The following is a 71647-nucleotide window of genomic DNA, read 5'->3' as shown; positions in this document are numbered from 1 at the left end:
GCAATTGCGTGTCATCACTGGACCCTGTACCTCAACCACGGGAGACCTCTCCCGTAGGGGCTCTATTTCTCTTCGCCGCAACTCGAACTATACAAAGATAAAGATTGTTATATATAATGCATACTTACTTCCAATCATTACCTACTGTATAAGTGTCTGGGGTACCACAACGAAACATAACAAACACAAGATCTTAGTTGCACAGAAGCGTGCTGTCAGATTGATTGCAAATGTACCATGGCATTCCCATGCGTTTCCTTACTTTAAGCAATATGGTATTTTGTCTGTTGATATATTGCACCCGTTCATATTGTTATGTGCACACAAAAATGCAGTTACAACAAACAATCAACTGTTCCTTGCAGCCTTTAATCTACATCAATACACACCAGTGCACAATACCCGATGTCTTTTACCTTGACTTCTACCCTTTTGCCGTACTTTATACCGTAAACAGTCCTTATCCTATAACCTAGGAAATTACCTCAACACATTGGCAGCAAATAATGTTTGTATAGAAGACATCTCAAAGAAACAGTTATTATCTGTCATGTGCATTTTCGAATCTATTGTGGCATCAATGTAAATAGGTTTGTTGTATTATATTGTCTATTGTTCCTATTATTTATGTGCATCTCTGTTGTGTACGCGGTCAGGGTTACACTATTGTCCTTTTTCTTTGCTTGTTTTGATGGGGATATTCAGCTCAACTTCAGCCTGATGTTCGCGAAACACACTGCTGTCGTATTCATGGGGCACTGGGTGCTACTTCAAGCTGCGTTATGCAGCTTTTTGCCCAGTGTCCCCTTTTTCCACTGTAATGTGTGTGGAAAATAAATTTTCAATTTCAATTTCAATTTAAATAACAGCCATGAAAAAGAAACGCATGTGAAGTTGTGGTGAGTGTTCCTAAGCTCACCTCACGCTCTTTCTAGCGCACAAAACTGATATTTCCGAATTAATATTCATTTCAATAATAGCCTATTTCTATGATAAAGTGATACTAAAAACAGCAAGAACTTTTCCAGTCGCATTTGAGATGCAAAGGGGACTAAATACAACAATCCAGCAAAGGCTTATTTATTTTTCCCCTTCTTCCTTTTTTTTTTGCTTCTTTCTTCTGTCTTCTCTCTTTTTGGTATGCTAAAGGTGTCTTTTATCATACTGTGTACCGTGTTACCGTTACCGAAGTACTGGGAGCCCGCCCACAGCCGGTGAGCACGCGCTGATTGGCCCTGATGCTGTAGGTGCGAGCGCAGCTGCTGGGCACCTGGCACGCGCCGTGACAGCGATTTGCGCATGCGTATTGGCTGCGCGCGGGCTCCCGGTATTCCGGTACCGGTACCGGTAACACGGTAAACGGTATGCTAAACGTGTCTATTGAGGGGCATACTGCTTGTGTAAAAAACACCAGTGCCTCTGCGTGTTTGTAATAGCCGCCAAGCGGCGGCCTCCGCTCAAGACCACGGTGTAAGCTGGGTTATTTCCAGCAGAGGTTCGCGGCCAGAGGTGTCTACCAGTTTCAAGTTAGTGTTTTTTTCTTTTCCATAGAACGCTGGAAAGCTCAAAACGAGGAGGAACTTCTACAAAATAGAAGGTAATTAAGTAAATCTTCAATTGCATTGTCATTACGAGAGCTTCAAAGAACGTCGAGGGAAACGTTTAAGGCTAACGATTGCAGAATAAAGAAGGACAAGCAGTCATTTTCTTTTCGGTCATTTTCGCTGATGCTGCGCCTAAATAAAAAAAAGAAATTCTCTTCCAACTGAATAAGCCTATTTTCGAAAACTTGAAAACTGTGTTGAGCACCTTGGGTGAAACGCCCAGTACAGAGGACAAAACACGTGCCTAGAACAACAAAACTCTGTGTTGCGGAGCTCGCAAATCCACTGTGATCAAGAAGGCAGAAAATGACGATGAAATTCTATGAGTTTAACAGAACACGTTTACATCCAAACCATTTTTAACCAAATCTTATCGCTAGTTATCGCGTGTTCAGCCCGAAACACGCTCAGAACGTGTTCTAGACATGCGTTTTGCCCTCTGTACAGTGCCAGCAACCTCTGCAGCGCTTCTCGGTCGACTTTAAGAAGAAATCGCAGTGTAACAAGAAGGAAATAAATGTGATAAAGTCGCACCTTTTGGCTAAGATCAAAGTGTAGGAAATAAATGTGATAAAGCCGCAAAAAAAAAACAACTCAAGAAGACATTGTCGGAGACAAAAAGGGGGGACAAAATGCGGCGCCATTCGACACGCGATTTCCTCGGTCAAGGACCCTGGTACATGTTTGTGCGCGCCTGTGTGTGCGTGTGTGAGTGTGTGCGCGCGAGCCGATCAGGCGGCAGGCGCCCGAAAAGGGCTCCCGTGGCCGTTCCCCCGCGACCGTCCCTGAACCGGGCGGCAGGCTTTCCGGGAACTCTTTGACTGTCCAAGGTCGGAGAGGCGGGAGCGGGGGCAGAAGAGGGAGAAAGGAGGACTCGGCCCGGCATCGAAGGACTGTGCTTTGTGAGACGCTGAACGAACAGGTCGTGCTTCCAATCTCTGTAAAGTTTTCTTCTTTTACCATTCGGCCAATTAAACCAGTTGTTAAGTTTTACCGGAGTTCCTTCTTTGGGAACGAAACTAACGAACGCGTACGTAGAGCTTGTATTCCCTCTAGTACAATACAAACAACACAGACATAGAATAGAATAGTAGTAATAAAAATGACCTTGAGTGCGTTCCATGAGCCCAGGCAAGATCTGGGTCACCAATGGGAAGCCCGAAGTAGCGCAACTCAGTCTTCAGCAATGAATTACTGCGACAAGACGGGCGAAAGGAACGAACTCAGTCGACAGCCAGAGAACACAGCAAAACATTGGAGCTAAGGCAAACGCAGAACGGTGTGCAGCAAAGATGACGATGGATCACCCTTCCTGTCGCCGCTGCTAACGGTAACAAACGCTTCGCAAAGGTGCTTCAGGGAGTCCTTTAGCTTCTAGCCTAGCAAGCTGCCAGATATCGCTCACCTGGCTTTTGTTTTCTTGGTGAGGGAAGAGGCAGGATCGTCGGATATGTTTGCTTAGTGTATCTTTTTTAATGCCACCGAGACCAGCCTATCTTTTTTGGTTTGTTCCTCAGAAGACGCCCTGGGTACTACCGTTGCATTTCCCACACCATTCTTTAGTTTCCAACAGCTCAGCAACAAGAAACAACAAAGCATAGGTTGAGGCATGAGAAATGAATAAGAACATAAGCCTCTCCCGCACCACAGCGGAAACAGGAAGTATGAGTGTAAAAGCAATACAAAAAAAAAATGCTCCCTCCTGTAGAGATGGGCGCAATGCCGGCCTTTTTGATTGCTAGCTCAGTTCAATGCAGAAACTCGAGTTCCAGTTCGTAATCTCCTGACCTTGAAATGCCCTTCGGACTTAGCGACCCATAGCAACAGCCTCAAGTCAGATGCCGAAGCATAGGTACTTCGTCATGGCCAATTCGATGGTGTCCTAAAATTTCGCCCTGCTCATTACCAATATTGGCTCACACCACCCCCGAATTTGACCTTCTCGGATTTGGACCAAAATCGATAAAGGCTAATTTTAATGTTCTTATTACAATGGTGACCTCTAAACTTGGCCAGGGCCACTCCAAAACAGCAAAATCATAGTAGAAGCAAGAATAGCTATCGCTCGACCATTCGGTGCAAGAGAGTTAAACAGCTGTCATTTTTCTTTAGAACGCACGCAAGGGAACGCCTCGATGACTCTACAGCGCTGCCTTGTTTCTTTTTGTTTAGGCATGTGCAAAAGGCACATGCCTAAACGCGAACAATCGAATTTATTGACGCCGAACAGCCTCGGGTTGCTCCTTAGGGGAAATGTATGATATCTAGTTCTTATATATAAACTAGGTTGAGGTTGAAGGTTGAAGGTTTATTTCCGCAACTAGGTGTTGCAAGCACAGCCGGGGAAAAAGCTGTATAGACAGCTTGAGAGGTCCTGGCTTCCTCTTACAGTGCAGCATTGGCGGCGGCGGAGTACGACATCAAACAAGATGTAAATAAAAAAAACATATATGTTCGGTACAGACAATGAGACATGTACGTTCAGTAATAATAATAATAATAATAATAATAATAATGATTTATTTCCATCACCATACAGTGTTGGAGGGGATGGGAATAAAAGCGGTTATCGCTTGACAAGGTTCCCACCCCCTGTACAGCAAGTAGGCAGTGGCATGCAACGGCACTTCTGAGAAAATAAAAGAGAGAGAGAGAAAAAAAAAGACAACAGACAGATACACAATCACCAGCGTGTGCAGAAAATTAATGCGGCTTTAAGAAATAACAACAAAAGCAACAACAATAACAAAAAAAATCCTGTTATAAAGATTATAACAGCAACCAATACATCAAATACAAGTTCAAAGTGTGAAAGCTAGTACGCAGTACATTCTGCTTCTAAAGCAAACACTGCATTAGATCAAAGAGCCTATAAAGGCAAAGACGGAGAGGAGAAAAAAAAATTCGCTGTGGCTTAGCTTGGTTAAGCCCGGTAATTGCGAAAGCAATATCCGTACCTACGCCATGGTTCAGCTGGTAGTGTAGCTGGTGGTGGTGCTTGTGGTCAGGCTTGTGGTGATGCATCGGTTATACAATCCAATCCAATACAATCCAATGTAATCTAATCTAATCTAATCTAATCTAATCTAATGTAATCTAATCCGATCCAATCGAATTCAATCCAATCTAATATAAGGCCGCCGGTGGTGGCACCGCCACTACTCGCAGACGGCGCGAGATGGTCGCCCAGCTCTTCGGCGTGACGTCACACAGAGGTCATGCGAAAGGTCAATGGTGGCACCGCCGCGTCACGGCAAAGGCTTGAAAGTGCAAGTAGTAAAGCTTTCGCTTTAATAAAGGACAGCAAAATTGACAGGCTTGCCAAAATGATAATAGCAAGGAAAAAAAAAAACTACACGAACATTTGGGGCAATTCTTTCAGAGAACTATTGCAGGCGTCACAAGGTTATACGATACCTTTCCACTAGTCAGCGAATTTAGTGACATCGGACGGCGGCTCTTGCACGTGAAGTGACCTCTAACCCTATCACATTAATAGGAGACATCATCTTTACCCGCGTTGTGACGCACCTGGAAGCCGAGTGGTCTCTACCGGATAAGCTCGCTATTGTAGTCTTGCCTCTTCGACGTTTGCCAGTATTGCGTGGCTAATTGAAGAAGCAGTCTGGTAAACCAACCCGGCTGAAATACGAAGTCAAGAGATGGGCTCTAAAATGGAAGGAAACAGAAAATGATGGGGGGGGGGGGGGGGGGGGGGGGGGGGGTGGGGCGCTCAAGCTCAGCCTTAAGGGTATGATGCGATAGCGTAATGGGTTATTAATTCCCATATATGCAGAAGGCCATTCTTTACTTTACATTGATAGATCCCTGGGATTCATACCCCTCCTTCGTCAGTGGTGCAGCGATCAAGCTACGAGCCACTGCCCTGTGTGTGATGGCAGGTGCTCCAAGCGGTGGGTCTTGTGCGACCTAGACTGCACTTCCAGAGCGGCCAATAGATATTTAACTGCCACCTGCCAAGGTGGGCAGTTTTCTCACTATCCGGAGCGTAGATTTACGATGACGCCGAAAGGTCACGTGACCTGGTTGTACCACCTGCCGCCTAGGTTGCTATCTGGGCACCACCTGCCAGAGTCATGCTCGTTATTTTTCGCTAACCACGCCGACAACGCTGACGCTTTATTTCTTGCGTAATGGGGCATTTAATGCTGTCGCACCAATCAGGACATTTGATGGAGCATTGTGGAGAATACAAAATTTGAAGGGAAAGAAACCAATTTCTACTGCTGTTTCGTTAGAAGGAAACTCATGCAAGAATAGGTAAAAATCCAAGAAATGCAAGAATACATGCAGGAATAAATTACTGAGAACGTTTGCCTGGCATCATATATCTATTTTTGTTATTCTACAATGTTTCCATACGCGAAATAAACTCTCGAGGCTATTTGGTAGGCCGAAGAGCAATGGTTCCGTATTAATTTCGGTGCGTGCGAGTGTGTGTTTCACAACTAGCTATGTGTCTCTCTAGTAGCTAACTGTACCGTAATGAGGGGTCCAAACTGTTTGGTTACTTCAGAACTGTTTAGGCGTCTTGGAGCTCATTTATGCAGAGACCCACTAATTCTCAAAGTAGTAAGAGAGAAATGCGTTCATTTATTTACGTCGCCTTAACGGGAGAAAGAGTAGGATTAGCACATATTTAAGAAAGCAACTCTGTGACACTGAACCACTCTGGCGGCTACAACGGCATACAATCGCAGCACTGAACTACAGCATACAATAGCAGTAGGTCGGCAGACACTGCAGACCTTGCCACCGGATTTTTTAGAAAATTGCAAAAGAAAAGAAGTCGTTAGTAGACTGAGAAAATTGGGACGGAACAAGCTATAACACAGAGGTAGACATGATTACGACACGACATTTATAAGCAACTACGCTGTTGAACTCTCACCCAAGGAGCATATGACGGAAGGTGTGTTATTCATGCGAGATTTGAGAGAAAGCTGTTTGCATCTAGGCCTGAAACAGTCTGAGATAAATTATTCATATCGACAAAATTTTTCTGAGACAACTGTAATCTTAGGTTCATTTGTAAACTCTAATCGAAAGTTCGACCTTGCGTTTCAACATTCTCTCCTGTAAACAAACGCTGAGGCTAAGTGTTTACATTCAGCCTCCATGTTTAATCTCAACGTACACGCAGACGGTTATCTGCAGATGGCGAGACGTACGGCCCGATTTGAACCACAGCCATTTTTTTATTAACTCCTTGGGGTGCCGTACATTTGGCCCTGCGTACAACTAACGCTTGGTTAGCGCGACCACAGCCGCATGCTTTTGGTGGCACGCAGTGCTGGTATATTTGATGTGTGCCGATGAAACCCGGAAAGAGACTTGTGAGAAATCGACACGTACGATCACAGATCACCGTCATTTAGTCTCCAGGGCAGGTGCGATTATTGCTGAATATAAAGCAGTTTATACCAGCAATCGATGAGTAAAAAAAAAGGGTTGATTTCCCTCAGCGTTAGCCCCTATTTACCATCCTAATTGCTCGCTAAACAGTGACAGTGACTATCGGGGCAGTACGCTCACACACTTCTAAGCTACCGGTACGTGTGTGGCTGGCGTTCCCGTCCACCTAACCACTGGTAAATTGCAGCGAGACCACTTTACCAGATAATATCCAGGTTATGTAGTGAAGTGCATTTCTGCAGGCATGGTTTAAAGTGGAGCTTGTACGTCCCCAGAATTTTTTTTTTGTAAAGCACGCTTTGCTGCAGTACGCATATATGTGTGGCAGAGCCTTTTCTCTTAATGGTAGGAACTTTGTGAATATGGATACCAAGTATCTCAATATGCATGATTCTCGTCAAAGGCCAAAAGTAGTGGAAATGGGCATGAAGGTCAACATGACTGTTCGGCAGATCAGCTTTTCCAAAAATTATTAGTATTCCGCTAGCGAAAACCCGATCCCGGTGTGATGAGACTGCGCGCAGACTTGGTATCAAATGAAGAAGTATGAAGCCAGCGTACAGCCTCTGTTAAAAGTAACCAGGCTGCATGGTTTGCTTCTAGCTCGTACAGTGGAGCCCTGAAGCTGAAATGGTGTTAAAGGTAAGGACTGTGGGTCTTCTTACCTTCGAACAACTTTTGATCTTTAGGAAAGTCACAAGGGCTCCACTACACAAGCTAGAAGCAAACCGTTTACTTCTGGTTATTTTTGACAAAGACTGTACGTCTGGCACATCGAGCACGTGTTCGGTTCTTGTATAAGCATCACTCATTCTGCTATTACCGAGTACCCAGTCGATAAGGTAGAGACCTGTGGAAAATGACACTATTCGTAGGATATGAAAGAAGCAGTTACCGAGCGTAGCTGTTGCCCCCGTCGGAACAGCTGTACGTATGCCTTAAAATGATCAACTAGCCAGAAGTTACAGCAGAAAACATTTATCCCTGATGCGCGTAAACCATAGGAAGACCTTGACGACAAAAGCAAGAAAAGCGGTAATGTTAAAGATCTTTTTCTTTTTCCTACATTGTCTCGTCCCAATATATCTCTCCAGCTTTCTCCTGCTGTAGACAAAACAAGGATAATTATTGTGATGATCACGAAGCGCCAGTATGATTCACGTAATGGCTACCTTCGTTAGTAAGAATATAAGATGCCTAATCAGAGCTATATTGACACCGTTTGTGACTCATCGGCTCCGTGGGTGTTGTCAAAACCGAACAGTGGTTGTTGAACTTCCATATGAAAAAGAATATTGTAACGTGCTTCCATAGAACCTCGACGGAAGAAGCAGAAGATGAAGGACCAGCAGAGAGAAAGGAAGAGAAAGAGCTGAAGGACGCTGGTAGGCTTCCTGCTTCCATCCTGCTCCGACCGATCCCCTCTGTGAATAACCCCCCGTGCGTGCTAAGCACGTAAGAGTTTGGTGGAGGTGCGGGGTATCGACCACGGAGCATTCCATCTACCGAAGGAGCCGTAGACTCGCAGGCTTCCCACCACTGCCATCGGACATGCCTGGAGACGACAATGCCGAGCAACCCGGGACATCCACAGCGAACAACTGGCCACATTACCGAGAGCCCCGCACATTTTTTGGAAAACCTGAAGAGGACGTTGACGAGTGGCTGAAACACTACGAGCGGGTGAGCAAATACAATCGCTGGAACGCTGCTACCAAACTGGCTAACGTGGTGTTTTTCCTTGCCGCCACTGCCCTTGACTGGTTCGACAATCATGAGGATACACTGAGTTCATGGGCAACCTTTACGACCGAAATCAAGAAATATTTTGGGGATGAATCGGCAACAAAGAAGCGTGCGGAACAGACATTGCTTCACCGCGCGCAAGTACCCGGAGAAACTTGCACGGCATACATCGAAGCCATCTTAAAGTTATGCAAGCTAGTTAACTCCAGTATGCTTGAAGAAGACAAAGTCGGCCACCTTCTAAAAGGAATTGCGGAAGATGTTTACAATTTCCTGATTAGTAAAGAGAGCCTGAGCACCACCGCTGACGTTATAAAACATTGCAGAACATTTGAAGCTCTTAAGCTGCGTCGAATTACCCCTAAATTCGGAAGATTGGCCAATGTCACCTCTATAGCCAGTGTTGAAGCCTGTCCTCCAAATTCTATGGCTGATATGATTCGAGAGATTGTGCGCGAGGAATTGTCCAGATCCCGGGACACCTTCTGCCGCACAGAATATCTGCGGCACAGTTCTGCACCGGAGGAAGATGTTGCCACCCTGTCGACTCCGTGGGCTCAACCTAACGGCACTTTGCCCATGGACGATCGGAACATTGCCCAACGTTATGGCCACCAGCCGGCGGAAAGGAGGCCCACCTACCCAGAAGACGTTGTTCGTCAGCAGCGAGATCCTGGCTCCAGCCAACGTCGCGACTTTGTTCGCCAGGACTTTTATGGCGGTCGCTGGCGCTCTCAACCCTTGTGCTACCGGTGTGGCATTGCAGGGCATATCGCTAGATATTGCCGCCGTCGTTTCCCGACTTATCAAGACTGCCAACCCCCAGTGCCTACTTACGGACAAGTGCACACCGCGCCGCAGCGACCCTCAACGTCCGCTTGGGACCCATACCGTACGAGCACTTTGCGGAGTTCATCACCTGCATCTGACCGCAGTGTGACGCCGCCACCTCAGCGCCAACGGCGGTCACCTTCTCCTCGACGTCGTGCATCCCCTCCGCCTCCGGGAAACTAGGAGGCGCGGCCAATGGAGGTGAGGCCGCCGGCGAGTCGATGACGTCCAATATACCTCTGCCCGTGTTTATGTTGAAGAACAAACTGGAAGTGTTTATTGATGGTGTGAAAACAATGGCTCTTGTGGACACTGGTGCTGCCGTATCCGTTATGAGTTTGAGGTTTAAGAACCGTTTAGGTAGGAAAGTTATGTTTAGTGGTGACCGTGCAGCGTTATTTCGTGGTGTCGGTGGTGAACCTTTGGTTCCACTTGGTGTGTGTGCTTCGGATGTTGTTATTGGTGGTCTAACGTTTAGAACAGAATTCGCAGTGCTACCACGGTCAACGCATGATGAGATTCTTGGAATTGATTTTCTGCAAGAGTGTGGTGCAACTTTAGACTGTCGTACGGGAGAAATTGCTTTGAATTCTTCACTACTTTCAGCTCTTGTGGATAACTCGACACCGGATTTTGGAGCATTTGCGGTGGAAGAAGACACTATTGTACCAGCTTTCTCCGCAGCATTCGTGCGGGTTTCCTCTATTCACAGTCAGTGCGAATCTTTTGAAGCTGTGGTAGAGCCTACGACACTCGCCTGCTCTAAGAAGAGTATCGTCGTGCCTCGTTGCGTCGTTCCCGTGGTGAGAGGCCGTACTGAGCTGTGGACAGTGAACCACTCTGAAGAGCCAGCTGTGTTGCCCCGGGGCCTCAAACTCGCCCGTTTCGAGGAAGGTGTGTCAGGTTCCGTCGCGACGTTAACCAACTCTGTCAGTGAGCAGCACGTGAAAAGAGATATGGAGACCCAAGTTAAGGCTATGATTAATCAGGCTCTTCCCACAACCGAGCGTCGCACTCTAGTGGAACTCCTTCTGAAGCACGTGTTCGTGTTCGACTTTGCCAAAGACGATTCTACACCACCGCCTACCAGTCGTATTCATCACACGATTAACACCGGCTCCGCACCTCCTATACGCCAGAAGCCCTATCGAGTCTCAGCCACTGAACGTAAGTTAATAGATGACCAAGTTCAAGAGATTCTAAAGCGAGGCATAATTCGAGAGTCTTCAAGTCCTTGGGCAGCTCCAGTTATCCTTGTTAAGAAAAAAGATGGCACATGGAGGTTCTGTGTTGACTACCGTCGCTTAAATACGGCCACGAAGAAGGACGTCTACCCGCTTCCACGTATAGATGACGCAATTGATTGTCTGCACTCCGCTTCATACTTTTCTTCTATTGATTTGAGATCCGGCTACTGGCAAATCCCCATGCACGCTGCAGATAGGGAAAAAACGGCATTCATAACACCAGACGGACTTTACGAGTTTAACGTTATGCCTTTCGGATTATGTAACGCACCTGCAACATTCGAGCGGTTCATGGATACAATCCTGCGTGGCCTTAAGTGGCAAATTTGTTTATGTTATTTGGACGACGTTGTAATTTTTGGCAAAACGTTTAGTGAGCACAACAGCCGCCTGGATATTGTGCTTGATTGCATGGAACGAGCTGGCCTTATCCTCAATTCCAAGAAATGTCATTTTGGGAACCGTGAAACAATTGTTCTTGGTCATTTAGTTGATAAAGAAGGTGTTCGACCAGATCCAAAGAAAATTGAAGCTGTCAAAAGTTTTACGGTGCCTCAATCAGTGAAAGAGCTGCAGAGTTTTTTAGGGCTCTGCTCGTACTTTCGACGCTTTATAGCTAGGTTTGCGGACATCGCTTACCCACTGACGTGTTTGCTGCATAAAGATGCACCGTTCAATTGGACCAGCGAATGTGACGCAGCTTTCCGACATCTGAAATTTCTTTTGACCTCGGGCCCCATCCTACGCCACTTCTGCCCATCTGCACCAGATGAAGTGCACACTGATGCAAGTGGTATCGGTATCGGCGCTGTACTTATACAACGCCATGGTCACGATCAGCACGTGGTAGCATATGCCAGCCGGTCATTGAGTAAGAGCGAAAGAAATTACACGGTTACTGAGCAAGAATGTCTCGCCGTTGTTTTCGCTGTACAGCGCTTCCGCTCCTATCTGTACGGGAATGCTTTCACCGTCGTGACCGACCACCACTCGTTTTGCTGGCTAGTGAGTCTTCGTGACCCCTGTGGCCGGCTTGCTCGATGGGCTTTGCGCCTACAAGAATTTAATTTCACTGTGGTGCATAAAAGCGGCCGTAAACACTCAGATGCCGATTGTCTTTCCCGTTTGCCGCTTCAAACGACTGATGACGACGCAGACAACTTTGATGAATACTTGGCGTCACTTTCACAAGCCTTCCCCGATCTTCAAGTTTTCCGAACTGAGCAACGCAAAGACCAAACATTAACCTCTTTGTTTGATGCCGCTCAAGATTCTGTAAAGAATACTTTTTGCATTCGCGGCGGTTTGCTTTATAAGAAGAATTTCGCTTCTGGAGGAGCACGCATGCTTCTTGTCGTACCCGAAAACCTACGCATCACAGTTCTTGAAATGATGCACGACGACGCCACGTCTGGGCACTTGGGAGTGACACGCACACTCCACCGCACACAGCAACGATTTTACTGGCCTAACATGCGTTCAACCATCCAGCACTATGTAGCCAGCTGTGTGCAATGCCAGCGCTTTAAGCTGCCGACTTCAAGTCCACCTGGCAAACTGCGGCCAATCACACCTCCAACAGCCCCGTTTGAGCAAGTTGGCATTGACCTCCTTGGACCTTTCCCACGGTCCTCGAAAGGAAATCGATGGATTCTTGTGTGCGTAGACCACTTAACCCGTTATTGTGAGACAGCCGCGATACCAGCTGCTACTGCGTCTGAAGTATCTAACTTCTTACTTCGTTTCGTCATTCTTCGGCACGGCCCTCCTGCAGTTCTCATTAGCGACCGTGGACGCCAATTTACAGCGGACGTTGTTGAAGAACTTCTCCGCCTCAGCAGCTGCAGTTTTCGCCACTCCACGCCATATCATCCCCAAACGAACGGTGTGGTAGAACGCACTAATCGGACGCTCACCACCATGCTTGCTATGTACGTCGCTGCAGATCATAAAGACTGGGATGGCGTCCTCCCATTCGTTACTCATGCATACAACACAGCGCAACATGAGAAAACTGGCTACAGCCCCTTTTACCTGCTCTATGCTCGCTCGCCTCGCTGTGGCCTTGACACCATTCTACCATTTTTCATCCACGACGAACCTTCTCTTGCGACCACACTCTGCAAAGCTGAAGAAGCTCGCCAGCTTGCCCGCGTTCGAATTTTATCTTCGCAAGAGCGTTCCAAGAACCGCTACGACGTCCAACACCAAGAAGTTTCTTATGTTCCTGGTGACATTGTGTGGTTGTGGACCCCTCTACGCAAGCGTGGTCTGTGTCAGAAACTGCTATCCCACTACACTGGACCGTTTGTTGTGTTGGAGTGCATTAGTGACGTTAATTACGTTATATCACGACTAACTGCTAGTGGTCGACGGTCACGCCAGTCTCAGGTGGTGCATGTAGCCCGCCTCAAGCGATTCCATCCCAGACGGTCTATTTAACTCGCCCGACGGGCTTCGTCTGCGAGGAGGGAAATGTAACGTGCTTCCATAGAACCTCGACGGAAGAAGCAGAAGATGAAGGACCAGCAGAGAGAAAGGAAGAGAAAGAGCTGAAGGACGCTGGAAGGCTTCCTGCTTCCATCCTGCTCCGACCGATCCCCTCTGTGAATAACCCCCCGTGCGTGCTAAGCACGTAACAATATTACTAATTGGCTCTTCTGCCGAACATTTCCTTGACCTTGAAAACGTTTGGCTGCGCACTCCCGATAGCACCAAATAAGCGAAGTGCAGTTACTAGCAAATCACAGCGTTCTCATAAGCACTTGCCGATTGTGCACTCAAGAAAACTACAAATCTAAATATTAAACCATTCTCGAAGCACAAAGACTGAAAAGCGAAAATGATTCTTCGGAAGATCGAATAAATCCGGAACTCTGGGCGACAGTCTCTACTGAGCAGCTTCTTTGTCAGTAAGACCTGCGTGTTAAACTTTACGCTGGTATTTAACCATAGCTTTCCAAAGATACTCAATATAACTACCACGTGACGCCCAGGCAGTCAGGCCAATATACGGTCATTTGCTTTCTAGGCTACAATTCTTTTTTTTTTTTGTTTCCTCAGCATTTTCGCACCCTCAAACACAATCACGTTCGGGGCGCACCCAATGAAAAGGTCACTCCAAGGAAAGCACTAAAAGCGAATCAGCACGTTTACAGTCTTAATAACAAGTTTTTCCGAATTTTAAAGTAGCTCTGCCTTTTTCAGCCATCACTCTTGACTGCATCGTCATTTCTAATGGGCGCAAGTGATTAGCAGCGAGAACGCTTTTAGGCGCTGTCTTTTCAAAGAGCTCACTCGTAACAAGTGTTACAAAACCGAGCCCTTACGTAACGCGCTCTCTAAACGGCAATTAGGCCGCGTTTCGCAGGGAAAGCAGCACTGAGTTGTGAGGTCGGCTTACCTTCGCTGTCTCTGAGGATAAACGAGATGCGAATTTGCAGGTGCCTCTGCAGGAAAAGATCACCGCACTGGAAACAAAACACATTGTACGAAGAGCGGCTGCACGAGCAAGGTGGAAACAGCATCCCCTAGTGCTGACTGTCGGCAGAGCAGCTTCCTTTCGCGATGGTGCAGATCACTGGTTGGTTTGTCCTGAGCACTGCGACTGCACTGACCGACGGTTTCAGCTGCGTGTAAAAGAAACAAAATAAACGCATAAAATACAAGCGTTTTTTAATGCGAAAGGATTAGAGAGTTTTAGTATTGCGGGCTTTGCGTAATTGCGTGCATAGCGGAATAGCGGGTCCATAGTGCGCATGCGCAGAACGCTAACGGGGAAATAGCGTTAGCGTACGCACGCAATTTTCAGAAGTTAGCGTTGCGGCTGCTGCGGCTTTTGCGCCCTTAGCGTGGAAACATGGCGGCGTCCTCACAAGCGATAGCCGCCCGCTTCAGCCGATTCAGCAGCTCTTGCGATTCCGGTCGGCATGTTTACCGGCAACTACTGGTGTTTTTTGCTTTTCGCTATGACTTACCTTGCTTCGACGATAAAGTTTAAGCTGCAATTCAGCCCAGTTTTTGAGATACGATCTCGATTCTGGAGCGCGCAAGCCTAATGGAACCTCAAGCTACACTGCTACCGTCTGCAACGGCCCGAAACGCAGCAGAAACCTATCAAAAACTTCTGGAACGAGACAAAAATAGATTTGGAGGCTTTTCGCGGTGTTTTATGGACTTAAATTATGCAAAGAGAGTTTATATTAAATTTACAAAAGTTTTTTTAACATTAGACGTCATGTGATGACAAATATTCTTGCTCCAACGGCTTGTAGTTAACATTGCCTTTACTAGATGGCGCCACTGTTTTAAGTTTCTATTTCATTTTTTTTTAAATTTCGGGGTCATTTTGCAGACGAAAATGAACGCTGCACTAATAATACGTTTAGAAAACTCGGAAATATTATACTTTGGCAAGTTAGCGGCAATGTGAACCATTTTAGAAGGACCGTTGGCATCCATGTCAAGCAGATGGCATTTAGCGTTTTCAAAACGCTATACACTAAAACTGTCTGTGGGGATAAGTTGCTTGCGGCACGCTAACGTAATTTCCCTTAGGTCCGCTACCACGCTAACGCTATACTAAAACTCCCTATTGTATGGTTCATCGGCAACGAAGCACGGTGTCGGCGTTGACCAGCCCCAGTGGTCCCAGAAATCCAAGATGACGTCTCTGCGATATCACAGATAGAATTTCTTCCGACCTAAGGTGCGGTGAACTGCGGGGGACTATTAGACTGCGAGGCGAGCACGGCCACAAAATCGCGTTGTTTCTTGGCGCACAAAGGTGAACATAGTAAACACGTTGCCTTACGACTGTATGCTAATGAGTAGGTCCGTCTATCGAAAGGGAACAAGTTAATAAAAATAAAAAGCAAGTAAACAAAATCTGAGTTCGCAGCCAAAGCACGTAAGTAATCTAAAGTGCCTTTCGTAATTTTGTGCTGCACGAAACAACCGATTAAGTTTTTTATAGCAAGATATATTCTACGTGGTCCATTTTTTCCAACATTTAAAGAAAGCCCGCGAAATATGAAAAAAAAGACACGTGATTGCGCTCTTGCGCTACGGTAATGTAGCGCTGCCAAGCATGTCCTAGGTAAACGAAGCATGCGCTCACCGTCTCGAAGCGAGCGGCCGACGCCGCTCCCAGCACAGTCTTGAAAGTGCATCAGCACATTCTTCCTCAACATGGAAAGCGCGCGCCGTGATCTGCGATTAGTGATAAGTAGGCCGTCGACAGCCAATTCAGACGGAGCTTCTATTGACCACATAGGAAAAACAAAGCAGTGAAGTGGACTATTTGAAGATAGCCTGCGTTTTTTTATTTTTATCATTTAGCAGCCCTTCGAGCTGAGCGGTGGCCGCTAACTTAAGCACGGTCAGTTCGCATGCTTCGTTCGTTCAAAACATGGTTGGGAGCGCCGGAATATGGTCGCGTATGAGCGCAATCAAGAGCGGCTTTTTTATTCATATTTCGCGGTCTTTTTTTAAATGTTGGAAAAAAAGGACCGCGTAGGAGATACGTTACTGAAAAAAACTGCATTCGTTCCTTCTTAACTCCGTCATATTAACGCACGTGACCCTGAAGTGAATTATAGAAAATTTGCGCAATTAATCTTAGCTAATTGGCTGATTAAGCAGAATTAAAAATATTCTGAGGAGCGCCACACGAAGAGAAACAATGTTTGGTTTGGTTTGGTTTTATGGGGTTTAACGTCTTAAAGCGACTCAGGCCATGAGAGACGCCGTAGTGGAGGGCTCCGGAAATTTCGACCACCTCGGGTTCTTTAACGTGCACTGACATCGCACAGTACACGGGCCTCGAATTTCTCCTCCAAAGAAGAGAAACAATGTGTCGTTGGTTTCGCCCAGAACTGGTGAGCCGCTTTTTTAGAATCATTGGTTCATGTTACGTGAAACACCCTGTATATTCATTAGTGGCACCATCTCCTTTTCGATCCGCTCAGCGCCTGCCTTCTTATTGGTGCGAAAGCACTGCTTAACACAGTCGTAACCACGATTCTTGTGTGAAGCTCGGAGTAACTTGGGTATAAGCTCGGATTTTGTTCGGAGAAGCGTCGCGCCAGCTGTACCCAATGGGAGGAATCTCGGGCATGTTCGGAGCAGCGTCGCGCCAGCTGTAGCCAGTGGGAGGAGTCTCGGGCATGTTCGGAGCAGCATCGCGCCAGCAATAGCCAATGGGACGAGTCTCGGGCATGTTCGGAGCAGCGTCGTGCCAGCTGTAGCCAATGGGAGGAAACTCGGCTATGTTCGGAGGAATGTCGCTCCAGCTGCAGCCAATAGGAGGAGGGCGTCGCGCCACCTGCCGCCCAGTGGACAGAGAGAGTGAGAAGATGAAGAGCGAGAAAGGCGGTTGCGTGTACATGCAGATATACCAGAAAGAAGGGGGCGAAGAATAAATACATGCTTTCGCAATTCTACTCGGTTTAACTGCGTTAAAACCTTAGCGCTTTTTGTGCCCATATAACAGTAGCGTAGGGGCAATGGTGCTGCGGTACATTTCCAGCAAAGAACACGTCAGCCTCGGCGAAAGTCAGGTACAATAAAAAGCTGAAAATAAAAAGTGCGGCGCTGTGTTTCATCGAAGCAAGCAGGCAAGACTTAGGCAGAAAATATGCTTTCTCCCTCGTTTGGTTCTCGTGGCAGTAGCTAAAAAACAGAGTGATCGACGTTGAATGAAACAGGTGCACGCAGTAGAAGCAAAATTAATGCAATATCCTTTCAAAATGGAATGTAAAAGTGGTGTCAGATAACGTGTTAGGCCGCACGAGTGCGAGCTATCATAAAGCACTCCCTTACACGGGTCGTACTGACATCAGTGCTGGCTGAAGAGATTTGTAGTTGGTGCAGTAAACATGTATCTAACCTCGAAATTTTTGATGAATGCTTCTTAGTCACAATATGTGGAGAGAGAGAGAGAAAAACTTTATCATGGCAAGTGTGTTTAGACCCCCCTTGGGTCCCTGGACCACCGCACGGTCCCACTCTACGTCGGAACGTTCATGCGATGTTTGTTCATGACGTCGGCACCCCGAAGCACCGCAGCAAGCTGCGATGGCGGGTCCGGAGACGAGAGCACGACCTCCCAGTCCTCCCAACTTGATAACGCGGGCTGTCCCTGCGGGGGAGGATCAGCAGGGCAGCCGAAAAGGATGTGGGAGAGTGTGGCGTGATGGTCGCCGCACAGGGTGCATGCAGGGGAGGTGCCACAGTAGAGAGATAGCAGCTGAGGGGATGAGAGAGAGCGGGTCTGGAGGCGTCTCCAGAGGATCTGTTGGGAATGGGTAAGGGAGGGGTGTGGAGGAGGGTAAGTCCGACGGTCCAAGCGGGGCATTTGCGTGAGCTCTGCAAAGGTGTGCACCCGCTCTCTCGCGAAACCTGGACCGAGGCCGTCCTGAGCCCGGCAAATCAAACCTCGGGCCAATTTATGGGCAGCCTCGTTTCCTGGATTCCCAGAGTGAGCCGGCACCCACTGGAGCTCTACCCTGCGTGGTAAGTTTTTGGAGGGGGTGTTCAACAACTCCCAAGCAGGGGCGTGAATCCTGCCTCTCGCGAAGTTGAACAGAGCCGTTTTGGAGTCGCTAAAGATGAAGTTTGCATTGGAATGTACAAGGGCTAGGGCGATGGCGGTTTCCTCTGCCTCCTCAGACGTACAGCCCGAGGGAAGGCGGTGTGTTAGGGGCTGTGCTAGGGCTGGATTGTAACCAACTGCTACAGCTTCATGAGTTGTGCACGCGGCGTCTACCCAAATGGCGTCCTTGGCTTGTCCGTAATACTTGTGTAGGGCTTTAGCGCGAGCCATGCGGCGAGGGATGTGGTACTGGGGATGAATGTTCAGGGGAAGGGGTTTCACAACGAGGGGGGTATGAATGTGTCGAGGAATGGCTATAAGGGATGTCTGATTAGCGGGAATGTTGATGCGAAGGGAAGCGAGGATATGCCTACCAGTTGCGCTCGCGGCAAGCCTTAGATACTGTGTCTGAAGGTGCGCGTCTACTAGTTCCTGAATGGTGTTATGCATGCCTAATTCAAGGAGCTTGGCTGTGCTAGTGCTGCGGGGTAGGTTTAAGGCTGCCTTGGTTGCTAGACGAATCATGGCGTTCACTCGCTCTGTTTCTATGCGGTTCAGCTTAAGATATGGGGTGGCGTATAAAATGCGGCTAAGTGTAAAAGCATGCACTACTTTCATGCTATCCGCTTCGTCTAAACCTTTGTGCAGGGAGGATACGCGGCGTAGAAGTTGCAACACGGATTGCGTGGAGGCCTTGAGTGTTTTAAGGGTATGATCGTTGCGTCCGGAATCCTGCAAGTAAAGGCCAAGGATACGGAGGGTGGGGGTGACGGGGAAAGGGGTTCCTTGTAAAGTGATTTGAATGGGCGAATTAGCTGCAGATTTCGGTCTTATGAGGAGAAGCGCGGATTTAGAGGGGGAGCATTCGAGCCCAATAGATGACGCATGAGCAGAGATGGTGTCAGCTGCTAATTGAAGAGTTTCCTCAATTTCTCCATCAGATCCGTGAGTGGTCCATGCCGTAATATCATCAGCGTACAAGGTATGCCTTAGGTGTGGGATGAGAGCGAGTTTATGAGCTAGGGGGATGAGAGCAATATTAAATAGAAGGGGGGATAGGACCGCGCCTTGGGGTGTTCCAAGCTCGCCGAGTGTATAAGGTGGTGTGATCAGCTCAGCTATGTGGAGCCATTTTGATACAAAAATATCCTCGCCCAGATCGTACACATGCGACAGTGGTTGTCCACCTGCGGACGCATCCACCACTTAACCCGGGTGAAAAAACTGTCTGTACAATGCTAGGCTTGGTAAATTATAGGAACATAGAATTCGAAGTAGGACAATTACTTCGGGTGACCTATACGGGGATGGGAACCTAGTACATCAACATATTTAAAGCGGCATTCGAAACAATTCCTGGACACTGAGGCTTTGAAGCCATTCCTCTACAACCACTTTCTGGACGATACCTTTCTGGACATTTAGAGCAAATTACGAGAATAAGGATGTTTTTGAGGTTGAAATACAGAAAAAAGGCAACGTGATTATCAAGACCACCCCGTACAGAAAGCCCACCGACAACCAGCACCACCTACATTTCAGGAGAAACCACCCACACCACTTCCAAGACTAGCTACTCAGAGCCTCATAGATACCGATGCGTTGGCTTTTAGCTTGACGACTGAGCCCGTGCTGAGAAAATAAAAACGAATCTGCTATTGAAGAAATACTCCGCGTCCATATTCGATGCTGCTGTGATGAAAGTACTTATTTATAGACCTCTCAACGTAATCATCAGTAGAGCGTACCTATCATCGGATGAATAAAACCCAAAATACATAGATTGTTCAGTAGCAAGTACACAGAAACGAAGGCGGAAAAGCGCTGCATCATGGATACACTCACATTCAAAACAGCGATTGAGACGTGTGAGTGAGTGAGTGAGTGTGAGAGTGTGAGAGTGAGAGAGTGAGTGAGTGAGTGAGTGAGTGAGTGTGAGAGTTTGAGAGTGAGAGAGTGAGTGAGTGAGTGAGTGAGTGTGAGAGTGAGTGTGAGAGTGAGAGAGTGAGTGAGTGAGTGAGTGAGTGAGTGTGAGAGTGTGAGAGTGAGAGAGTGAGTGAGTGAGTGAGCGAGCGAGTGAGTGAGTGAGTGAGTGAGTGTGAGAGTGAGAGAGTGAGAGAGTGAGTGAGTGAGTGAGAGAGTGAGTGAGGGAGTGAGTGAGTGAGTGAGTGAGTGAGCGAGCGAGTGAGCGAGTGAGTGAGTGAGTGAGTGTGAGAGTGAGAGAGTGAGAGAGTGAGAGAGTGAGTGAGTGAGTGAGTGAGCGAGCGAGCGAGCGAGTGAGTGAGTGAGTGAGTGAGTGTGAGAGTGAGAGAGAGAGTGAGAGAGTGAGTGAATGAGTGAGTGTGAGAGTGAGAGAGTGAGTGAGTGAGTGTGAGAGTGAGAGAGTGAGTGAGTGAGTGAGTGTGAGAGTGAGAGAGTGAGTGAGTGAGTGAGTGAGTGAGTGAGTGAGTGAGTGAGTGAGTGAGTGAGAGAGTGAGTGAGTGAGTGAGTGAGTGAGTGGAGTGAGTGAGAATGATTGAGAGTGAGTGAGTTAGTGAGTGTGAGAGTGAGAGAGTGAGTGAGTGAGTGAGTGAGTGAGTGAGTGAGTGGAGTGAGTGAGAATGATTGAGAGTGAGTGAGAGTGAGTCATTAGCATATTGTCTACGAGGCGAAAAGACACATGGAACACAGGATAAACGAAAACAGTGACGAATGCAAAGCCATAGTTATGTTTTTTTTTCTTTGTCCCGCCATTTGGCCCGTTCTTTCCTTTTTCTTCCCTCTCTACCTTTCTTTCACTCTTTTAGTGTTTTTATTTCATTTTTTACCGCCGAGCTACTGTAATCTCGGCACGCGCGCGGCTCTCTGCGCGGTTTCTCCAGCCAATTATGCAATCAGTACCACAACAAGCAAACTTTTTAACGATTTCAAAGGCTTACGCTCTGCTCAACTCCAAGAGAAAGCGGACGCGGCCAGCGCTGCAAATTCTGCGCATTACGCGCCTCAATGAACATCGACGCAGCCCATGGTTCAGTAATCAGCCACTTCGTAATCAACCCGTGGGGTTCGTTTGCAAAGTTGCTGCTAGCATTCGAGCAACGCCGAAAACATTAAAAAAGAAAACAGCAAAGAGTTACGAAAGAAAGGACACCAACAAGGAAGATCTGGTCGCAGTGAGTAAAAAGGATTGCTCGCTGCGTTCAAATAAGCCCTTGTGTTTTGAATTAAAACTGCGAACCGAATATGCTTGACGTAAAGGCGCAAACAGATGAAACACGTGGAGAAAGTTAGCTGGGAGTAGCATGCACTGATGCTCCTCCAACATAATTGTTCTTTTCCCCTTTCCCTCGGTGCGTCCTGAGCATCAGACACTCCAGGATGGTTACGCATATGTTTGAAACTTTTGTTTGAAGCATTTTTTTTTCTGCGCTCCAAGACTCAATAAGCGTATCTATTCCGTGTATCTATTCGATAGAAAAACTACTCTTCTCGAAAAATGAGCCAGAAAGTACTGTGCATCATCTTTCATCAAGGCATTTACGTCTTGTGAAGTGACGAATCATCTTTGAGCTCAATATCCAGGAGCACGCGCATGTTTTGTTTGTTTCTCTGTGCAGAACTCTCGCTTCGACATTGACATTTCTTGTCTTCGGGCCCTGCGAATAATTCGGCGTGATGCGGATGATCCGTCTCGCCATCAGCTAAAAACAGTGTAGAATTGAGCATAAACACCTGTTATGTTAACTGATCTCTACAGTTCATCTAGAGCTCCTGCATTCTTTTTCGGCTATACGTTGCGTTTTATTATGAATATAGCTGTGTAGGCTCTTTTCCGTTGTACGTTTTATCACGGTAGGCATTCGCTCAATTCAGCCATACTGATGCAATGTATTATGACGATAACATTAGATGTCTATGAGCTGTTTTTTAAATGGTGATAAAGTATTCTAGCGAAGACACAGATTCCACTAACTGCCATATGAGCCGCTACACTGAACTATTGGACGACGTCTCGTCACCAGCACTCGAGCGAGCCTTACCCTACTTCCCTCACGAGTACAACTGCTGGGTAAAAGTCTCAAGAATGTTCGTGTTTCTACGACACCGGTTCGAGTACTTGTCCTACTTCTCGTAAAACGAAGCGGGGACTAACCTTTCCTGTCAGCAGTCGGTACTTCCGCCGGTTTACTTCCTCTTGCCTAGCGAAACTAATGACAAAATGCGGCAGCGATTGCGTCGTCTGCTCGCCGATTCCAAGCACGTCCACAGCTGCTGGCGACCAGACGACAACGTGGCCACCATCGGCTGCGGTGTCAACGACGACAAAGCAAACAGCGTTCATTCAAAAATTGAAATAAACGCTTGTTGAGTCTCGCAGTAAAGAAAAAGTCTCTCGCAACCGCCAACTTCCCTAGGCTCCAACTTTGTTTCTTGCTGTCTATGATCTTCGCAGTGGGAAAAGCTGGTGGCAACATAAACACGATCCACGGCTTATAATGCGCTGAGCGTAGAGCCACCGACGCGGACGCAATCTCGTCCAGAGCTGCGGGTTTGAATGCAGCTCATATAAATTCTCTTCCCATTGTAACCACTTCTATTGTAGGCGCGGTCTTTCTGAGAATGCCGTTGCCGTTTTCTCATCCTAAATCACAAACACACGTCAAGTCAAGCCAAGCCAAGCAAAGCTGCTGTTAACAGGAAGCTCGTGGACTGAGACCGGGGTCAAATAGGACATTGTGACCCAATCCTGATGCGAGAATCTGGTGGCTGTTTATTTATATGCTCAATATTCAGCTTACTATACTTGGCTCCATTCGGCGCCACGTGCGACTGAAGGCCTACCTTCAGTGCTTGTAAAATAACTGGACAGTTATTGGGGGTGGCGTGACAAGGGTTCTAAACAGAAAGGAGTAGAAAGGAAGTAATCTCTCCTCTACTACACTCCAAAAGTGAGGAGGTATTACTCCCTTTTTACACCCATGCAAGTGTATTTGTGTTGAGGGCGTAGGTGGCACCATCGTTGCTCCTCTAGTGCGGATGATCAACCGGCGGCGCTCGCGGGAACGTACGCGGCGGTTGTTCGCTCTTAAGTACCGAACGTATTCTGCGTTTCGGAAACAGGGGACTGGCATGCACGCAACCACTGCTGTGTTATTCGCTCAAGTGATTTTGCAAACGTTTGGTTGCCACGCCTTTTACAGGTCTGTTTTTACAACGTATTACTTGCCTAATAAGAGCTTATTTTTGTTCACCTTTTCCCCAGCATGCGTGCCACTTCCAGTCTCTGTCTAGTAACCCAGTCACAAAGCCAAATTAAGCGTCATTTTCAACGACTGACACCCTCTTCTAGTGTCATTCGCGCGGATTTACCCGATTAACTTCATTGAGAACGCACTCGCCTCGTAGTGACCTCGGCCAACTCACTCCACAAAGTTGAAAAATTCTTCGCGCTGAACACGTAAAAAGTAAGCTATTCTGCTGCGGTGAAACTTCCTATACAATGCCGGCGTGACCTTACCTTAGGGAGTTCCTTGGAGCTGTGCCGTCGTCGTCTTGCTCAGGCAGATGTGCGCTGCTCACCGCCTGTAGCAACACTTGCCAGGCAATACGCTGTCAGCGTTACACTTAATCCGCTTATTCCCCAACACAAGGACGATACACCCAACGAGTCCGCATGTTCTTTCTGGAGGCAGGTGAACGCGCGTACCAAGTGCGCATTTAGATCTGCTCATACGACGCGGGCAAAGGTTCTGATAAATCGTACCGAAGTTCGCCGTGTCCTCGCGTAAGCTAACGTCTGCAATGGAGCGAACAGCCGCAGCGGCTTCGCTTTGCTAAATTAGTGGAGAGGAGGTAAGGTGCATGAGCGCAGTGAGTTGCTGAAATAAAGCACTATAGCGAAAAGAAGCGCCAAGGATACACGCCGCCTAACTTTCAGCCGCTGGCTCAAATACATCGTTGCGTTACCAGCGCCAACTAGCGGCCCGAGAATGGCGCGTCCATTTTCCGTGCCAGGGGGTGTTCGGCTGGAAGTTTCGTCTCTGCTTCCGCTGTGCTTGGTGCGAGAAGTAGCCAGGGCCATGAGTCTGCAATCTGGGGTGCTTCCCGGCGTATGCCGCCACTTTGATAAGGCGCCGGCAAGCTGCGTTTCTTTTTGGCTTTTGCGCCTTTACGAGCAGCTCGCTGTTCCAGCCTGCCGGAGCGGTGCTTCGTGTATCAAGCAGGAGGATTAGAGCACCATCGACCTTTTTCATTTTCCTGTGCTGCCACCTCGCGTACAACGCTGGAAGCTCACTGGAAGGGTACTGCGCGCCCAGCGCGCCCAACCCGGCCGGAGTGAGTGCCGCTGCGGAGCACGTTTCGTTGGAGTCTGTCGACGATGGCGTGTCCTGGGCAGCACCTGGTATCTGGAGAATTTCTACGGCTGACTGATGGCTGGGTGCGAAGTCCGAGGCAGTCTGTTCTGCCCACCGAAGAGCATCATCCGCATCCCGATCATCCGGGATGCGATACGATCGCCAGCTAAGCAAGGGCCGCCGCTACAAAGATGAAGGCTACATTCGGAACGTAATGTTCAATGAAATATCCCCGATCATTTCGCATTTATTGGTGGTAGTGCTGTTTAGCTTTATCAAAACGTGCCGCAGCTTAGTTGCATGGAGGCCGATCTGCATACTGTCGCGATATTGAATGTGCAAACTCGTATGTGCTTGCTGGTGTGCGATTTCAGTTTGCAGTGTTTTAAGGTAGGAACAGATGAAATGGCCACATTTTTGCCTCGAGTGTCCTCTGTTTTTTCTTCCATTCCACCATCCGCCCGTCCGTAGGGATCCGTACAGATGTGCGTGCTGCAAAACCTTTGGAGATAACTTAAATATACCAGATTCACTTTTTGCCCTACCGGTTTACAAACCTAAAGGCATTTTTGGTGACGAACTGGAAGCGTGTGAAGATACCGCCGCAGTGCACCTTTGCTTGTTTCTTGAAAAACAGTTGCCTGCGATGAGCGCACGCCATGGTATTATACGTGCATTTGAACGCCTGACACATGGGGTGTGTGGAACGCTTCAGTGGAGGGCTCCGTATTAATATATGCGACTTGGACTTATTTCACGTGCATTGACATACACAGCACACTGGTGCTTTTGTATTTCGCCTCCATTGAAATCCGGCTGTCGTGGTGTGCATCGAAACTGCGATCTTGAGATCAGCGACTGGAAGTCTGGGTGCCGCGGTGCCGAGGCCTTCTTGCCCACGAATAAAAGATTTCGTGATAGACTGCACACGCATTTAACAGCGGTAACTTGTCCGTACCTGTCACAAAGTGATTCCCGCTCAGTTTTGACGTTCTTGACTGTGCCCAGGGGCGGCCACGATCGTCGAGCCGGCGAACTGCTTTTATCCATGCTTCGCGTCGAAGGCGTCCCGGGAAGCGTTCGGAGAGCGAAAAAATTCGACTTAGCTTCCATTTACATATTGGGCATTGCAGCCGTATGCAACACATGTCGTAAGCATCGCCAAATGCGTCGTGCTGAGCGCCCGAAGGCTAGGGTGCCTCGCCGAAGGCTGCAGCAAAGCACCCCGCCGCGTAGGAAGGCGGTTTGTTTACACTTCCAGTATGTTTCGCGACACCGCCGCCAGGGGATGGGCGCATGCGCAGTCGCGTCGTGAAAAAGGCGGATTCTGGGGGCATTCTCGGACAGCCGCCACTCCTGCAGGAATGGACAGTGCGATAAAAAAAAATTGGGAGACGCTTAAGATCCATCTTTAACAGTATGACGTAACAACATAAATGGGTTCCGTCAGCGACTCCACTTGATCTCAAAAGAATACTACCCGATCACGTGGTCTACTAATGTTTCTAGAGCAAAACACAGCAATGTCACGTGACCCAACCATACTGTCGGTTCACGTACACTCACCCCTCACTGAGATTTGCTACTCGCTCAATCGATACTTTCTACCTCGGCCGATGGCCGTGTGGCGGTTCGTGAATGCACACCTCGGTAAGATCCCGATCAGTGGCGTTTCCTGAAGGCTGCCGACTCCGCCATCCTGGCATCGTGTGCCCGCGGAATTATTTCCATATCTGGACATGGCGGCGACACCGTGCTACCATGTCTGGTAGCCGCCGGCGACTCCATCGGGAAGGGGACAGGGTCGTCATCGATATCCTACGCCCAATTCCAACTGCGACGACAGGAAACAAGTGCGTACGTACTAGTGAGCCTCGGCTATCTAACGAAGTAGCTGAGATGCACTGCCAAACCAGAAGGCAGAATCCGTGGCACGAGCTTTTATAAGAACAGTCCTTCTGCAGCACTGCGTCCCGCGGCGGTTCTTAACGGACCAAAGGTCAAATCTTGTTTCGAGGTTGATGAAAGATATCTATGGGCTTATTGGCATTAACAAAGGCAGACCACCCCTTGCCACCTGGCTTATAATGGTGCTATGAAGCAGCTCATAAAAACACTACTTCTCGTGAGATGAACGGGACTGAGACTTATGAATACCGTTTGCTGTTTTTGCTTATTACAGCGTATTAGTTTTTTCTTATTATGTCCTTGTCCTTCCTTCTCTGTTCTTGTTCCTCGTCGCAGCGCTGGTGAAGTTTTGCTTATTACACTGCGGTGCATGAGATCTCTGGCGACTCGCCTTTCTACCTCCTCAGTGGTCGCGACCCAGCTATGGAGAATGCCGTGGTTGATAGACAGAGACGGGTGCCATACGGTTCTCTTGGGAATTATCGAGCCGGACTGATGTCTCGATTGCAAGTGGGCCATGATGATAATAATATACTGTGCAAGCATCATTCCAATCACGTTCTCCTCCTAACCACTGCTGCTTACTGCGCTTAGCTCCGTGCGCTTCGGAGCGGTGCCGCCTAATTAGCGCCCCAGGTTCTCGCCTGGTTACCTCCGGCTACATCTTGGCAAGTGAGCCACATGGTAAGCAGGTAAGCAGTAGCGCAGTGACACAAGGCAGGTGCTATGGCAGGTGTTGTCATCGACTTCGGTTGCTTGGGTTGGATTATGACCCAGGTTGCCCTTTTCCGAGCAGCCTCTCACGATTCAAAGGGATGCCACCTGACACGGTGGGCAGGTGAGCAGCCCGCTACAAAGTCATCTGCAGACAAACAAACACACAACGCCAAAATCCTGGGAATGGCCACTATAAGGGCTAGCTCACTAAAAACCGTTGGCGACCTACGACGGGCCTTACATCGTTATAACTCACCTCAATGACGTGCTCTACAAGATCGCACGTCTCAGTGAAATTGGTCGTGGTTGCACAAAAACCAAACTTCCTCACGTGGCATGGTTGAAGCCCCGGCACCGCTCGTGACACACCACAACTCGCCCCGTGGGCGTTGACTACGCACGGGGAAAGTGTGACGGCCGCGCTGACGTCAGAACGCTATGTGCATACGATGTGCTCTCTCGCGTTGGGCTCTCAAGGAACTCAAAGCTGGCACAGGCCGTCTGACTGGAGTCCGTCCTTCGTGAGGACTTGAACTGAAAGATTTCAAATCCTGGTACATTGTGTAAGGGGACCACGAGTCACGATGGCGTTATACATACACGTCGTTCGTACAGTAGCGCTAACCCCAAACGGTGACACGTCAAACAGCCTTTGTCGCGAAGGCCGTCGAGGCACCCAAAGTTTGATCAAGGATGCTGGGTGCTAGTAGTTTTTTGCGTGTGCATGGTCGTCGTGTAGTTTTTACCTGAAAGGCAGCACTATTCCCGCTTGGAGATGTTTCGTCATCCTCCCTCGAGGGTAAAGAAAGAGCGGCGTCTCTGTGACTCAATCTCGCTTATCTCTTAGGTCATCTCGGCTCCTAAAGCTTAAAGGTTTGTGGTTTGTGGGGTTTAACGTCCCAGAGCGGCTCAGGCTATGAGACGCCGTAGTGAAGGGCTCCGAAAATTTCGACCACCTGGGGCTCTTTAACGTGCACTGACATCGCACAGTACACGGGCCTCTAGAATTTCGCCTCCATCAAAATTCGACCATTGTGGCACGGCCGCTTGATGCAAAGCGCAAAACCTCGCTTTGCGCTTTGCATCAAGCGGCCGTGATTGTGGCATTGCCCTTTGTAGCGGGCGGGCACAGAATTTGTGTCCTAGCCGAAAAAAGAAAAATAATAAAAACAGGAGAACGAAGCACACACAACCAGAAGTCACAACATATGTGCACCGCGACTACGTCTGTGTCGGTTCAGTTCGCGGAATAGGACACCGCCGCGTCATCCACCACCATCGTTGTAGCCGGGCCTTCGTGATGGACACGGCTTTCGTTTGTGTGCGCCTGCTAGCACCGCGCTCTCCCTCGTGTTCTCCTTCGCCTGCCTCAAATCCCAGCGCCCGTGGGAAGGTGGCGCCATCTGCCTGTGGAGGGGACAACCTGTCGCAGTGAAGCCAACGTTTCTAGATAAAGACAGTTGGAAAACTCTGTCCGGGTATGCGGCCCCTTTCTGTCGCCGATTTCATCTCAAAGAGATGCGAGCGCCATCTCTTGGGTGGTGGGAGTACCGCGTTTGTTTTCTATGGCCTCCGTGACCACCTCAGGCATCGGTACTTTAACATGCGCTTGATCTCAGAGGCCACGATTTCTCTTCACCGCCGCGGCGCCCATTGGCTCATTGCATTGCGCCCATTGCGCTCTACGTCTGGGGTACGTGAGGTAAGGATGCTCGAGGTTGAGCTTTTGGCTGTAAATACCGGAAAAAATTGGAAGCCCTTCTTTCCGCGGTTTAGAGAAACATGACGTACCGATTGCCTCCTCGTAGTTTATGTTGATTATATTATCTAAAAACGTTGAACTGGGAGTAGCAGACGACGCGCTCATCCTAAAGCGACCGCAGCGCCACCGCCTAGACGGCGATCGCGTGGGGCCGCTCTGCTCCATGGCTCGCCGGCGAAGTTTCCCAACTGTCTTTATCTAGAAACGTTGAGTGAAGCACCAAGTGCTGATGACGGGAACGTAGCGCCGTCTGGCGGCCGCACCCGGTGATCCTCCTCAAGCTGCCGATGCGCACTGGGAAATGTGAAACGAATGTCTTTTTTTTTTCTGTGTGTCCTTCCTTGGGACCGAAACGAACGCTCGTAGAATGCAATGGCTCGATCAGGTCGATTCCGCCAAGCTGACCTCAGATACAGCACTGTTTCCAATTTCACAGATGTACACAGAGAAGGGAAAAGTGCTGCGATGCAGAACAATAGCCAGAGCCTCTGGTGGTGTTTTTTTGGTTTTGCTTGCTTTGAAGTACTTTTACGTAAGGCAAACGTGTTGGTTTTGTTTATCTAATACAAAACCCCGTAAGATGACAACACGTATATTCATTTATAACACAGTTTGCTATACACTTACTGTTTGTCCAATCATCAAGCTCGCGCCCGGTGATGTCACATTCACTGCTGAAGCCACTGTGTGGTGACACCATCAGCGCCATGAATTTGTTTTTGCAAGCTAATTAAAATATTAAAAACCAAAATATGCACGGTACGTCCAAGGTTAATAGCATCACTATAACACATTCTATGCAACCGACAGGGAAAACAATGCACTGAGAATGTGTTTCGCGGCCCCTTTAAGGCGAAGAGTGAAACCCTCCTGCCTCCTGTCCAATGTAATCTGCAATCCATCCATGTCTGATTGTCTTACGGGGCATAGTGTACACATTTATTAATGCGTGAGATTAAGATCTCCATGTCGGAAAAAGTGGCTGTGGCTTAACTGTGCTAACTCCGGGTGTTCAAGCAAAATCACACTGTAGCCTATTGCTCCTATGCCACGTGTTTGCCGCAACGTTTCCAGCGCTAACGCATGCAGCCCAGGGCCCGTATTACGGAACTGTCAAATCAAAAACTTGTCAAAAACGCCTCAAAAACTCGTCAAAAAGCCCCGCCGTAGCCGCGCTCCTATTGGTCGGCCGTGTCCGGCGGCCATGTTGCTTTCTTGCGTCATGGGTGGCTGGCGTTTACGTCACGGACATGGCAGAAGTGGTGACGTTGCACGCCTAATTATGCAGGCGCATTTTGACGATTTTTTTTTACGGCTTCGAGGCGGTCAAAATTGGACCGTTGAGTTTTTGACAGAAAATGGCGGCGGCGGCAGCGTATGTGGCTGTAAGACTGAGGCGGCTGCGGCGACGCGAGCAACGGCGAAGGAGGGCGTACGAAGACGCGTTTGACTTGCTGGACGGGCTGTTCCGACGCCCTTTTCGACTGGAGAAGCAGACTGCGGGTGTGGCTGTGCGACGAACTCGCCGATGAATTGGGAGGTGTGCGCGCGAGTGCGCTGTCGGTGCAGCGGTGGGTGCTGTGTGCACAGCGGTTATTTGCGACCGGCGGCTTTCATGCAAGCTTCGGTAGCCGACGACACCTCTGTGCCACAGCTACGTACAAATAAAACATGCTTATGCTTATGCTTTCCCCTGCAAATCGCAATTCGTGGTCGTCTTCTGTTTCCCGGTCGAGGAAAAAGGAACAGACGACCACACATCACATACGACGCTTCACGCTTTGACACTTTTGTCATCGATCGTAAAAGCCGAACAACACAGACCTTAACAAGCTGGCTTCATCGATTTTTCCGCACTTAGATCAACCGCACAGTACCTTGATTTTCGACGCCGCGTAAGAAAACAGTATCAAGGCGTGGAACAGCTGTTTCCGTGCAAAGCGGCTTGTTGACGTTTTACCGCCGTCTGCGCACTCCCGCGGCAGCAAAAGTTACCCACCAGGAAATTTAATAGCCTAACTTCTTGCGCTTCTTGTTTTTCTTAATATTTTTTAGCTTTAAACATCAATTTTTGGCAAAATAAAATAATTATTATTATCGCTGTGCATTTCTTTACTCTTTTAGCAAAAATCTGGCAGACGGTCTCTCGTCGTGCAGGCAAAGCTTCGGGGCGCAGCTCTGCTATAATTGGCTGATTCCTCGTTGCGTCAATTTTGAGTCAGGCGTCGACGTCACATCTATACGTCATTTTGACGTCACTGTCAATAACTTTTCCCAGATTTTTGACAAAGTTCCGTAATACGGGCCCGGATCTCTCTCTCACCATCGCCACGTGTCTCAAAGCGCGATTGAGGCGTCCAGTGACCCAGGGAGCCAGTAATGCGGCCTTCCTTTCGTCAAAATCATCGTAGTCTAGAACTTTGTCAACGCCAACACCGATGAACACAACGCCGACGGCTTATAGCTTCAGTGCCACGTTTCTGCTGCAACGTTGTCAATGCCAACGCATGAAGTGCACATCTGTCACTACCGCCACGTAGGTTAAAGCACGACTAAGGTGTCCACAGTCCCAGGGGGCCCGTTATGCGTCTTTCGTTTGCTTTCGAACCTCCCGCTCTTCAACAGTTTCGGCTGCCGTTTTAGCGCGTTTACGCTCCCTATCGGCCGCTAAATCCCACGTGCAGTTGGCAGTGTCGACCGAACGATCAGACTCGGTCCGAGGTCTGCGAGTACCCCCTCTCGGGGACCTCGGCTCCGGCTGACTTGCTTCGTCCATAGCGAGACATTGGATAGGCAGCGCGCAGCGGCCGCGGCGATGGCGGAGCGCGCGGCTGCAGCTGCTCCGAGTCACGGGGTACGTCACGTGGTTACTTACGCAGCTCCACTCCACTTGTTCAAGGTCATTCGTGCAGGCGAGCGAAATCGGCGCCGCTAGGGTAGTAAAGCTTTGGCTTTGGCTTTAAAAATTTTCCGTTGCCGGTGTTCTGTGATGTGTCGAGAACCACCTGCCACGATTGGCAGGTGACGAAGAGGAGGAGAGAAAAATTCTCACCACTTGAAGCAGAAAGTGACAGGCCGGAAGGAGGCTGTCACGAGAACCCGGAAAGGTGGGCACCGTGGAAGGTGGGGAGGAAAGCGAGCTGAGAAGAGGAGCGGAGAAATGAGAGCGGTGCGCGCGTGATGGTTGCCTCCCTTTCGTAGAAGTGATTGTGTGCGAGCTTCTTTTGAAGGCTTCATAGAAGTGATTGTGTGCGAGCTTCTTTTTGAAGGCTATACGCTGCTGTACGGTGCTTGCGAGTGGCTCTCATCAAAGCCGCACCTTCAGCGAGCAGCGTACAAATCCTAGAAGCGCGGTGACCTTAAGATAGAACGTCAGCAACATCTGAACAAGCCGCCAATCGTGCATTGTGAATTACCATTCCGGGTCAATAAACACTATGTGCTGCTCGCAGGAGACTTTATTCAGGAGACGACATAGTTGCGCAGCTTCATAGGCGCCCGATTAGACGTCGGCTGATTTCAAAGGTATGCATGGAATAGGTGACCGCGCGCAAGGGAATCAAGTACACACACGTGTAAAACCTTAACTAGTATAGAAACAGTGGGGTAAAGGTTTAGTTTGGTTTGTGGGGTTTAACATCCTTTTATTGTAGCTCTCAAGAAGTTAAATATGCGAGGAAGCCCGCGCCAAACCAGATTCCCGCAGACGAATAATTTGAAAAATAAAAGATAAAGGGCCAACGCCCAAGAGAAAATTTAAGAAAACTCAATTATAAGAAAAGAAGGAACAAATGATGGCCAGGCAAGAGTGCTATTTAGGGCAGACAGGCCCCAGAAGGATTAAGAATTAAGAAATACGAAATGAAGCATGGATGTGACCAGCGGGCCCAGAAGCTCCAGGCAGGTGGCCAGGAGAAGGGAAGGTGCGGACACGCCGTCGTAGGCGTCCCGCGAGCCTGGCGGGAAGACCTCGACAGTGTGCAAAATCCCTGCCGCGCCACTGGCAGCACGGCGTGTAGGTTGTGCCGAGCGCGCCGATGGCGGTGCCTCGGGGTACTAGTCCGAAAGACTGCAGGGGTAACCCAATACGCGGAGTGATCCACGCCTCGTACTCGTCGCGTAAAGCCACTGCCGTTACCATAGGAAGCAACGCCATCAATATTTTGGAGCCCAAAACAAACAGTTGCTTATGAAGACGTTAAACTTTCAACAATGTAGTAAATGTGTACGGAAACCTTCATTCCAGATAACTCTGGTCTCATCTGGCTTCACAAAGAAAGTAATAAAGACGCATGCCTCCAGTTTTGAGCATAAACAAAAAGCAAATAATATATTACAAACCTTCGCGTTGACACGGTGTAAGCTCGGCAGTCGGCCTTGCTAGCTAACGTCGATAAAAAATAAGCGCTGCATCTTGCCTTCCCGAGCTCCGACTTGCACTGGCCAAAGGGGAACCACTTTCTGGTTCGCACAAACCGGGAGAGGCCCCTGACACTGCGGCCGTTAATGGAGGGTTCTGTACTTAGTAGCATACTGACAGCAGTCCACAGGGTTCCAAGAGCAATTTCCCGCTGTCGTAAGCTGGGGACGTACATACATGCCACACACGAACGAGCAAAGGCCGGGGATGATGGTAGTCTCAAAGTCTCTGCCCCTCGTGAAGTGGCGGACCTAGACTGGGAATGTCGATAGAGGTATACGTACTACCACTACCTCTCCGCAACAGTCTTCGGCGCAGCGGCTCGGCCTGCCAATACTCGTGGCGTAGGATCCTTTGTGCTGGAGCCTAAGCCAGGGGACAGCGTCTGCGTGACAGCAGCAGCGGCGTGTTAGGCCACAAATACGAGTCAGGGTACTTGCCTAAACCTCTTTTTTTCGACTGTTCTCGTGCGCGCGAGTAGCCTACATGGTTAGGGAGTTGCCCTTTCCTCGGATCTCCTGCTGTGGCACAGAAAGTTGTCCCGGAGTACGGTGGTCCACAATACAGTGCATGCCAAAACCTGCACCGCATGGCCGCGTGCGTTCGTTCCACCGCCGACTTTCGGACGCACGTCTTAACGGCGTGTATATCATACAGTTACCGCCTCCCTCTCAGAAACGAAATGGCCAACCTGGGCTGCAACGCTTACGGTGGAGGGTGCAAGCCCCCTGCCTCCCATCCAACGACTTGCGCGAACACTTCGCCATTGTCTGGTGCTCTAACAAGGCGTAGTGGGGACATATATTTGTGCAACTACGGGCGTATGAAACGGATGTTCATCGCCGAGGGCGTTAATGGGTGTTTTCCCAGAGAGCTGCGCAGCCGCTCATGACAAAACACAGTTCGCTGCTCCTTTATACAGTAATTCTAGGTTAAGGACCGACCATTACTTCGAGAGCGACAGCTCGTCCCAGGCATTTCCGAGGTTTCACCGAGTCGTCGTCGGCGTCTCAAGCCAGGCACGGTGACCTTGGTAGCGCGCAAAGTTGGGGCCGCGGCAGCACCACCAAGGTATGGCTATTTTGTGAATACTGGTGGCTATGGCTTGCGATACAAGTCGGAAGGATGGCAGAAGTAACCGAATAGGTGGGGCAATTAGCAACGGCCTACACAGCACATGCATATCCGCTTTGTTGTGGTGTATCGCACCGTCGTCTGGCCACTTGGCGGCGACAACGTGAGCAACAGACGTATGGCTTTATGAGCAACAGATACATTTCTCTCCAGCTTGGAAATGTTTACAGTACACAGAAAAATGCACTAACATAACATAACATAACATAACATAACATCAAAGAAACGGGACTGCAAGTCTTAGCAGTTGACACAGGAGGCACAGATTTCAGACAGTCGCACTGAACACACGCTCCCCGCCTGGTAGGGGGTCTTCGTGCTCTTCGGCACTGGCGCTGGAAATGGTCTCATGTTCCTTGCCACGCAGGCACTACAAGTGGCCATGTGATCTGCCGAACCGCAGCTGTAGCAAGCAAGTCTCCAGATCAGAGGGACGTACATGGCCGCGTTGCAATTGTCGCTGTTGGTCTGCCCTGAAGACATGAGACGCTGATAGTTCTTCAGCATGGCAGAAGGCAAAGACTTTTTGCAACTGTCAAGGCTCGTTCAAGGGTGAGGTAGAATCTTTCATCAGAGGTTGTGTGTTTGTAGAACGTTGCACTTGATTTCGACGCGAGAGCGGTCGAAGTCACGCAATGAGACTTGTGTAAAAGTGTCCTTCAATCGGCTAACACTTCACAGAACACTTTTTGCACATATACAGTATATACAGACAGAGTATATAGATATGAACTGAAGAAAAAAACACAGGACAAAATACATGATTGGAAGGGTATAGAAACCTTCCCCAAGGAAACGAACAGTCGAAAATTCAACATTGGCTTCGTCATATAAAGTCCATGGCGCTTCAAAGTTGACAAGCTGCAACTCAAAGCGAGAGATTTTTTTGAAACCTCTCAATCAAGCATGCACTGAAAATACGATTAATTGTCTGCTCGTTGACGTTCTATAACTTCGTCGAGCTTCTTTTGCCAGAATATGCCGTTCTTTTCTATGTTGAGCATTAGTTCAGGAAGACTCAGGTAATCTGCGCATGGGGAGAAAAATGGAAATGGTTAGGCAACACATTTTTGGCTTTCTTCAGTCGTGAACGGTTACTAATATAGCGTTATGAATCGTGCACATGAAAACAGCAACTCACAATACTACCGACCAGTGCCGGCCTTGGGAGTGAACTACTTTTTGGGCATTGGCACAGGGCATCACGTGTAGGGAGTGAACGGTCTGCTGTCTCGGTACGCGTGCTTTAATTTTAAAGGGCAGCTGCAGCACTTTTTTGAAAATTTCGCGATATTCAAGGATTCAAATCTATGTAAGCTGTAGGTAAAGCATGCCAAGTGTTTGTTTTTGCACTAGCGCTTAAAATAGTGACGTAATCGACGATTGAAATGTGCGCTTCTCAATGCACTAGAGGAGTGCAGAAAAACTAAGCGTGACGTCACGGAAGGTATGATTGCAAATCACCGCTGTCGTCTGCCACATCCTGCCCTCACGCTTTAGACGCTGCCAAACAACTCTCGGCAGGGTTCGCCTTCGGTGGCGTTGGTTTTTATTTTTCAAAGCAGGCATTTGTGCGTTGGAAATGTGCCGATACCTTCGATGACATCATCATGCGCCCCCCACTTGGCGTTGTGCGCTGCGGAGAAGCTTGCAGGGCGTCCGGATTTTAATAGGCGATTACTTCACTATTTCAAATGCTAGCCCAAAAAGACTTCGCATGCTTTACCTCCAAGTTTCACACATTCGACCCTCTTAAGCTCGCTGATTTCTAAAACCTATGCAGTTTCCCTTTAAGTCCGCCGCTACTGCGCTCCTTCCGGTTCCGTCCTTCAAAATGCTTATACCCAATTCAACAAGGGAGGAAGACTTCAAAGCAGCAGCAACGCTCCTGCATGGTGCAGCTCGCAGCTCACAGCTCACGGGTAGAACAGTCGTTGTACTTTAGCGCGTCTAGCGTTGCATAAAAAGGCAGAAGTAAGACCTTCAGAACTGGAGTATTTTATTCATTTGTTGAGCTTACGATTTACTTCATCGTGCTGTGCTGCCATCATGAAACTACTACTCATAGCTGTCCTTGAGGGCAGGAGCAGGTTTCTTTTTTTGACACCTTGGCCACGACGGTCATCTTGGCCACGACGGGTGTTGCTGCTACAATACTACTGTGTTGAGATCATCATCATCATCATCATCATCATCATCAGCCTAACTATGCCCACTGCACGGCTAAGGCCTCTTCCATGCGTCTCCAATTAACCCTGTCTTTTGCCAGCTGCGGCCACCGTTTCCCCGCAAATTTCTTATTCTAATCCGCCAAACTAACTTCCGGCCGCCCCCTGCTACTATTGCCTTCTCTTGAAATCCACTGGGTTGCCTTTCACGGCCAGCGGTTATTTTGCCTTCGCATTACATGCCCCGGCCAAGCTCATTTCTTCCTCATGATTTCAACTAGTACGTTATTAGCCCGCGTTTGTTCCCTCGCTCACTCCGCACGCTTCCGGTCTCTTAACGTTACAGCAATCGATAGCTCCTGTGCTGTCCTCAACATAAGCTCAAACCGTTTCGTTAGACTCCACGTTTCTGCCCATTAGTAAGTATCGGTAAGGTACAGCTGTTGTATGCTACTCGCGTAAGGGATCTGAGGCTTGTCCTTGACCGATCTTCATGACAAACCTGAAATCAGTCTATAAGCACTGGAGACATAAAACTACAAAAATGTGTAACTCGACGTACAGTCGTCCAGGCACCTGCATAAAGTGTAGTAGATCAGGTAGTAAACTTGCATCATTTACGAATGACCTACAGCTCGGAACAAAGACATATTATGCATGCCCATTCCAATGGATTGTGTTCAACTCCCCTTGTTTTTGGAATCTATGTCTGGCCACCCAAGCAGAGGCGCTGGCCGTAAGTGCACAACAGATCACTGCGCTCGAGCGCTCTGGACAGCTGTGTACACGACTGTACACATTACGGTCCAGCTGGAAAAGCATGCAATGAGAGTAAGATGTCTCAAAGAGATACTAAGATCCCTTAGGCGAGAAACCCCCATGGCTTTGCAGTTTTTTCAGCAAGCTGGAGCATATTTTTCGCGGGCGGATTGCACGCATTTATCAACACGCCTCAATAAAAGGTATGTTTCTGTTTAAAGAAAAGTTTCGGCAATTACTGACAGTTCCAGGCAAGTATTATTCGCGCTACCTCAACAAAATTTGCGATGTTTGGTAAGTGCAGTTTTATTTTTTCATGTGCGGAGTCAAGGCGCTTGAAGGGTGCTTGCTTGTGGTAACAATCTCGGATATCACAAAAAATCGAGCAGAAATTGCGAGCTCAAGTAATCGCAGCTTACCGGTCCAAAGGCTGAAGGTGTCTTGAACGCAGTTTTCGATAAACGCAAGCTGAGACCGTGGCATAGCATCTGGCGTGCGGTCAATGAATGCTGGTTTCGTGACTCGCATTCGGAGCTGCTTTTCCTTGTTTCCCTGTGAGCAGAAAAAGGTCACGTCCTCCATACCATGGCAGGAGATCGAGAATGCGCAAGCCTTTCCCTGTCCACTTTTTCTCCCTCAATTTTGAGAGAGTACAGGAAAAATACAGCTGCTGTATACTTTTCTCTTGAAGGATAATAGTAAACTGCCATTCATGATCTGGGAGAACCTGCCATATGCGCTCCACCCCATTCTTATTCCTCTAGTTATTTCTAGCGTTAAAAGATACTTGGCTCTCAACATAAACGGCGCCGGCGTTGTGGCGATGTGCGGGGCGGTTTGCTGGGATGTGTCGTTGACTCATCCTGTGCCGACCTTAGCATACAGCGATACGCTATCCGCCTGGCAGCAGAAGCTGCGCGACTATATTGTTGCTAGTTTTCCAGCTGCGACGCTGCCCCTCCCCGGTGACTTGCGTGCGGACCCGAAGGGGCACGGGTCTTCTTCTGGCGGAAATAAGTTTCTTCATCATCATCATCCTTTTTTATTTTTAGCCACAATTTTGAGTTCTCCATAATGCAACACGCTTGTCAAGTCATATTTGTTGCATGAAGAGGACAGCCACGGGGTCAGAAGAGCAAGAACACGCACCTGATCCCATAACTCCCCACAGATTCTCTCCGCCCACTTGACGCTGAGTTCCTGCTTTCTGGCCGGGTTAGAGATGTCGGCGCATTTAATCAGCATTATTTGCACGGTCAGAATGTCCTGCGAAGAAATCGGCAAATTAAAACGTGCATTAAGGCCAGAAACCGAAATTCCGAGGTGCAGTATTTACCAGATGGCACGTGAGCGTGCTGAGGCTTTTTGCTTAAGAACAAAAACGACTATTGTCTTGGATCAGAGAGAAAGCAGGCTCCTAGCATGCGCGCAGTAGATGTTTGGGCGGACATGACGATATAAGTACATCTATGTCGTCCTCAATAAACCCAGTCGCGAGTCTGCGCCAGTCTGTCTTCTCGACGTTGTTTTTCTTACTTTTTTTGTCCAGTACCCGTTTAACCACGTTCGGAGCTAACCACGAGCTGCAGTACTAAGCAGTTCCTACAAGAGATGCAAGAGAAATGACTACACGGTCACATGGCAGTATGCAGTACACTATACTACTGCCAAACCACTTGGCTGCGCTGGATAGTTCCTAGCAGTTTCAAAGCGCGATGTAATTTCAGACACTCTTAAGGCGAATACTAAGCAAGCCAGGCTAGAGCGCTAGCCCAGTGTCAACAACTGACAGCAATGTGTCATTTTTTTCCTAGAAACTAAGCTATTATGAGCCGAAAAATTGGCTTAAAGCGAAATGCATGTGGCGCCGGGACGTTCCAATTCATGGAACTGCGGATGATTAACATGCTGTTTCGACGTCGCTGGGCAATTACCGTCAAAATACGAGGGTACATGCAGCGCGGCGAGCGTAGCCAAGAATGCGAAGATTCTCGTAATTTAAGTAGCGCGAAGCAAACGACGGAAAGAAAGGCTTGGCGTGAAACCGAGAGCTGAAATTTTCACATCTTTCCATGCGCTAAGGCTGCGGGCGGCACAAGCTGAGAGCTGCTCTCTCTCTAAATGTCAATCACTCCAGAGTTTCTCTTGCTGGGTGTCCACTGGCGTCATGTAATTGTCCTTTCCTCTACTTTGTAATCAAATTTTCTTTCAGGCATAAAATGATTACGCTACTAATCTGCTGTTGACCAGCAACCAAAATTTTTTATTGCGAAAGCAATACTACTTGCACTTTGCAGGGTGACCACCATCGTGCCGCGGCGGTGACCACCATTGACCTTCATTTGACTAGGGTGGCTAGACTGGGGCTAGCCACCCTAATTTTACCTTGATTGCATTAGTTGGATTAGATTAGATTACATTAGATTGGATTGACTGGATTTGATTGGACTGGACTGGATTACATTAGATTAGAGCAGATTACATTGGATTGGATTGGAGTGGATTAGATAACAGTGGATCGGATCGGAATGGATTGGATTCGATTGGATGGGATGGGATAGGACTGGATTCGATTGGATTGCATTGGATTGTATAACCGATGCATCACCACAAGTCTAACCACAAGCACCACCACCAGCTACACTACCAGCTGTACCGTGGCGTAGGTACGGATATTGCTTTCGCAATTACCGGGCTTAACCAAGCTAAGCCACAGCGAATTTTTTTAAAACAGTTTCCCAACGTTTTCCTTGGTTTCCTTGACTTTTGGCTTCCTTCTTACGAGATGCAGGCATATAGAGGTAAAACACGATTCAAGGCTGCCAGAACGAATGGCAAAGCAGGTTGCCATCTGAAAGGTGGAACAGTCGACTTGTGTTGCAATTGCGTACCTTTTCCTCCACGCTCTGCTTTTGGCGAAACACTCTGAAGTCTTCCACGTGCTCATTGTGTTGTGCCATATCTGTGGCAATTATTAAACCAGTAATCATTTGTCGTGCTTTGTCGAAGGTTTCCTTCTGCATGTTCTTAAAGATGTTGGTCTCATCATACAATATGGTCTCCTTGAAGGCCTCCGAGCAGTGCCAGTACTCCAGAACAGACCTGCGAGAAGGTCAGGTAGTACCTTTTAGTGTTCATAAATGCAGAGTACTATCAGTTCATACCGTTCATATGCTTTTCAGGGCAAACACACAAGTTCCGACGGGTGTCCCTCACCACTGCTCATACTTCGCTTTCCGGGCATGCAGCAGCAAAACCTTCAGGCAGTTAACTGGTGTTCGAGAAGTAATTATGTTTTGTACGTAATTAAAACGAGAAACGCTGAGCGGGAAAACGTACCAGTGACATCCCCCACATTTGGTGGATTTACATAGAGCTTGAGTGCCAACCAGTTACTGCTTGTGAGCGCAGAAATGCCTTTTCACCGCGTTTTCTAAGCACGTAAACCAGCGGCATACTCTAAGAGAGACAGGCTACAGAACAATGGGCGCGACAATGGGCCAGCCACGTGTCAAACTGAAAAAAAAAAAATCACTTCCCATTCCTTTCTGCGCGTACTCGGTAGGAAACGACAATGTGCGCACAACCTTTAACGTTTGCCTCAAAACAAACAGGACAAAGAAACCGAGCTGAAGCCTACAAAGATCGTAGAGTTCGCACGTGAGGAACAATTTCGCACTCACGTAATATAGCTGCTTCGGAATGAGAAGCGGCTGGCGGCAAATATTGTATGGAATAATCTGCACACGTACTTCTCGTGGTATCTGAGGGCCAGCGGATGGTCGCCCTGTGCAACCAGCGACGCGTTGGAGCGGCCAGGATGTTTCAGGTCGAGTATGACCGCCGCCACCATCAGCATGGACTCTTGAAATTTGTTCAGGATTTCCTGCGGAAAGACAAGCCAAGCCTCAGAAAGCACAACTGTTACGGGGGACGTTGGGCGGGCTATTTTTTTTTTCTCAGCCTCGACAAACCTTTATCTAAAGCCCCATTGAATAAGGTTATTTTAAGTAATATAACTCAACTGAAATGAGCCTCTACATGGCCCCGCATGAGGGGTGGGTTCGAAAGAAACTAACGTCACTGTGAATAGACAAAAAAAGATGCGGAAACAATACATACGGTAAATTAATGCTTAGAAAGATACAAAGCGCTCAAAGGCTTCCATGGAGATATTTTATTTTATTTATTTATTTATTCGGTTCTGTCAATCCCATCAGGGATCGTAACAGGGAGGGCATTCAAAGTACAGAGGCACACAAAAAATAGCAATGGTAATTAATCAAAGTACATAAAAAATATGACGAGATTATACATTAGAAGATACGAATAACAAATAAACCAGAATGAGGAGCATGTGACATGATTTTGGCGGACAATAATACCACAAGTGAAAACACAACGGAAGGAATAACTTGGTAATGACATATATGAACTCAATAAATACTAAGATATAAGTAGATTTTCCACACGAGTGCTAAAGGAATTCAATGATGGACTACTAACAATGGATGTGTTCAAGGTGTTCCATTCGCGTATAGCACGAGGGAAGTATGAATATTTGAAAGTGTCAGTACGGAATGAAAACTCGTTTAGAGTGTGTATGTGTTTATTACGTGTTTGTCGCGTTTGTGATTGTGATATGTATCTTGAAGTGGTGACTTTTAATTGATTGTGTACGAGTTGGTACATGGTTTTAAGGCGCGCTAGTTTTGCTCTGTTTTGAAGGGTTAGTAGTCCTGCGTGTTTGATTAGTTCTGTTGGTGAGTCTGTCAACCTGTGTCTATTAAATATACATCTGACCGCCTTCCTCTGCACTGCTTCTATTCGTTTAGCGAGATTGTTAGTGAAAGGAAACCAAACAACATTAGCATACTCTAGAATTGGTCTGACATATGTGTTATACGCAAGAAGCTTTGTTTCTGATGGTGCTAGTTTGAGGCGTCTGTTAAAGAAAAATAACTGTTTTAAGGCGGTTGATGTGACATTGTTAACATGAGAATCCCATCTGAGGTCAGAGGTTAGTGTTATGCCTAAATATTTATATTCGGACACCGAATCAAGAGGAATATTGTTTAATGTGTACTGAAAATTTGATTGGTGTATCTTTCTGGTTACGGATATGAAAGGTATCGCAGTACAAGACCCAGTTAAGGAATGACGAAGGGAGGGAAACTACGTGTTAACAGCAGAACAAAGTTTCTGTAGCAATCCATACATAAAATTTAACATATTCCAAATGAGTTAAGCATTATTTTTTTAATTTCTAAATTTTTTTATGATTACACTCACATTTGGAAGAGCGTTTCAGTCCTCCGGTGTTTGAGAAAGACCACAAAGTAGAAAACCAGAGCGCGCCATGCTCGTATATGGGGCACTCAAAGCGAAGGCACTCATTAATAATGCGAACGCATAATAATATCCCATTAGCAAAACATCCGCATTCCGACGGCGTCCATGGCGCGAAATTGTTCAGTGGCGTCACCAAGCTCTCGAATAACGTCAGCAGTGGACCGCTAGATGATGGTGTCATGTACAGCAAAAAAATAAAAAATTCTTCCGTAGGTGCGGGGAACTGAACCAAGGAACTCAAGATTGCGAAGCGCGCACACAACCCATAGGCAAAATAACTGCGTTACATCTCACCGAATAAAGCTGATTCTAGTGTGCGCATTTCTTGACTATATGATAATTAATAGGCGTGTCGTTATAACGAAAGAAATCATCAATCAGCCTCGCAACAGAGCTCACGATGAAACAATGCTTCCTGATTCAAAGCATGTAAGCAGTCAACTTCCCTTCGCACTTTTTTTTTTGTTTTGCAGAAGTGCCGCAGAGCTGCTAAAGGAAGGCGATAGAAAAGCATGAAACATCCTGCAGTCCCTATGTAGCACAGACACACGCCCACACCTTCTCCACTGCATGTATGCTCTCACTATGTCTTGGTTTTGGCTACTCCTAGGCATACCACAGCCCACTCACAGCACCGAGCTCAGTTAACTTTTGTGTTTGTCGGTTGCAGAATAGAGAGAACGAGTGGAACGAGTGATGGAGGAGTTAGGGGACAAAACCAAAACCAGTTTTTGCAGCCCTACTCGACTATTATAACGCAGTGAAAAAAAAATCTCGCAGGGCGGCTATAAGTGTGTAACGCGAATATTTACAGTGTTAACTGCGGTGTGCGATGCTCGAGGGCACGCACGCATCGCCTAGTGCATTATGCCCCTTCCACACCGTCTCACTACAAGGGTACACTGGCAAAGCTGGCCATAGAAGCGTCTTACCAAGCTGCCAAGTTCGTCTTTCCTCCAAACATAGACATGCTAACGTTCAGATATTAGCATTGCACACTCTTATCCGTCCTGCGAGTTTTCTAAAACAGCGTTTGGCAGTGGATCACTCCCACTTGCCTAAAAAAAAACATCATGAGCCTGCCTGCTCTCTAGCCCCTTCATCACAAGATTCGCGCTTGTGCTCGTGAAGAGCACTCAACAAGCTCTCCTGCTTTTATTAAAATGGAACTACCGGCCTTGGCGGCACTACATTCCGCAAATAAATGCCCGAGTAGTGGCAGCGGAAGAGTACCTATCTCTATAAGGGCATAAACGATGATAAGGTGGAAACTACTCTCTTTCAAGAAAACTTAGAAAAATAAGACGATCATTTGATAAACACTAGTTTCCAGGAGCGAGTGAATCGGGTTGGAAGAAGCCCAAAGATGTCTTGGTGTCGGTGTCAGTAGCTGAAGGTCTGATCTGGGGTGGTATTCTCCCGGTGTCGCCTTTTGCGACATATCGCATTCGCTCTTCGCTGATTGGCTCGAGCCGCGGGGACGGCGGCGTGACGACACGGACCCGCCTTCCTGCTACGTCATCGTGACGTCGCCCCAGTTTACTACGCTTAGTCGAAAAACGGAATGCGCTGAAGCTATTCGCGCGGGCGACGGGCTACCGTTAGCGTACGAACGCAATCAGCAGTTGCGGCTTTTGCGCCCTTGGCGTGAAAACATGGCGACGTCCTTTCAAGCGAGAGCCGCCCGCTTCAGCCAATTCAGCAGTCCTTGCGATTCCGGTCGGCATGTTTACCGGCAAGTACTGGTGTTGTTACTTTTCGCTATGACTTACCTTGCTTCGACGATAAAGTTTAAGCTGCAATTCAGCCTAGTTTTTTAGATACGCTCTCGATTCTGGAGCGCGCAAGCCTAATGGGACCTCCAGCTACACTGCTACCGTCTGCAACTGCCCGAAACGCAGCCGAAACCTAGCACAACCGTCCGGAACGAAAGAAAAATAGATTTGGAGCTTTTTCGCGGTGTTTTATAGACTTAAATGAAGTAAAGCGAGTTTATATTAACTTTGCAAATGTTTTTTTGAACATTAGACGTCATGTGATGGAATATATTCTTGCTATAAAAGATACAAAACTACTGCTGCTAGTGGACCAGCAGTGGTAAATTGTCGCTTCTCGGAGTGAATGAATGCACCGCAGACGAAAGTGCCGGCGGCTTTTTCCGTTTCTTCGAGCATCTGTAAGCACTTTTTTAGGCCCCGCCCATATGCGACATGTCGCAAAAGGCGATACCGGCAGAATACCACCCCTGTAAGCGCTATTCTCGAGGCCTGCCTGAGAAATATGAGAAAACTTCAGTGGTTCTGTATATGCTCAAAATTGCACATTATCTGACGGAAACAGGGCAAAAAGCATATGTTAGAGTACTTTTTTTCAACGCCATAGAAAGTTGCAAAATTTGAGAGTTGACAAATCCGTTTCCTCTAGACAAGAAGATCTGCAATCAGAAATACAAAAAGTAGTTGACTGTCAGGGAGCGGTTTTATATTTGTTGCCATTGCCATGCGGTAAAGTATGCATAGGCCTAACCGGAAGTTGCCTAAGTGAAAGGTTACGTGAACACCACAAAAACTAAAAAATGTTAGTGGTACTCAGCCAAGTTAAAATACCCTAAAATACCCTGCAGGGGAAGTTATCTCGTGTTAGGATAAAAGTGGGCCTCGAAAACAATTTAAGCACAGGTACCGTGCAGATTTACCTGCTTCGCTTCGAGTGGTAAACACTTCCCTCCTTTCTGCGATAAAAGTGCGCAAAAACAAACGTGAAATACGCACGGAAACCAACGCTATGTTCCATGGGTTGTCAACTGCGTCGAAACTGAACGGGTTTGGCAATGGCGTACCTTCGGTCTCAATCTTTCCACGAAGTAAACCACAGCTTGCAACACATCTGCACTGTGGGTGCTGTTATGGTAAGGAACGTCTCCGTATAGGTCTTCCATTCGGTTCAGCCACTTCCAGACGACTTCATTTTTGACTCCTAATATTTTAGCGACGCCCATCTTACCGAACAGGTGTTTACCCAGGAGCGTCAGGGGCCTGCAAAAAAAAAAGAGAGAGAGAGACTTAGTTTGTTTCCTGCCAAGTTTTATGCTCGCTCTAGCAGCAAGTTATGCTCAACTGACAATCAAGTTATACTCAAGTGACACTGTTGGACTGCCAGTTTCTATGCAAAAATTCTTCGATGGCTTCACTTCGCTATGGTACTGCTAGCGCGAATTTTTCATGAACCAGATATGCTGCTGCCGATCTCGGCTTTGGCATCACAGCCCCACGAAAGCTTTGCTTTTAGGTGGAGATTTTTCTATTAAGCATTAGCATAGCATTGCTTAGCCGAATGCAGGTGCTTCAAACGCCAACGCTAAGTATTTTTGCGGAAGGCTTATAATTTTTTTATGCAGTTTGTGTCAATTTTCAATTTTTTACAGCGGCTTTACAGGTCGTGTGATATTGGCGGGAAACATTGCTCGGTTTCTTTTTCGACATCCTTTGAGTATTGCAGTCGGCAGGTATCCTTATCATTTTGTTGGCTAAGCGAAAGGCAACCACAGCACTCCGCAATTGTAACCGTCATGAAGGGTCATCTCTATGATGTTCGGCTTTATGCTCATTCTTGAATCCACCTTATCTTGAGTGGTTTCGGCTCCACGGCTCTGACCTAGCCGGGCTTGGCTCTGACGTCATGCCAGCAGTGGGGAGGGAATGCTTACTAGAGGCTATCCCAAATGAGCTCCCACAAAGCTTTTCGTGTAAAAAGTCGGGGTGGGGGATTTAGCAAGAATACAACAGAACAGTCATTCAATATTCGTAAAGGGTATAAAGGGACACCTGCGGCAAATTCGTAGGTGCAAAACCACACCCCACTTGCTTCGTACGTACCGCTGTCTAGAAAGGTATTCGAGTTCAAAGATCTCGAAGTCCCAGCTGCTGTGATCGTCGAGAAGCTCCTGCAGTCTTGGAAAAAGGGGCTCCTAATAAATAGGGAAAGCAGCATTATCGTCATTTGTGCGCAGTCATCTCGTGTTTAGCGTCACAGCGTATTAATAAAACTGCACTGAAAAATGCACACAAACCTCAGCCAACTTTAGCAAAGCAGATTATTAGCAGTTTTGGGCGTCCCTGCTTCTTTTCTCAACCCAATCGCGCGCACTTGGATGGCGGCTAGCTATGTTTAATGTGCGGTTTCAAACTGGAATCTTTCCCCTTGCTTTCAATCCTTCCCTTCTAAGGCTAGTCCGGGGCGTTATTTACTAAATATTTTATTTAGTACAACTAGTAGCATGGTAACCGTGCTTGAAAAAAATTGGCAGTGGTTTAGCTCTGGTTAAATCTGGAGGATTGCGAAAGCAACTAGAGAGAGAGAGAGAGAAGCGATGGAGAGCGCGCGGTAGCGGTGGCCGGCGGCCCTGGCACGCTAGCTATGCTCCGCTACTGCGCATGCGCGAGCGTGGCGGCGGCACCTCTGAGTCACCCGCGCAGCGACGACGGTGGCGCGCCAGCTGTGCGCAGTGTGACATCACTGCTCCTCGCGCATGCGCAGTATGGCCTTTCCTCAGCTCCGCGAAATGGCTCGGCGACTCGCGTAGTGTTGCTTTCGCAACAAAATAGCGTCTGTAGTGTGCGCACATGTAACACCGCAGAACATGTGTCACTGGAAAGAAGGGCAATCCACACCGCCCTGTTTATTCGTTTTCAAGCCCGCAGAAGGTCTAGGACAGCCCGCATTATAAGTATGGAATGTGGAATGCTTTTAGCTCTCGTCGCTGCGCCATGGATGAGCGTGGCGCTAGAATGGAGCGAACCGAACAGAGAACACCGAAGCAAACCTAGACGAACATTAACAAACCATCAAGTCTTCCTAGTACTGGGGTGAGTGAAGAGAGCGCGCGGCGCGGAAGCGGCTACACACTGCCCTGCAGCTCGAGTGGAGCATGCGCTGTCTTCGCCACCATTTGAGCGCTGCGGGAGTTCCGTGATTGTTGCGCAATCTGCGCGTACGCGCCGCCACCTTCACTGTTTCCAACGGGTTCCGTGCCGCGCCGAAGGATGGCGCCACGGCCCAACAAGCGATAAAACACGAAGCGTTGCGCTCTCCCATCTGAGAGACATTGTGGCTGCATGGTTTAGTTCGCAGAGACGGGACATTGCCTTGCAAAGAAGTTTAGTCTCTGGTACCGCAAAGCATTTTATGCCTACGTCTACTTTCGACCACGAAAGAGCTTTACATCATCCCCTTCTCGCCGTACTGGCCCATCGCTCCAAGCCGCAAATCTCACCCCCTTCGCTATGTACGGCGAACATGCTCTTACAGTCAATTTTGGCTTTTAGGTTAGGGTAAGGGTTAGGTTAGGTTAGGTTAGGTTAGCGGAATGACATGCCTCTGAATAATACCGGTAGCCTCCTCGTCTGTGTGCCTAGTAAGCGTTGCTGGGAAGTGCCGCGCAATCGTCTAACTGAAGCGCCAAGAGTTATACACTGCTTTTGAACCCCACAGTACGGGTGCAGTCCAGAGAAGCACCTCATTGCGTGCTCACCTCCTCCTCCTCCTCCACAGTTGGAACCTCCTCCTCCTCCTCCTCCACAGTTGGAACCTCTTCCTCCTCAGTTGGCACAGTAGGTGACTCGGTGCGCCCCTTTTTGGCCGTTGGCTCCGTGTCGTCCATTGTGCCTGCAACCGCATAAAGGAAATCATACGACAGGCAATCAGCAGGGTGGGACAAGCGCTTAAATCTCTCGGTACCATAACAGCGGTAGTTACTACTGTGTAACTGCTGTGTAAAAACATACTGCGACGTAAAATTTTCCTGGCGTCAGCTGTATAGAATTACCTCTGATGGCACCATCCTACACTTTTCAGCGTTCTGCTCAGGGACACTTGTACAGAGGCCCTCCGTTTTGCAACTGTCTTTAAGGTAAGCGTCGATACATCAACAGCACTGCCTTCTGTGGCACGCTTCTCTTAGTGCTAGAGCCATACCGACATGCTATACACTGTGCTGGGAGCCTTATAGAGCTCCTGAACCAGGGTATGGATATTTAAGAAAAACAAGAGCAGCGAGTTGACTCCGCATCGACAAGAGGCTCGGCAAAGTACAAGAGCCATGCACGCCCTGAAAAGCGGTGACAATCTTTGAGCCCCTTTTCAGCTTCTGTCCTACAAAGACAACCTCCTCATTTCTACACGACCCATTACTGTCTGCGACGGGAGAGGTCGGGCATAGCCATCGCCAGTGACGTGTATTGTACGACATTACGTGGCCTTTCGCAGCTTTTTTTAGAGGCTTTCCTTTCCTCACACACATATACGTGCATAAAAATTGGCGGCGGATTTACTCATGAAACTGGTTAGAGGGCGAAAGCTATCGCGTATCGGGCAACTATACGCGACATGGCGTCTGTAACGTTGAGTGCGTTCCGGACACCCGATAGGCAGCGCAACCACCTGCCAACCTGGCAGGCGGCAAATGATTGGTTGACCGCGAGAGTTTGCTCACCCAATGAACGCTACGGCCTATTGCAGCAGTTCCGCCTGTCTGCGACAACTTTGTCAGCTCTAACGCATGCAGCCCACATCTCTTTCTCATCACCCCACCTACCTGAAAGCACGAATCAGGCGTCCACTGACCGAGGGAGCCAGTTATGCGCACTTTCCTTAAAATCATCGGAGCCTTGACCACTGACCCCGCCAACGCCACTGAACACAATGAACATCGACGGCCTATGGCTTCAGGGCCGCATTTTTCCCAAAATGTTTTCAATGCCAACGCATGCAGCGCACTTATGTCGCTACGTACCCCCTTTGTCAAAAGTAACCGAGCAGCAGGTTTTTGCTTCTCGACCGCATAACGGAACCTTTATGGCACCCCTCAGGACCAAAAGGTGTCAGAACCTGAGGACAAGGGCTCACCTCACCAACGTTTTTAGATCCCTTTCAGTTTGAAAGCTGCGGTGCGCGGATTGTCGCCTTTCCGTTTCCTTCCGTGCGGTGGCGCTCGCCACGCTGTTTGCCCGACCAGCGTGGCCCTTCGCGTCTACGCCATGGTCACCGCCGCCTGATTTGGAGCAGCCAGCAGATATCAGCATGGAAGATATCAGCTGTCCTGTGCCAGTTGTTGGCAGTGACGCTTATCTTACAGTATACAAAAGCTTCAAGCAAGGGTGCTTAGAGCATCCCACCAAAAAGATGCTAGAGTTTACCAACATTGTAAACAAAGCAATCCCGATTTCTTTGAAGGAAGGTCCCGTTTTTGAAAGGGACGTTTCTTGGGAGCTGCTAGACGAGCTTGAATTGCAAAACCTTGTTCGGCTTGGATGTGCAGAGCATATGGCCACTTTTACATGCCAAGTGCTGCGTTTTGTCATAGTGACACGCATTCACTTCTAGGCGAGAGACGTGAATCGTCGGCTAGAGAACAGACAAATATTGTCATTGCAAATAAAAAAGCTCGCCTTCAAGTAGCCATTCCCTCCGTGCTTCCGACTTAGTGTGTCTGCATTTAATGCTTGTCTGTGTTCAATGAAATTAACATTCTAAAAATGAAAGTGCAGTACGCTGCTCCTGTCTGTGCTATCATTGCAAATAAAAAGCTCTTCTATAGTTATTCCCTCCCTGCATCCAGCTAAGTGTGTCTGCATTTATAGTTGTGTTCTCTGAAATTGGAATTCTAAAGAACGTGCAAAATGCTGCTCGCATGTGCGGTGCTTCGTTGATAATATAGCGCGGAATTTCGTGACTGATCTAGAAGCGGAACATCGCTAGTTTTATCCTTTCATTAATGTTTCGTGCATTCTCCCGAAGAAATATTGATAGCTCTACTGCAACATACGCATATCATCAGCGCTAATCGTCGCAAACGTGATGCGATAAAGCGCAATGCAAAGGATAGTTTTTTTGCGAACTGGCATCATTCTGCTCTTTATCTCACCCTTACTAGCCAGGTGAAATATTTCTTTAACCATGAGGCTGAAGTTTCAACGTGACAGCTCCAAAAGTACAGCAAATTTGAGTTCGACGTGTTCGCTCCCAATGTTATCGCGGATGAGAACAGGCTGTCACAGCAACTGCCAAGCGCGAGCGCTCCGGCGCCTTCGGGCCGACAGCGACAGCAGCGCCGCGTGGTGAGTGGAAGCGGACGGGGGCCGCTTTCTCGGGCGCGGCGCGGGGGAGCTTGCAAACTGAAAGGGATCTAAAAACGTTGCACCTCACTCTATAGACCAGATTTTTTTACCCTCGCACGCAGGCTGCGGACGCGCGCCTACTCTCGACGCCAGTCGCCATCTGTCGGCGCGCGCGGCCCGAGGGACTGCGGGTCGCGCCGGCGCCGCGTATAGAACGCATGTTTACGTGTTCGCTTCTGCCGTTTTGTGCTCCATCAGCTAACGTATGAGGGTGTGTGCTGTGCGTCACTACTCACATTTGCCCTCTTCCAGACAGTGCTGCGGTTATCTTGTGCGCAGTTACTCGTTAACGTCACATCCGAGGGTAGTCGACCAGGTAGTGTACGGACTGGAAACCGGCACTTCGAAGCAGATTTCTGCGCTGTCGTGTCGTTTGTTGTCGCCTTTTACGTGCGATATCATCTATGATAATATTATGCATTAGAATGTAGATCTATTGACTTGACTCAGTGGAGTAGTAACTGGATAGGCGAGCTGCAGACTGAAGGTTGTCCCGACGGAGCGCGTGTTTTCGATCACCAGTACGTGTTCAGCATCCTTGCGCTGAGCTTGCTCTTGTTCCCATTCAGAACATTTCATGCACAGGATTGTAAGCACGACCGCTACCGATTTCAGCTGCTTTTTCCGCACACATGTCAGAGGTATCTGGGGGGTAAAGGTTTATCTATAGTCTCTTTCTGCTGTTGGTATCTACCTTAGCTTGGTTTGGTTTATTAAGGTTTTACGTTCCAAAGCGACTCAGGCTATGAGGGACGCCGTAGTGAAGGGCTCCGGAAATTTCGACCACCTGGGGTTCTTTAACGTGCACTGACATCGCACAGTACACGGGCCTCTAGAATTTCGCCTCCTTCGAAATTCGGCCGCCGCGGCCGGGATCGAACCCGCGTCTTTTGGGCCAGAGCAGAGAGCCGTAACCACTGAGCCACCGCAGCGGTGCGGTATCTACATTATTCATAGGAAAATATGCGCGATTTCATTACATTTTCCACACTTAGCCAAACGCCTACGCAACGCTCTCACACGCGGCGAGAGCTCCTGAATAACATAACGCGACTTCGGACCTCAGAATTAGTGAAAGCTGGATTAGCTGCTCATATCTATTCAAGCTTTTATAAATTAAGCGAAAGTACGTTTTTATGCACAAGGTTGCATAAACCATGACAAAATTTGTTTTCTGTTGGCGCTGCGACTCAGTTGACCTCACAGCGGTAATTTGTTGATAAACTGGCGCGGCGACAAGAAAGCCGTTTGTGGAAGGGGGGGGGGGGGGGGGGCTTTATGGCCGGCAGGAAGGAATAAGAGTGCATGGGAATTGGAACTGCATACTAGCCGCACACCTAATTCTTGATATTGAATAAAAAGTTTCTTTGCGGTGGAGCACCAAGACGGAATTCGATATAAGCACGAGCGCGTTCTAAGCACCGGCACAATTAACCTGAATGTCAAACTAATTGTCATTAAAACGCGTCAATGTTATCGCTTTGATAACGTAAATACTTCCTGCAACACAGCCACGCAGCGGAAGTATGCTCGACAATGTTTTTTTAGCGCCCGAAGCGCGGCTATATGCAGGCGCGGCCGCGGAACTGCCGCAGCCCCGCAGTCCCCAAAGAAACGCCCGCACCGCGGCGCGCCAGTCGGTGCAAAATGGCCGCGCCCAGGAGAGGCTCAAAAATCTGGTCTATACAGATTCATAGCTTAAGGGCTGCCATAAGTGCTTCGCTACGCGGCTGAGAAACAAACCACCTGTGCACGGTTACTTTTGACAAAGGGGGTACAGCTGCAACGAAAAAAGATTAGCACAACTGACTCATGACCGGAGCGGAAAAATTGCGAGACGCGGCGCTATTGTAGCCGTATGCGCAGATAGCGAGAGTGCCTGGCACATTCCACTTTCCAAAGTGGGGGGGTGGCCGACAGAAAGCAGCCCATCCGAAAGCAGGCACTGCCACACATTACTTTTGACAGTGCATCCCCAGCACATTTTTAAAGGAAAACGGTGATAAAGATAACGTTGCTCGCCACGCCAGACCAGAAAAAAAAAATAAAACGAGAATATGTGCTTAGCCACCTTAGCACATGGTTTGGCTGATAAGACATATACAGGCGTTCGTTTAAGATGTTGCATTTCTGATGGGCGAATATCTAGGTGGGCTGCTTTCTGCCGGCCACCAACGCTTTAGGAAATGGAATGTTCCTGGCACTCTCGCTATCGGTGTACTCGGCCACAATAGCGCCGCGTGTCGCAATTTTTTCGCTCCGGTCATGATTCACTTGTGTCATTCTTTTTCCGTTGCAGCTGTACGTAGCATAAAGCATGACTGAGGTGTCCACTGTCCCAGAGGGCCAGTTATGCGCCTTTCCTTTGCTTCCGAAGCTGCTGCTCTTCATCGGTTTCGTAGCTAAAAGCGGGACTAAGGTGTCCGCTGTCTCAGCGGTCCATTTATGTGTACATTTCCTTTGCTCGCGGATCTCCTGCTCTTTATCGGGCTCTTGATCGATTTCGTAGCTTAAAGCGCGACTAAAGTGTCCACTGCCCCAGGGGGCCAGTTATGCACTTTTCTTTTCCTTTGTCTGAAGGTCAAATGAAGGCGAAATGTCCAGACACGGTGACCTTGGCTTTACCTAGCATATTGAAGCCTTCGCGACAAAAAAAAATTACCGACGATTACGTTACTTCCTAATGCGAAATTTGAGCGCAGCAAATAAGCTGTTTCACCTTTTCGATAGATTGAGGCAAAGAAACAGAATTTTTTTTTTATTTTTCACACGTATTCGCAATTTCGGCTCGGGCGGTGCACATATACAGATCCGCCGCCACCGATCTGGCTCTCTGATTGCCACCGCACAGGGGTTGCATTGGAGGAGGAGCGAAGAAAGGAATTAAGTTCGAGCCGGCGCTTTGACAACCGGAGACTCGCAGGAAGAGGGGGGAGGGGGGCGGCGTGTACACCCAGCGGCAAACGATGGGGGCAGAAGCGCGCGCAGCAAGCGGACAACACGATAAAGGGAGGAGGGAAGAGATAGCAGCGACTGACTGATGCCGCTGACGCCGATAGTGAGTCAACCCCAGCTGCGGATGAAAGGGGGGCGGAGCTGGTTACGAGGCCGACGCCGACGACAACGCCGACGACGACGCGAAACCCAGGAACGGACGCCAAAGAGCTGCGCTCTAAAAAAAGATATTTAGTTGGTCCCAGTTTATGTATGCTTTAGCATGGTCTGTGTGCTGTGTTTTGTTCACAGAGCCTTCGCCGCGTTCACAATTTACAATTATGTTAGAGTGTACGCAGTAGAACCATTTTCATGGAGGGCTAATCTTGACTCCACTTCTAGGCCACTGCTGTGAATTTTCAGCCAGAAGCGTGACAAGCATTTTTGCTCTGCCCTCACATGCATGATTACCAAGGGTGTCTTTCCAAATGGGCACGCAGGGCAGAGTCCACTTCAATGCGAAGAAAATTGCCAACTTCCCAATCCCAAGGATACAGAGAGCGTCCGTAAACAACCATCTACAAAGCAAACGAAGCGTAAAGACGACGAAAACTCTGCCGAGAGCGCCACTGGAAACACTATGGTTAGGAAAAAGCGAGACAAAAATTTAGGGGACAAACCTCGCCTTAGGGCCGGACGCGACCGTCTTAATGGGCCAGTGAGCGGTTGCTCTAGCCAACGCACACAAAGACTGCTTCCATATTGCGTGAAAGGCCATACAACGTATACAGGGTGTTTCACCCAAGGCTTTGTACATTTTTTAAAAATGGCCTATTTGAGTTAGAAGACCGCTTTTTTAGGCATAGCATGGTACGCGGTGTAGTACATCATAATAGAGCCAAGCAGACTGGTTAGCTAACTTTCTACTTACATTTCGGTCTTTAATTACTGAGAAGCCGTCAGCATAGCTCAAGTAATATCTGTAGAAGTTTTCAGAAATTCAAAAACGCGTTTACCCTCCGCGCTGCGGCCGAGCAAATTTTTCCTTTTCCCGTGTACTGTGCGATGCCAGTGCGCATTAAAAACCCCCAGCCGGTCGAAATTTCCGGAGCCCTCAACTGCGGCGTTCCTCACAGCTTTTTGCGTCTCTCAGTCGCTTTCGGATATCATATCCAAAAGCCAACGTGTTTCGGGACTTAAGAATTAAAGGAATTCTCCCTTCTTCCACAAAAAAATCACCGGCCGCTTTAGCTTCCAAGACAACTTAGTTACCCTGGCATTGCTGTGTGATCAGTTCAGGAATTCGGGCTCACACGTTAATGCTTTCGCCGAGCTTTATCTCGGAATCCGGCGCAAAACCACGAAATTCAACGCAGTGCTCGCTTGCTGCCGCGTTGGCGGCATGTTCTGTCGAGTTGCGCTTCAGGCAGAACATCATCTATATACGCCGCAGTAGCGACCGACCTGGAGGCCGCAAGCTCACGAGCTACGCCCACTGGGCCAAGAGCCCCGAAAGCCAGGACCCTCGGATGTCAGTGAAATTCCCTGTACCGAACATCGTGAAACTCATCCACTATTTGTAAAGTAATCACTTCCTTGCCTCCCAGCCAAACAACAGGGGGAGCAAAGCGCGAAGCAAAGTGACCGTCGCAGAAGCCACGCTGGCCCAGACCCCGACAAGCAGAAGCAGCCCCAGTACAATAAAATTTTGAGGACTCACGGTAAGACGGAACCAGATGGCTGTAAGCAGCTAACCAGGCTTAGGGCTTCGTGAGGAGGAGACCAGCCGCAGACCGGGCAGAGCGCTTCGTCAAGAAAAGCGCGGACGCAAATCAGGCGAAAGCCTTCTTCTAGGGGAGCAGCAGCAGCAGCACTGCTGGTCTGTGGCCCCGCGAGCTCCGGATACTGGTTGTGCCTGAGCGTTCCGACCTACCCACGACGACGCAGGGTGCCGGCCTCTTCGCCAACGCGGGAGTCATGTTCGGCGTTCGAAAACGCGACCGGCAACGTCCAAGGACACTTCCTTAGAACGCGCATCTTGGTCGCACGAACACGGCGTTCTAAAACGTGGCAGTCAACGCACTAGTATTTTCAACCTTACAGTCAAAATTCGTACCAAGCTAAGTCGGCTGAATAGATACGGTATCAATTTTTTTTTTTGCTGACTTGTCTGAGCACCCTGCTCTGTGCGTTGCGTCATCGTCGAGCTTTTCTTTTGTCTGAAACAAGCTTTTCACGAGTTTTTTTTTTTTTTTACTTGCGCCCTCATGGCACAGATTTCTCTGCACGGTCTAAAAAAAATGATTGCCGTGTCGTCAGGGTGAGGCCTACCAGAATTCCGCTACATATTAATCTGCCTTAAAAATGAAAACTCGTTTTGAGCATAAGAAAGACGCAGTTATTAAGGCGAAAGCCTTTAATAGCTGATGCTCGCGGTGTCCGTCCATGCTCGCGGTGTCCCTCCGTGCGCTGGAATCGTGCAACTGTGACCTCTCCTCCGGGCAGCGGCGCAACCTCCTCCGTAATTTCCTTTCCTCAAATTCATTTTCTTCACTACGGCCCCTCTTTCAGTTTTTAGAGCGCAGCTCTTTGGCGTCCGTTCCTGGGTTTCGCGTCGTCGTCGTCGTCGGCGTCGGCCTCGTAACCAGCTCCGCCCCCAATGTCACGCTTTTCAATTGGTCGAAATGCTCGTGACGTCACAGTGCGCGAATTTCAAATGGGGCCAATTGTACTTTGGCTAGTAACCATGCAACCAATCAAAGGTATCATATAGTGATGCTGCAACTAAGTTGGACTGAGTTTAGTTAATTGCTTAATTAATCAATTAGCCTAATTAATATAGAGGAGAATGAAGAGGTCAGAAGAAAAGAAAAGAAAGACGCGCGCCGCAGCGACAACAGCGTCCGCGGAAGGAGACACTGCTAAAAAAAACATAAGTACGAAGCCGCGTTCCCTCCACCACCACGCACTTCCCCACTCAGTAAGACGTTGCTCGTTTCATATACGTTGTGTCAAACATCCTAGACATTTCCAACAATTGACAGGTTAATGACAGAACACGATGGATAGAAATACAAGAATATAAATATGAAATAGCCTAATTAACCTTTCTAGTTAGACCGCATAAATCAATAAAACCGAGAACGAAATTGGTCGAGTTGGGGAATCGAGCCAGGGTCTCCGGAGTGCGATACGAGCACGCTAGCCACTCCGTAATGCCAGCTGAATGGTTTGGAATGAACAAGGCGCGTCTAGCTAATACGGCGTCTTCGTTCACTCCCATCTTCCCCCTTTCCCTTACGGTGAGGTGCAGGTGTCCACCCAGATATGCGAGAGAGAGAGATACATTTCCTTTCCTCAAAAAATAAATTTACCGTCCAGCAAGGCGTACAGCCGAATTGGCGATGGCGTTCTGTGGACTCCCTGGCAGCGTTGCAAGACGCTGTCGCGTTCCACTCTTACAGGCGAAGCTTAACATGTTAACCACACATCAGTAACACACGCAGACAGCCAATGGACGCGTCATTCGCTGGCAGCACTTGATTCATCATTCACAACCACATTCTTAACGTACGCTCCCTTGCCGCACATGCCAAGGACGTACGCCACGATCACATTCTGCGCCATTCCTCTGTACTTTGCTTTGCTGAAACCTGGATGGATCCCGAAGAGCCTCTCGAAATCATAGATTTCCTATACTGCTGTGGTGCTCGCAGAGACCACAACAGAGCGGCGGGAGTCGCTATCTACTTGCGCACAGGTCTCTCTGCAATACCAGTCGAAATATTTGGCACGTCACATGAAGTTGGCGAACTGTGCGCCGCAAAGTTGCCCAACGGCTTGCTGGTAGTAGCTGCCTACTTCGCCCCTACCGCACTCACGAAAGACGTCGTGCACTTCCTGCAACTCGCATTAACCGTCCATCGATCCACACCGATGTTAGTAGTGGGGGACTTTAATGTTGACATAAAGACAAACAGCAATTTCCTAACACTTATGCGGGAGAACATCCCGTTCCTCTCGCTCGTAACGCGTCCCACGGCTGTGACAACCTCGCGAGGCACTTGTATAGATCTCGTCTTTGAGAATCAAGCATTGGTGTACCAAGTCGAACATATATCAGTCTATTTCTCCGACCACAAAGCTTCCTTCATGACTGTCAAGAACTGTTAGTGGAGTCTTTGTTAAATGAATACGTGTGAAAAAAAAAAAAAAAAATCTGTGATAGCGCATACATGTGTTGCTCGATTTCTTTGCCTCAATCTATCGAAAAGGTGAAACAGCTTATTTGCTGCGCTCAAATTTCGCATTAGGAAGTAACGTAATCGTCGGTAATTTTTTTTTCTTTCACTCCCACTTCCTCCCTTCCTGTACTATGTGGTTCGGGCATCCACTGACCCAGGGAGCCAGTTTACGCACTTCCTTTCCTTAAAATGACCCGAGTGTAAAACGTCAACGCCAATGCCAATGAACACAATGAACGCCAATGGGCAACAGCGACGCCGCGAAACGGGCGCCTATAAGAGCTGCGCTCTAGAACACTAGAATAAAAAAAAAAATTCAGGGGCACTTTGGCTCTCTAAAATGCTGCAAGGCGAAAGCATTTCCTGGCGCATTGTTGTTATTTACTTTTATTTTTCATATTTTTTATTTTGGGTTCTTTTCTTTGTTTTATTGTTTAATTATTTTTATTTTGATATCTTATTTTATTTTGTTTTTATTTTTGCTTATTTTTTCATTTTTATTTTCCTTTTCCTGACTTTATTCCTTTCATTTTATTTATGAAACCTATGCATTCACTAGATGCGCCTTTATTCATGCTGGAACCTTGAGCCTTCGTTGCGGAGTGGTAGCGTCTCCTCTTCAAATTCCAAAGGCCCTGGTTCGATTCCCACCCTCGGCGCAGTTTCTTTTTAAGCAGTGACGCCGAAAGGCGGAAAAATCTGCCGACGCGTCTGTCGACACGGCTGCCGACGCGTCTGTCGACACTCGTGCCGATTGATTGTAAAACATTTTATTCGCCGGGAAGAGCTTGGCAAGAGGTCGCGTTAAGTGGTCGAGAGTACATAGCCCTCGACGACTTTGTCAGCCCACTCCACCGCCAAAACTTGCGTTCTGGGGTCAGAGCTAGCCAGCACGGTCTCCCACCGCTCGAGAGAAGGAGCTGTAACTAGATCACCCGGAGGTGGCTCTATTTTGCAGTCCCACAGGATGTGATCGTAGGTAGCACGTTGGCCACAGTGTTTGCAGTTTGGGTTGTAAACGCGTCTGCCGACACTCCTACCGGCGCGCCTGTCGACACTCCTGCCGACGCGTCTGTCGACACGGCTGGCGACGCGTCTGCTAACGACAGTATGAGGCATTAAAGGCTTTCGCCTTAAAAAGCAACACACACACAACCCACACACACAGACGGTGGCTCAGTGGTTATGGTGCTCGCCTGCTGACCAGAAAGACGCGGGTTCGATACCGGCCGCGGTGGTCAAATTTCAATGGAGGTGAAATGCCAGATGTCCGTGTATGTACTACATCCAGTGCGATGTCAGGGCACATTAAGGAACTCAAGCTGGGGGAAGTTTCCTGAGCACTCAACTGCGGCGTTCCTCATAGCTTTTGGACGTCTCTCAGTCGCATTCGGATGTCAAATCCAAAAGTCAACGTGTATCGGCGCTTAAAAAATAAAGGAATTCTCCCTTCTGTAACGAAACATCACTGAACGCTTTAGCTTCAAAGACGACAGCTTAGTTACCCTCTCATTGCTGTGTGATCAGTCCAGAATACCGGGCTGGCACGTTAATGCCATCGCCAAACTTTATCTCGGAATCCGGCGCAAAACCACAAAATTTAACGCACTGCTCGGTTCCAGCCGCGTTGACGGTATGCTCTGTCGAGTTGCGCTTCAGGCGGATCATCATCTACGCCGCGGTAGCCATCGACCTGGAGGCCGCACGCTCACGAGCTGAGCGCACTGGGCCAAGAGCCCCGAAAGCCGGGACCCTCGGATGTCAGTGAAATTCCCTGCACCGAACGTTGTGAAACTCATCCACTATTTGTAACGTAAGCAGTTCCTTGCCTCGCAGTTCCTTGCCTTGCCACGGTGAGGCCTACGAGAATTCTGCGTTGGCCTTGAAAACTGCCTTGGAATTGAAAACTAGTTTTCAGCAAAAGAAAGACCCAGTTAATAGAGAGTTTTAGTATTGCGGGCTTTGCGTAATTGCGTGCATATATGGGAATAGCGGGTCCAGAGTGCGCATGCGCAGAACTATAAGGGGGAAATAGCGTTAGCGTAGGAATGCAGTTTTCAGAAGTCAGCGTTGCGGCAGTTGCGGCTTTTGCGCCCTTAGCGTGAAAACATGGCGGCGTCCGTTCAGGCGAGAGTCGCCCACTTCAGCCGATTCAGCAGTCTGCGATTCCGGTCGGCATGTTTACCGGCAACTACTGGTGTTGTTGCTTTTCGCTATGACTTACCTTGCTTCCACGATAAAGTTTATGTTGCAATTCAGCCCCGATTTTGAGGTACGCTCTCGATTCTGGAGCGCGCAAGCCTAATGGGACCTCAAGCTGCACTGCTGCCGTCTGCAACTGCCCGAAACGCAGCCGAAACCTAGCACAAACGTCCGGAACGAAACAAAAAAAGATTTGTAGCTTTTTCGCGGTGTTTAATAAACTTAAATGACGTAAAGCGAGTTTATATTAAATTTACAAAAGTTTTTTTAACATTAAATGTCATGTGATGGCAAATATTCTTTCTTTTTTTTATTCGAGCTGTTTGCCATCAGGCATAATGAAAAAGGAAAGAGAGTTATAAAAAGGAGTGCAAACAAGCCTCGCTTAAAAAGCGGCAAAAGTTCTTGATATAGACCAGAATTTTGAGCCTCTCCTGGGCGCGGCCATTTTGCACCGACTGGCGCGCCGCGGTGCGGGCGTTTCTTTGGGGACTGCGGGGCTGCGGCAGTTCCGCGGCCGCGCCTGCATATAGCCGCGCTTCGGGCGCTAAAAAAACATTGTCAAGCATACTTCTGCTGCGTGGCTGTGTTGCAGGAAGTATTTACGTTATCTGAGCGATAACATTGACAAGTTTTAATGACATTTAGTTTGACATTCAGGCTAATTGTGCCGGCGCTTAGGACGCACTCGTGCTTATATCGAATTCCGTCTTGGTGCTCCACCGCAAAGAAACTATTCGTTCAATATCAAGCATTAGGTGTGCGGCTATAATGCAGTTCCAATTCCCATGCACTCTTATTCCTTCCTGCCGGCCGGCCATAAAGCACCCCCCTTCCACAAACAGGGCTTTCTTGTCGCCGCGCCCGTTTATCAACAAATTATCGCTGTGAGCTCAACTGAGTCGCAGCGCAAACAGAAAACAAATCTTGTCATGGTTTATGCAACCTGGTGCATAAAAACGTACTTTCGCTGAATTTATCAAAAGCTTGAATAGATACGAGCAGCTAATCCGGCTTTCACTAATTTTGAGGTCCGAAGTCGTGTTATTTTATTCAGGAGCTCTCGCCGCGTGTGAGCGTGTGCGTAGCCGTTTGGCTAAGTGTGGAAAATGTAAGGAAATTGCGCATATTTTCCTATGAATAAGCTAGATACCGCACCTCTGCGGTGGCTCAGTGTTTACGGCTCTCGGCTCTGGCCCAAAAGACGCGGGTTCGATCTCGGCCGCGGCGGCCGAATTTCGATGGAGGCGAAATTCTAGAGGCCCGTGTACTGTGCGATGTCAGTGCACGTTAAAAAACCCCAGGTGGTCGAAATTTCCGGAGCCCTTCAATACGGCGTCCTTCATAGCCTGAGTCGCTTTGGGACGTAAAACATTAATAAACCAAACCAAACTATGGTAGATACCAACAGCAGAAAGGTACTATAGATAAACCTTTACCCCCCAGATACCTCTGACATGCGTGCGGAAAAAGCAGCTGAAATCGGTAGCGGTCGTGCTTACAATCCTGTGCATGAAATGTGTTTAATGGGAATCAGAGCAAGCTCAGCGCAAGGGTGCCGAACACGTACTGGTGATCGAAAACACGCGCTCCGTCGGGACAACCTTCAATCTGCAGCTCGCCTATCCAGTTACTACTCCACTGAGTCAAATCAATAGATCGACATTCTGATGCCTAAAATTATCATAGATGATATCGCACGTAAAAGGCGACAACAAACGACTCGACAGCGCAGAAATCTGCTTAGAAGTGCCGGTTTCCAGTCCGTACACTACCTGGTCGACTACCCTCGGATGTCAGATTTACGAGTAACTGCGCACAAGATAACCGCTGTACTGTCTGGAAGAAGGAAAATGTGAGTAGTGACGCACAGCCCACACCCTCATACTTTAGCTGATGGAGCACAACAACGGCAGAAGCGAACACGTAAACATGCGTTCTACGCGCGGCGCCGGCGCGACCCGCAGTCCCTCGGGCCGCGCGCGCCGACAGATGGCGACTGGTGTCGAGAGTAGGAGCGCGCCCGCAGCCTGCGTGCGAGGGTAAAAAAATCTGGTCTATAGCGATTATCTAGAGTCCACTTGGTATAGTCGTCTGCAACGTCCCATCGCAGGCCAACCTTTCTTAGTAAACGTCGTCTCACAGAAGCTGTAGCCGGGCAAGTCCACAGCAAGTGTTTTTCATCACACTGGTCAGGCGCAGCACCACAATGGGGACACTTGTCTGTCACTTCGTAACGTTTGTCACGCCACCGATGACGCACAGAAGGAGTCAGAGCCGCTCCTGGCCGAATCCGGCGCACAGATACCTCCTCCTCCCGAGTGAGACTCCGGGGGAGAGGGTACGAACACGGAGGAATTAGAGCGCGTGTTCGCCGACGCAAAGACTGTTTCTCGGAAACATGGGACAGGAACGGATCTGAGGGAAGAGGGGAAGGTGGCGGAATATCGGATGTGTCAAGGTGTGTCATTGCATCCACATGAATATTATGCGGATCCTGGGCATGCCCGCGAATCCAGTGTATACGCACAGGACAGGGGTATTTTGTGCAAAGTTGGTGAATGCATTGTGTAACTTGGAATGTGCGCCCGACAGCCTTAAGCTGCTTAAGGGCGGCAAGGGAGTCGGTGTAAATGTGTACAATATCGAAAGTAGGTACGAGTGGAAGGGAAGCAATGGCATTGTGTATCGCCTGAAGCTCCAAGGCCAGGGGGGAGCAAGTATCCGTGCTATATGTAGCGCGGGAGTTGAGATGAGGATGTGAGAGACTGTAAACTGCAGTAACTCCCTGCACTGCTGTGTGTGATGCATCGGTGTATATTATGCACCCTGAAGGAAGATGGGCGGCTGATATCGGCGTCGAAGCAGAGGGGCGATTGTCTGTGAGCTGACAGTATGACCATGGAGGAAGAGTCTGTAAACGATGAAGCTGGAGCGACATCTTGCGTGCTCTGTTTGCCTCACGCTGGTCGATAAGTTCACTCAATGTATTAAGTTGAGCGTACTCTTGCAGAATGGGTATGGGTGTGATACGCGGAAGATAAGTTATGGCGCGCATAGCCTCCCGATTGATTGATTCAAGGGAGTCCCACTGTCGGCGGGTGAGGCGATGAAATTGCGCTTGGTACACTATCCGCGGCTGAAGGATGGAGCGCACGAGCTGACGGACAGTATCAAAACGCGCTCCGCCAGAGCGCATAGCTATGCGTCGAATCAGACCGAGAGTAGCGTGAGCCGATTTACGGGTCGCGTTTAGCCACGGAGTCCCAGTCCCAGATGTATGAAGTAGAAGACCTAGAACACGCACACTTTCAACTTGAGGAATTGGAGAATTGTCCACCGTAAAGGTAAAAGGTGCTGCTTTCCGTAAGCCACTTCTGTTGCCAATGCGAATGAAACAAGATTTATTACACGAGAGGGTCAGACCCAAAGGGGGTAGTCGTGATGTTAAGGCATCCAGCGCTTGCTGGAGCGCCGACTGTTGCACAGACGCATCTGGATTACAGGACCACAAGGTTATGTCGTCGGCGTACGCAAGGACGCGCACAGAAGGAATTTTCACTAGGGCTCGGACAAGAGGTATAAAAGTTACATTAAATAATGTGGGGGCGAGGACGGAGCCCTGGGGTACACCGCGGTTGGAGGTAAAGTGACCAAAAGGCTTCCCATGGATACGTACACTGAAGGTTCTGTTTGTTAAAAATGAGTGAATTGAAAGGAGAAAGCGATGTGGGAGACCGAGATCTTGAAGGGTGCCAAGAATAGAAGAGTGTAGGACGTTGTCATATGCCTTTGTGATGTCAGTCGCGATCACCGTACGAACAAGATGACTATGGGGAGAATGGTTTAGTACGTCCGCAGCCAAAACAGCCAGACCGTCTTCTGTTCCAATGTGAGGGCGGAACCCAATTTGAGATTCTGGATAACAATCATTCGATTCCAGCCACCACGACAAGCGAGCTGCTAGAATGTGTTCATAAAGCTTGCATATAGTAGGCGTAAGTGAAATAGGGCGGAGGGCCGAAAGAGAAACCGGCGGCTGACCTGATTTGGGGATTGGGACAACGATTGAATGTTTCCACTCTGCAGGAATAACTCCAGAATGCCACACCTCATTGAATGTATCAAGGAGGGAATGTAGAGCAGGTCCTTCAAAGTTGCGAAACAACGAGTTAGGTACACCGTCATGCCCGGGAGCAGTGCTTGTTTTGAGACGATCTATGGAGGCCAGCAATTCTGCCATGGTAAAATCTGAAGTAACCTCATCAGGGGGCTCAGAAATCGCTCGAACGGCTTGGAGTTAACGTTGCTTTGACTAGATGGCAGCACTGTTTTACGTTATTTATTTCATTTTTTGATTTCGGAGTCATTTTGCAGACGAAAATAAGCGCTGCAGTAATAATTAGTTTAAAAAACTCGGAAATATTAGACTTTGGCAAGTTAGTCGCAGTGTCGACCATTTTAGAAGGACCGTGCGCATCCACGTCAAGCAGATGGCGTTTAACGATTTCAAAACACTAAAACTGTCTGTGGGGATAAGTTGCTTTCGGCACGCTAACGTAATTTCCCTTAGGTCCGTTATCACGCTAACGCTATACTAAAACTCTATTGTCTCATTTTTCAGTGAAAACTTCGATCGCGCCGCGAGGGAAAGGAGATAACTTTGAGTTAAAGAAGAGAGGGAGAAAGACGTGCTGCAGCAGAGAGCCCAGGCAGGGATTAGAGCACGTGTGCTCCCCTGGAGTTGTTCCTTTGTTAAGACGAAGATGGTGCAATCCAGAGTGAAGACTCTCGGCAGAGACGTGGTCCGGGTCGCAACGCGGGTCGCAGCATCTGAACGGCTTGGTGAGCTCAGGAGGTCATGTGGGACCCATACTAATAATACGGATTGGCTGCGGGATGCATGGTTGATTCAAGCAAAAGCTTCCCTACGGGACCCCACGCTTCGATCGCCGGGTGCCTAGTTTTCACCTTCAAATGACCTTGAGCTTCGAAAGCGAAGGAAAGGCGCATAACTGTCCCCCATAGGACAGTGGGCACCTTAGTCGCACTTTAAGCTGCGAAACCAATGGAGCGGGAGCTCGGAAAGCAGAGGAAAGGCGCAAAACTGGGACAGGGGACACATTAGATGCTTTTCAATCTACGTGGGCTACACGCCTCAGTAACTAAAAAGCCTCACATTAACAACTAAAAATTAACTATTCAATATTAGATAACCAGCCTGCTAGTTAGCACATCTTAGCTGCATTCTGGTGTACTACGCCACGGGCAATAATCTGCCAAAAAAACACTCTTCTAACTAAAACAGCTTTTTTTTTTCTTTTCAATCGTGCAAAGTCTTAGGTGGAACGCCCTGGCCTGTAGGTACTATCGGGGGCAAAAGTGGTATACTCCACGAGGCGGAAGCCGAAGCAACGGAACACTGCGTTTCAACGCCATCTACAGGCGGCATCTCGGACCCAGATAGCCAATCTGTGACCTTTATTATCAGCAGGCATGTCGCTTGGCTCATTTCAATGTTTAAAAATCTCTGCCTCTCCCGTAACCGAGAGTAGAGTAAGCATAAAATTTTTACGGGCATAATACGAAGCGTACGCGCACATGACGAGACGCAGGCCTGACAAGAATGTATATGCAGCGCGTCTAAAGTGCGTAGAGGCGAAAGCGTTTTCCGCACCACTTTGCCTATGTGACACTGGCGACATCACCACTGGATTACGTCACACATAATTGATGACGAAGTAATGACAAATTACTAATTAGTGAATAATTACTGATTAATGACTAAATACTGATTAACTGGTATTTAATGACGATTAAGCTTCGTCTTTAGGAGTGGAACGCGACAGCGTGTTGTAGCTCTCCCAGGCAGTCCACGGAACGCCACCACCCGTTCGGCGCGATGCCTTGCCCTTTGAACGCAACGCTTTTTGAGGAAAGGAATGTACTATCGCGCTCAATATGAGTTGCAACGCGCGGTCATCGACCGGGGCTCGTTCCGTGGTGTGCCTCCTCCAAACAGTCGCTCGGAATTCTGGGAAAAACTGCTGTTCCAGGTAACAACAGCACCCCCGCTCTGGAAAAAGTTTTTCCCAGAATTCCGAGCGACTGTTTGGAGGAGGCACACCACGGAACGATCCCCGGTCGATGACCGCGCGTTGCAACTCATATTGAGCGCGACAGTACGCAGTAATTCTCTGTCATCTCGGTGGACAGCCGAACCGACCGTACAGAAAGGGAGGAACGCCACTACCCGTTCGGCGCGAAGCTACCGGCGCTTGTATGCCGGTCCTGTATGAGGGCTTAAGAGTGTCTCGTTAAACCTCGTACGGTGCCCGCATGTTCTCGTTTCAGTGCCCGGATGTTGGCTCTCGGTCTCGGCGTGACGTCACCGCACTGCCGATAACGGGAGCTAAAAGCATTTCAATTTTTAAAAATGCGCTGCTTCCACGACAAGTTAGCCACGCGCGCGGGCAGTTGATCGCATCATGGCGGTGCGCGCGCCGGCTCTCAAGCCGTATCTTGAACGCGCGTTGAAAGGAAGAAGAAAAAAATGGCCTGGCTTAGCTTATGGTTAAGCCTAGGATGCGAAGCATAGCCGTACTTCTTGTTCTTCTCCCGTTTCCGTGGCTGTATGTAACTTGCGCTTTGCGGTCTGGCGAGCCTCCCTCTCCCTGGCCGTCATCTCGCTGCTCAACGGACTCGTGTTGTTGTGACTGAGAGAAGGATGAAAAGGAAATTGCACGGGCCTGCCTACTGGCTCGAGCCAAGCCACCACCGCTGCCACGTGCAGATAGAGGAAAGTTAAAAGATCAGAGGAAAGAGAAAAGGAAAGAAAAGACGCGCGTCGCAGCAACAACTGCGTCCGCCGGAGCGGACGCTGCTGGAAAAACAGATAAGCGGCCGAAGCCGCGCTCACCGAAGCGAGAACAGATGTCAACTGACTCAACAAGAGCGTCGCCTTTTATGCAATTGCGTAAAGTGAGTATCTCCTAACGGTAGGAGCGGGAGTTAGGCCGCCGGCGGAGGCTGCGCGTCCGCAAGCGAGCGCAAGAGTTGAGCCCCAGTTTTCACAGCTGTTGTGACGTCATATAACGTGGTGCGCGGATGTAGGTCAAGTGGTAGCTACGCGGCCGCGCGCGGCGCAGCAAGTAAGAGCTCGGTTGTGCGGCTAGTATGCTTCGCATAAAAATGAAAAGACGGCCCCAAGATTGCTACTGCTGCGGCGCCGCTCGTCATTTTGTTGGCAAGCAAAAGCACGAAACATTTAAACGAGTCCAGCGACATGCCTGCTGATAATAAAGGGCACAGATTGGCTGTCTGGGTCCGAGATGGCGCCTGCAGATGGCGTTGAAACGCAGTTTTTCGTTGCTTCGACTCCCGCCGTGTGCGGTATACCACTTTTGTCCCGATAGTACAAAGCCCCGCTTTATACGAGCTATACTAGAGTCATCCCCAGGATTCCGGCCCATGCGCCTCGGAAAACCGGTCGCGCCATCTCGCGACAGCCGGCGGCGCGGCGGCGCGTAACTGAATGGCGATGAAAAATAAAAAATCAATATCTCGTCACGCATAAGTTACAAGCGAGCTCTGACCCTGAGGGGTTAAATACCTCATAAAGTTTCTTTTAATAAAGTTTCATCACTGTGGCTTAAATATTGCGTTTACCGTGCGCGATGAGATATGGTCGCATGATGCCTATGAGGAGGTCGCGAAAAAAACCCCACTTGTCCTCATTTGATCACTCACCGCTGCCATGATTTACAATATATCGGACTGCTCTAGGAGCTTTAGGTAGCGAAATGTCCCATCTTTTAATAGATGTAAAGTATTTTACATTTGAAAGAGGCAGAATTTTTCCCTGGCTATTTTTCTATTCATCATGCATCCTCAGCATCGGCAAGAAACGTGTGGCGCCCTCTTGGTGCGTTTGGCTAGGCGCACGCCTACGCTTTTTTTTGCTTGCTTTAAGGAGATCAAGTCACGCCTTGTGAATGCGCGCTTTTATTAAAAGTGTCCCCATCGGATGTAGGCACACAAACATGGGCTGCTACAAGAAAGTGCTCGCCATGTATGGGTATTATAGAGGATTATAAGCAAACTCCGGAGCTTTACAGACACATTTACTATTGCAAACGGATACAGTGGCTACTTGAGGATGAGTGATAGTGGAAATGCGTGCGCATTAACTATACAAAGCCACGAAACTTAGGTATTAGCGCATTAATCGCTACATCTTAAAGCTCAATAGCGTTCAGCTCTTCGAAAGTTTAGGCGATGCGGTCAAAATGCAGCAGGGATGCGTTTAAATCAGTGTACCTCTGTAGTCTCTTTATTGAATATAAAGCTATTTCTGTAAGGGTACAAGCCCAATCAAGCCGAATTCGTTTGGCTACTTGCTGTACTCCTGTCATCTGTACATATATAGATGCCCATAAGCTTGTACGTTGCAAGTACTGCAGGGCTCTATGCAAGAAACCTGGTGCTCCGTTTCGTGCCTGTTTCACTAACTGATTGTGCGCATTAGGCAATTTGTCCAGTGTAACAATTCGTAGTGTGGTAATTCACAGCATTTCTTCTAGGTTGTTAAAGTGCCTCCAGTTATTCGATCATTCGCCGTCGCTAAGGGCTTTGCCATTGCCGTAATCGCTGCTAATTTCCGCGTTCATGTCAAAAGTGTGTGCAAACTATGAAGCGATAACGAAGAGTTCATAGAACGGCATGTTGTGAGCTATTCTGACAAATCTGCCATTTGCTGTGCAGGAAGCTACGCCTTTTCCCAAAGCTGCAACCCAGAGGCAAATCCAATTAAAATTTTATGACTATAATTTGCATTTATTTGAGAAGTAAACGCCAGCCAAATAAGTTCTTGTAGGATAACACGACGTTTCAAAGCCGGCTCTGTTTCTGCTTTAAGGCGGCAGCTGGGCGCTCCATCCGGGCCACTTGCGCAATGCGCCGCTCGCGCTGTCCATTAGCGACAGGACGCTACGTGCACGCGGCCTAGAATATGCAGTTAATTTACGCGCGTTGTAAATGTGTACAACAAAGCTTAGGCACTAGCTTGCGAGCGGCGCGAACTTGATACTTTTTTGTATTTTGTGAATTGTGTATAAAGCTCCCCCGCCTTTTCTGCCGGTCGCTTTCCTCCGTACTTTTCCTCGCTATCCTCTCCCTGTGACTTCCGCCGGCTCTGAATTCCGTGAATTCCACCGGCTGCAGCTCTCGTGCTTCCTTTTTGTATTTTTTTGTCAGTAAACGATTACTACTAATTCTTGAAGGTGCGACTGCGGGCGCGTTGCGGAGCCTTTTTTAAGCCCACATAAGGTCGACCGCAGGGTCACGGAGCTTAAACCGTGGATGTAGGAAAAGGGAGTGGTTCCCAGAAAACATTCAACATTCTCCTCCCTCATGACTCAAGTAGAATGCTTCTGCGCAGTTTGGTTCGGTTTCCACCACAATAGTGCCGTCAAAGTCACCCCTGTGGTGGCATGGCTGGGAAGTACGGCCACTGCGCTTCTGTTCATTTGCTTGACATAAGCTTTGTGCTGCTTCACTCTTTCCGTCATATTGTTAGTGTCCCCAGCCTAAGCCTCGTTTACATGAACCGGACTGCGGTAGATCGAATCGGGGGGTCAAGTTGTGTAAGGTCAGCCCGACTCGACGATTGCGTGTTTACATGAACTAGATTTTAGCGAGTCGAGACCGGTTCAACTGCAGCGACACCAAGCGTCGAGCAGCGCAGCGGGTGAAAGCAGTGGCAGCCTCCAAGATTGCGGAACGGCACCGCTGTCTCGCAGGCGCGATGGCGCAAGCGTAAAAACAGGATCGTAATTTATGATCTCCACTCCCGCTAAACCGACTCTTCGTCTGTATCCGGTTTACGTGCTATCTTCCGTTGGGATTGACCGAGTCAACCCCCCCCCCCGCCCCCCCTGCAGCGGAGTTGACTGGACTCACTTCCTCGACTCCCGGAACCGACTGTGCGGTGTTTACATGAGACCAGTAACCGGTTTTCAACTGAATTCCTCAACTAAACCCCTTCAAGTAAACGCCGCTCTAGACACCATGCACTCGAGCAGGGTTTTTGCGTACCACGCCTTGCATCTTTTCTGTAGGACGATGGGTCTTCGGGACAGGGGAGGAGGCACCTGATAATGATGTCCGGCTGGTACCCAGTTTCCACCGCTTCCTTTCCGCGAATGCTGGCCAAGGTTTTGCTGACGCCTTTTACGTACAGATTGCATACGCGTTTTTGCTCCTGGCGTGTACTTAGCCTACGCGTAGAATTGTTTCGTTGCGTTTTTTCCCATAAGGATGTTTTCTTTTGTTGACAAGTTTTAATGGTGCAAGGGCCGCCTTGCACCAAAGAGCGTTATGGAACAGTGTTTTCTTCTACATAAGGTTAGGTGAAAGACATTTTTCGAGTCAATTCACCTCAGAGAAACCACAAAAAAAAATTTGTATGCATTGGAAAGCGATAGGTATTCGGGGGGCACTGGGAATCGAACAACCGAACCGCCCGCGAACCGCATGCTAAAAGCACTGCTATCGCTGATTTTAAAATAAATAAGGAAGAATTGGGCATCACTTTCAACCTAAACTTGCTTGAATTTCACGCTACCCTTCCGACACAACTCTTTGACAATATGTTCCTCTCAGAAAGGTTATGACAACGCGACACACGATTCGTAGAATTAAATGGATGACGAACACAGGGAGAAATGGGCGTTATTTTCAAGAGGTACGTAGGTGACCGGTTGCGGGGGTAAGGGGGAGGAGAGAGCAAAGGGCAGTACGGAGAGGGTGCTGTCTCCGGCTGTACCTTTGTGTGCGCCTTTCTCTTTTTCCCCTTTTACTTCTCCTCGAGCCGTGGACCGCAGGCCGCGAATTCTTCTAAAGTGCGCTGTTTTTTTTACTTCCGACGCTGAAGACCGACAAAGCTGGCGCGTCTGCCAAACCGATCCTGAAAGGCCTCTTGCCGGCTCACGTAAAAAAAAAAAAAAAAACTTACAGCTGCTAATGTGCCACTCCTGACTGAAGCGGTCAAACATTTCCCAAAAATCCCATCAGAGTTTTT

General features: G+C 48.6%; 1 protein-coding gene across 5 annotated transcripts; it reads right to left on the bottom strand.

The window, feature by feature from the left end:
• Positions 1 to 34855: 34855 nt before the first annotated feature.
• On the bottom strand, positions 34856 to 56680 carry LOC149365645 (high affinity cAMP-specific and IBMX-insensitive 3',5'-cyclic phosphodiesterase 8A-like). Of its 5 annotated transcripts, none has more exons than XM_089544935.1 (9): positions 55842 to 56672; positions 48544 to 48677; positions 46889 to 46980; positions 45853 to 46048; positions 41414 to 41547; positions 40553 to 40763; positions 38811 to 38927; positions 38081 to 38213; positions 34856 to 35761 (listed from the first exon to the last, which is right to left on the bottom strand). In XM_089544935.1, the coding sequence occupies exons 2-9, from the start codon at positions 48670 to 48672 to the stop codon at positions 35658 to 35660; spliced, it is 1116 nt and encodes a 371-aa protein (XP_089401061.1). In that variant the 5' UTR covers positions 48673 to 48677; positions 55842 to 56672; the 3' UTR covers positions 34856 to 35657. The 5 variants fall into 5 exon arrangements, with proteins under 5 accessions (XP_089401061.1, XP_089401079.1, XP_089401089.1 ...); XM_089544953.1 differs by having other exon boundaries at positions 46889 to 46977; positions 48571 to 48677; positions 55842 to 56671; XM_089544963.1 differs by lacking the exon at positions 38811 to 38927 and having other exon boundaries at positions 55842 to 56676.
• Positions 56681 to 71647: the final 14967 nt, after the last annotated feature.

The sequence above is a fragment of the Amblyomma mixtum genome, chromosome 1, assembly GCF_055824585.1.
Source record: "Amblyomma mixtum isolate Tamu chromosome 1, ASM5582458v1, whole genome shotgun sequence".
Lineage (NCBI taxonomy): Eukaryota > Metazoa > Arthropoda > Arachnida > Ixodida > Ixodidae > Amblyomma > Amblyomma mixtum.
Note: the sequence above shows the minus strand (reverse complement) of the source record. Positions and strands in the feature narration are given on the sequence as shown.

Coding starts and splice junctions, on each gene's coding strand:
- LOC149365645 (XM_089544935.1), bottom strand. CDS start 48,672: ATGGACGACACGGAGCCAACGGCCAAAAAGGGGCGCACCGAGTCACCT. Junction 46,049..46,888: donor GAATACCTTTCTAGACAGCG/GTACGTACGAAG, acceptor TTTTTTTTGCAG/GCCCCTGACGCTCCTGGGTA. Junction 38,928..40,552: donor AGCAGAGCGTGGAGGAAAAG/GTACGCAATTGC, acceptor ATTTCTTCGCAG/GACATTCTGACCGTGCAAAT.